Here is a 60,948-nt window from a genome sequence, read left to right as displayed (position 1 = left end):
CTACTCTTAAAAAGCAAACCGTAAGTATCAACAATCTCATCCTCGGCTGATGACGTTTCGTGACTTCTAGTAAGCACTCGTCGTTGCGTTGTTCACCGTATTATAGTGAACCAAGGGTGAAGGATTGATTTGCTATAGTACGACATAAGTAGAATCAATCATGTATTAGGTTAAGTAATATTCTAAAGAGACACATTATAACTAAAAATCGACAATACCATATCACGCTACATTCACGCAACGCAAAATCTACGAGCAATACTTAAAGAAACAGTTCATATACCATTCTCGTCTTCATCTAACCCGTTAATATTTGAGGTTTGATGTGTTTGGTAATAGGTACCCTAAACATAAAACATGGCTAAGGGTGGGGGGCTCAGGATTTGATATTCTGAGGTCGGCTCAACAACTGAGGGCTGCAAGTGTTACTCTTCACAATGTGTTCGTTAACGGAGTTGGATTTTTAATAGGCTTTTTAGCCAAAATGGTCTCTGAGATTTGCATAACTCCTCACTTTGGTCCCTGAGATTTCAAATAAATAGAAGTGGACCCTGAGATTGTCCACCATCCTCATTTTGGTCATTCCGTTAAAAATTCCGTTAAGTGTCTCGGAGGTTTTGGCCGTAAGTTTGAGCAATTTTCAAAGTTTCGTAATTCAATCGTTTCTTAACTAAATTCGACCCATAATATATCAAAATGAAGATAGGAAAGTGTAGAATAATATTATACCATTTGGAAGGCCAATGGTTGCCAGAGATTGTCGGAAAATAGCCTCAAAGTTGACTGGTCCGAGGGACAACTGGAAAACTCCCCGAAAACTGGGCAAACATTAAACGTTCATAACTTCTTCAATACTCAATGAAATCAAGTGATCAAAAACAAAAATCATACTTCTTGACAAGACGAAGAGAATGGTACCTCTTTCAGTAGCTAAGTCAGCATTTTTGGCCAGAAAACGGCTCAAAAGTGGCTGTCTTGGTCTCGAGTTAGCCACTTTCGAGCCGTTTTTCGGCCAAATAACGGCGCATTAACCACTGATAAAGGTACCATTATCTTTGCTTCGTCAAGAAGTATGATTTTCGTTTTTGAATCACTTGATTTTGTTGAGTATTGAAGAAGTTATGAATGTTTAAAGTTTGCCCACTTTCTGGCGAGTTTTCCAGTTTTCCCTTGGACCAGTCAACTTCGAAGCTGTTTTCCGACCATCTTCGGCAACCATTGGGCTTCCAAATATGTATAATCTTATTCTAAACTTTCCTATCTTCATTTTGATGTATTATGGGTCGAATTTGGTTAAGAAACGATTGAGTTACAAAGCTTTGAAAATTGCCCAAACTTCCGGCCAGGAGCTTCGAGACATTTAACGGAAAAACCAAAATGATGGATGGTGGACAATCTTAGGGACCACCTGTATTGATTTGAAATTTTAGGGACCAAAGTGAGGAGTTATGCATATCTCAAGGACCATTTTGGCTAAAAAACCTTTTTAAGATTTTAGCAAGTAATGTAAACACGATGCTAAACATGTCCATCAAGATTGCTCACAAGAAGAGAGTAGACGAAAAGGATCTCGCTGGATTCTTTTCCAAGGAATCCTTGGGATCTTGTGATCGTAACCGTTCATCGTATATCGTATGGTCAGTTTTCATTACGTATTATTTATATTTAATTTTAAATTTTAAAATGATTTTTGACCGCACGATATACGATGAACGGTTATGAATTAACATGTTATCAGGTCGACACAATAACGAATCGAGTAACCCAATAAGCACATATTAAGATAACGGGTTGGTCCGGGTATACATGTGAGTAACCCGATACACGATAAAAAAATTAATTTAATAATTTTATACCCCTAAAAATACTATAATAATTATATATATATATATATATGTATGTAAGAGTAAATTGTAGTAATGGTCCCTCAACTTTAATCAAATTGGAGCAATGGTCCCTCAACTAAAAATCTATTACCATTGGTCCCTCAACTTATCAAAATGTGTAGCTATAGTCATTTTCATCAATTTCGTCAGAATTTTGTCAACATTAGTTATGTTTGAATAACCATTTATATAATTAGGGTCCTTCAACTTATCGAAGTGTGTAATTATGGTCATTTTCATCAACTACGTCAAAATTTTTGTCAAAACGAGTTATGTTGGAAAGATCATTGTTACAATTGAGTTAAAGTTAAGGGACCATTTCTCTAGTTGAATTAAAGTTAAGTGACCAATGATAATGAATTTTTAGTTGAGGGACCATAGCCACACGTTTTGATGAGTTGAGGGACCATTGCTCCAATTGAGTTAAAGTTAAGGGACCATAGCTACAATTTACTCTATATATAATTATATATATGTATATATCATATATATAATTATATATATACGTGTGTGTATATATATTAAATTAAATTTAGAAAATTTAAAAAAAATGAGGTAATATATTTTTATATGGTATAATACTATTGTTTTATTTCTTTTCATAATTATTTTGATAAACTTCTTATAATTTGAATGGTTTATAATGTTTGGTTTTTCTGTACTTAGTTAATGCTGAAGAGAGTTATGATGTGAAAAATCTTACTGAAAACATCATTAACATAACTCTTGAAGGCAATAGATCAAGCCAAAGTTTCAATACAATTTCCACATGATGATCGATGAAAATTGAAGGATTTTGTAAAAGAAATAACATGTAAGCTTTGAGTTTCATTGACAAGGTTTTAACTTCGGAGAAAGGCTTCATAACTTTGAAAAGGAAAACTCATTCATTTTGCATATCTTTCCACATTTGATATTTTGTAGTAGACTAGTAGTGTTTGGTGTTTTTTTTCTTCATTAAGCTCTTAATTTGGAGTGTAGATGTAGTACTTAACGACAAATGTATTTTTATGTTTTGAAGTAATATTGATGTGGTAATGTGGTATGTGCAAATTTAAGAAGAAAAAAAAAAATTCTTAATGGGTAGGGTCATTTTACCTGTTGAATAAAGTGACCCGATCTGTTAAGGGCCTGTTAAGATAACAGGTGTGACACAACACAACTCATTAAGATAACATGTGTTACACGAACACGACATGAAACAAGACCCGTTTGCCAGGCCTAGTTACATAATATTAAAACAATATATAGGTAATAACAACTGAAATATTGCTCTGAATTTTGAAATATAGCAAAACTTAGATTTATCTAGCAAACTATAGGAAGTAGAGTTAATTTAAAATATTGAAATATTGAAATATTGAATTTTGAATTTTGAAATATTGAATTCTGAATATTCAATATTGAAATATTGAAATTTTGAATTTTGAAATATTGAATTCTGAAATTTGAAATTTGAAATTTGAAATATTGCTATGGATAATAAAACAATATATAGGAAGTAGAATTAATGTAGGCTCATGTCCTATTGGATAGGACAAGGTCCATTCACATGTGAATCAACGTGGACTATAACTCCTAGCCTTCCAAGCTACTGATGCGGGTTCGATTCCCGCTAATCCTTAACCTTCCATTTTTATTATCCCACAATAATAGGCACAATCAATTTAAATGGAAGAAGATTCAATCCATTTTACAAGTCGTTGAACCCCTAGGGGACCTTACAAATCTCTTCCATACCTTATTCAAAGTATCAATAATCAAGTCCTTGAACCACTGATTCTTTGTGGAAATCACAAGTACGAATTTTCACCTTATTTGAAACCTTACCGTGCTTGACCAAGTACTGTGTTGCCACCAACTCATCTCGTCGTCCCTGGAATCCAACGTATGCAAATAGTCTTGAGGCATGACAACAGACATGCACAAACTCTAGTGGATACCAATCATGTACCAATAAATTATGCTACTTATAAGATTGACAACCAATGTTCTAAGATTAATATTTTAGAGTTTTGTACCTAGGTTACAGTCGTAGGATACTACTTGCACATGTACGTCATTTTGCATTTTATTTTTTCAATAAATTGTAATAAACTTGTTGAACACTTGGATGAATACTCATTATATGCTTGTACCCCATGTTTTTAACGTTTTCTTATACTTCATAATATATAGTTTATTTTATTTTGCAATTGATGTACCCCAGTACAATTATGTGTTTTTTTTAATTTTTTTTTAAATTTTTAAGTATAAATAGACATTTATATATAGATTATAAAATAAATTTAATTAAAATTAATAAAACCGCCTAGGCCCCAACCTAGACACCCAGACACTAGGCCTCTGCTCGCCGACTGACTAGCGCATATCACCCTTTAGAACCTTGCCAATAAGTATCTGCTTAGTATATATATATAGGTATCAGTTTTCAGTTTTTATGACATGCTTAGGTATACTCTAAATAGAGAAGGGAGTGCATCATTTAAGGCCCCCCTTCAAAATCTACACACAATTGCTCTGTGCAAACAACCTCTCAATGACCTTGAGATTTTTATTTTCCTTTTTCCCGCCAACACACCTTCAGTTTGGATACACTATAGAGGCAATCGGCAACATCTTCAGTTTGGATAAACAGCACTGGAGCCGTAGAATCAGTCGACCGAGGAGCACCTTCAATTTGGATAAATAACACTGCTTTGAGACTGACTGATTACCTATCCAAGTCTCGACTAGCAAGGATATTCGAGTACTTGTTGGAATAGGTCATCTCATCAGTCTTCTCAGCTAAGTGTTCATCAGTCTTCTCAGCTAAGTGTGGTGTTACCAGGTTACTACATTTGGCAGACTGAAAGCCGAATTCAGTATTGAACTTCGCAGAACTAACAATCTTGACTTCAGGCTTTAGAACCCGAAGGCCAAGACGTGTTCCTTCATCGGCCGCAGTCGCGAGATCAAGAAGTCAGCAATGTGCCCAACGCCACATCAACATTTATTTTATTCCCCGGCCGAGCTCGGCTGACGAGTTGGCACGCCTTGCATTCGACCGAAAGATGTAGTTAGCTTATTACTTATTCGGGATGCACACCACGTAGGCTAAATAGTTTTTAAAGTCAACAAAGCATCATAGGTCCAAAGTTCGATTCCTCATTCCCAAAATTGTTTTATTAAAAAGGAAAAATGACACATTATAGGCGTTGTTTCTGTCTGATTTGTAAATAACACATGAAAACTAGGCATATTAACTTGGAATTGGCTAAATCGTGGATCTGAGAAGTTATGAATAGGAGAGAAAATATATTCGATAAAAAAAAAGAGAGAATCAAATAGAAAACATGATTAACGACTTCCCCTCATCAAACTTCAATAATGGTCTCGGAAATTTTCACTTAAAATTATACGCTGAACAAGTGATGAATCAGAACAATTCTCAATTATCATTCAAAATAGGTAAACATGTCAACTGGTCCAAGTCCATGGTGCAAATACATAGGGCAAACACATAACGATCCATAATCTCATTCATCCAAAGTTAAAGAAGCTAAGAGCAGATAACATCAGTTCAAAACACGACTGCAGTTCCATCGACACAGAACGGACCCCTTCCCAACTTTGAAAATGGAATCCACATCAATAATTACATAACATTATTTTCGAAATTCAATTTGACAAGCCTTTGAAGCCCTTGGGAACGTTGACATCTCCTGGCATAACTTCATCTCGTCTTTTACAGAGAAATCACAAATAAATATTATCACATTATTCAAGACTTCACCCTGCTTCAACATGTACTTTACCACTTCCATTTCATCCGCTCGTCCTCGGAATCCCTTTATGCAAATGTTCTTGAGGCATGACATCAAGCAAACGGGTACCCACCTTGGCGGAGACCATACATGGTGTACAAAGTCACAACCATGGCGAAAAGCTGAACACTTGTGTAAAATCCCACAACACCCAGGGAGTGATCCTTATATATATATTCTCATATCTACCTAGCACGAGACCTTTTGGGAGCTCATTGGATTCGAGTTCCGTTGGAACTCCGAAGTTAAGCGAGTAGCGCGCGAGAGCACTCCCATGATGGGTGATCCACTGGGAAGTTCTCGTGTGAGTTCCCAGAAACAAAACCATGAGGGCGTGGTCGGGGCCCAAAGCGGACAATATTGTGCTACGGTGGTGGAGCGGGCCCAGGAAGTGGTCCCCCCCAGGCCGGGATGTGACAACTTCGCGTTCTGAAGATTATTTAAAATAAAAAAGTTAAAAATCAAGTCATTGAAGATTACCCAGGTACCATGTAGCTTAGGGTGAATTTACATATACTTACACTTTGAAGGAATAGATATTTCAGATTGTGTGATTTCTTGAGAAAATTTGTCAGCAGTTTCCAAGAGCAGCATGTATGAAGAAATAGCTCCAAGCGGTTCAAATAATTAAACGTAGGTAGATGATATTGATGCATTATCTCTGGATCCTTCACATAGAAAAAGTATATATCAATTATTAATAAAGCAAAATTATATTTCCTCAACATAGTTGAGAATTTCCATTCGACGAATTCCAAATGTAAGAGGGGATAAGTTAGAGCTAGCTTACCCCAAAAAGTGGAGCTGAAACCGAAAGATCTTTAACATACAACAACCCTTCAAAAAGCCTTTGCATACGATCAGCAGATTCAAGGATATAGTCATTGTCAATGCCCTGAAACCGGTGCAGCTGTTTGAAATCAATCTTCGCTCTGCTTAAGGATTTTCCCTTGTTCCAAGAATAGATCGCCATATATTCGTCTTGGAGATCAAACTTTTCGAGACTTGGAGCATTGACAGTAACAAATATTTGGTATGCACGAGGGATTTCAGACGTACCTTGGTACAAATATACTTGTAATTTGTTTAGTTTCAGTGCGGAGATATTGAAATTCAATACTGGAAACTCATCAAGATCGACAAGTTCGCAATCTATATTCAAATCTTCCAGTACAGGGCAACAAGGAATGAGCTTCTCCATTGAGTCAATATCAAGACAATCGAACATGAGTTTGAGAAACTTGAGACTTGGGAAACAGTTTGACGGAGGAGTAATCGTAAAAGAAGGTTGGAGTCTTAGCTTCAACACCACCAATGTGTTGCACATGTACAAGCTTTTTGGCAACTCAAAACCCGCGTAATAGGACACGGTCTCCCCATCAATAAGATCCAGTTTTTGGCTGAAACCCCCATCAACAAGATAAGTACTAGTTCAACAACATTGTGCCTAACGGCACTGCGAATCCAAGCATCAAAACAAGAATAGTTCACAAAATCCTCACAAGACAGACTGAATCTATGAATGTCTAAGGAGCCACGTGAGAGAAGTACAAGATTCACGATTCCCTCAAAATTTTCTGAATGAATCCTTCTTCCACATCTCAGATCGCATAGGTCAATATTGGGATTATAAGCCCATACATTCTTCCATCTACGTGATAAAACGCTAGCCTTTACAGCTTCCTCCGTTACAAGGAATGAAAGAATGTGGCAAAGAATTTCATCTGGCAATCCACTGATCCTATCTCCAATGCATGCTTTTAACGACATTTTGATTTCAAACCCAGCCGAAGTTCTGTTAAGATCCAAAAGAAACAACTTTAACTTCTAAAAGAGAGAAGAAAAAAAAAAAAATACTATTTTCTTTCCTTTGTTGGATCCAATTTGTGAAGGGTTTTTAGGGTTTAGGGTTTTCAGTTAACAGCAAAACTTGTGAGATTTGGCACTACGCGTTTTGATATAAGTTTTCCCGGAATCCAAACAGAGATATACTAAAGGAAACTAACGAATTCATTAGCGAAAATAAACACAAACAAGATATCTAAGAAAAAGAAAAATACCTGATACGGTACTGAATCGGTGGAGCCTTCTAGGTTTAGATAAACAATGTTTGATAGCTGAGAAACGGCGGGAAAATGAGCAACTGGGTCACACTGAACGACAGCATATCTAGTGAAGACTGAACAGAATAGTTAAAAGAGGGGATCTGACCACTTAGTATTACGGTCTAATGATATTTTTTTTTACTTGTAAGTGAAAGTGAGAGCTCTTAGGTTCGATTCTCGCTAAAGACGAATTTGAACCACGTTATTGCTAGCCCATTGTGAGGCTAAGCCTACTCCTTCCCGTTAACGTAGATAACATCATTTGTTAAAAAAGAAAAAAAGAAAAAAAAAAAGAGAGGATCTGAACCATTTGGAACTTAATCTTGACGGGCTTTATGATGACCCTAGTGTTTGATGGACTCTATAACGACCCTAGAGTTTTCTTCTACCACACGTCCTAAAATTTTGGTAAAAAATTTAATTTTGGGTTACACAACAAATTCATATTTTATATTTTAAGAGTCATGTTCTCCTAAAATCCTCATTTTAAGGAAATTTTTTTCCTTGTGACCGGAATATGAAAGGTACATCACGTGTTTTTATACAAGTGGTGAGAAATTGTAATTTTTAAGTTATTAGCTTTTTAACACACATATCTCACAATTTGTATAATGACCCGTAGTGTACCATTTCTTGTTCCCGTCACACTGAAAAATCTCTCCCATGGTCTTGTGAGGTCCAAATGCATATTAGTAACAAATTATATTAGTTCAGATCAAAGACTTAAAATATTTGACAACTTAATAAGGTCCTAAAATCCCCATTTTAAGGTCATGTTCCTTCTGATTGAGAAATTATCCGGTTACCTACTGTCCTCCATCAATTTATGGCTTGTTTGGAGTTTTTAAAAAGGAAAACTAATGAAAAGGGCTTGAAAACTTTGAGTTTTAACAATAAAGACAAAATAAAAGGTAAAGGGAATAGTGCTAGGATTGACTTTTTAGTGTAAAAATGTGGTTTTTCGTTAAAGTGAACAGTACCGTGAGTTTTTCGTTAAAACTCCCTCCTTAATAAAGAATTGTAAATACAAAAAGATTTAGGATAATTAATTAGAAACAATTTTTTTTTTTTTTTAAAAAACATTACATTAAGGAATTTATTATTAAGGGGAGAGGTACAAAAATGTTATGGTAATTTACAAGAGGGAGAGTTCTGAAACGCACTAGTACCCTATTATAATATTGGCCCAAGATGAATTGTTTATGGTCATTTTAGATCCCTCCATCTAATATATTTTGTAGTAATATATATATATATATATATATATATATATATATATATATATATATATTTTTTTTTGTAGTAATGAGTTTCTAAGAGCATCTCTTATGATGCAAAATTACATCTTTTGGTCATGTTAGACCCCCTGGATAAGGGTCTACAAATGAATCCGTATCACTGAATTGTTTATGGTCATTTTAGATCCCTCCATCTAGTTTTTTTAGTACGTTTTCTAAGGGCATTTCGTATAGGAGATGCGAATTTACATTTTTTGTTGATAAAAAACTCTTATGTAAAATATTAATATTTGTTGGAAGGAAGATTTAAATAAAAATGTAAATTTACATTAAGAAAAAATAATTTTGTGGAGGTGGACTTCGCCAGTTAAAGAAAAAAAAAATCTTATTAATTTACATATCTTCCATTAGAGTATAACTAAATTATATATCTTTGAAAGTGTAAAATAAGATGTAAATGTGGTTTTTGCATCTCAAATTTTTATTTTTTATTGAAGATGCTCTAACTAATTTAGTCATAATGAGTTTCTAGAATTACTACAAGGACAAACTTTGGTCGAAACAAATGGGTCGACCAAAACAAGATTCCTACACTCTAAGACCAAAAGCATCATAGAAAATGTTAGGGAAACCATGTTTTTAGTCCATATTTTTATGGACCACATGATATGGAGGTCGTTGATTGGATTTTTTTCTTTAATGATTTAAGGAAAGAGTCTAACCATCAACTGCACATCATGTAGTCTACAAAATATAATTCAAGTAGATAGTCTCTCCAATATATTGTCCTTTAGAGCCAGCCATATTTTATTCTCATGTTTTATCTACTCCCATGATCTTAGTACCTCCAACGCTAAAGAAGCTCAAAAAGTGGAGGGGATTTTAAAACAAAAATACTGCTAGAAATTCATGTTTCAATGTTTCATGGACAATGAAAGTGGATCCATTGACAATCATTTTAGTGAAGATAGAGCCACTTACATTTCAAAATTGGAATCGACATAAAACCTAGAACTTTTCAAAATTCAACTCGACAAGTCTTTGAACCCCTTGGGCACATTGAAAGTTCGTGTCGAAACATCTCTCCTTCTGCATGAAATACAAAAGTACAAACTCTCACCATATCCAATACCTTACCGTGCTTTAGTAAGTACTTTGTCACCTCTCCATCTCATCTGGCCGCCCATGGAGTCCCCTTATGCAAATCGTCTTGACTCGTGATGACAGACAAATAGGTACAAGCTCCGTTGGACACCATTCATGTACAAACATAGGCTCGTTGAGATGCAGAGAGCATTTGATGTTCTAAAATTTTATAAAACATAAACGAGTCAAATTAAAATCCATGGAATGGTGCAAATGAAACAGTATTATCATTTACCGAAAGTGTAAATCCATGTATTACTTACAGTTTCAATGACAAGATATTCTAAGCAGCGAGATATCTTCAGTAACTTTGTCAAAAATTGCCAAGAGCAACAGGCTTGAAGTTGCAGCTCCAAGTGCTTCAGATTATTTAACGTAGGCAAATAGTATCAAGTTTCAGTGCAACGATCCTCCATGACAACAAAGTGCATAGGTCAAACCAATGCTCCAGACAAATATAGAATGTCCATTGACATATAATAGTATGCAGAAAGGCTACCAGAAACTAATGGAACATGTTAGAGCATACTTACCCCAAAAGCTGGAGCTGAAAGTGATATATGTGTAACATTGATAATTGCTGCAAAAACACTATAAATACGATCAGCAGACTTGTGCACAAAGTCAAGGTTGTTGAACACATGCATGTCTCCCAAATCAATCTTCGCTTTGCTTAGCAAATTTGCATGGTTAAAGGAATAGCTTGCCAGAAAGTTCTCGAGGAGGTTGAACTCTTCAAGGTTTGGAGCATTAACATTAACAAGAATCTTGTAGTTATAATCTCCCATTCTGTAAATATCATCTCCATCAAAAGGGAATGGATCAATGTGCAAACTAATTCGTAGTCGTTTTAGATTAGGTGCAGAGACATTAAAATTCAAAATTGAATCTTCTTCAAGATCTCCATTGATAATCAAATCTTCAAGTACAGGGCAACAAGAAAAAAGCTTCTCCATCAAGTCACCAACAGGATAATGCACAGTAGCATGGAGAAACTTGAGACTTGGAAAACAGCCTGAGCTAGGAGTAACGGTAATATCGTTACAATGCAAAGTCAGCTTTAAAACCACCAAAGTGTTGCACATCAAAAGCCTTCTTGGCAACTGATAACCCTGATATGTATTTGGCGTCAAGTCTACGAAGAGATCAAGTTCGAGCTCAGCAACATTACGCCTAACAGCAGTGCAAATCCTAGAATCAATCCTAGAAAAATCGTCGTTCGGTACCTTACAACGAAGCTTGAATGCATGAATTTTTGATGAGCCGCGAAAGAAAAGTACCTGGTCCACATACCCCGCGAAACGGGAAAATTCTTTCGGAGAAGTCTGAGTTAGTCTTAGATTGGGAACAGAAGCCCACACATTGAACCATCTGTGTGACAAAACGCTGGTTTTTAAAGCATCTCTTGTTGAAACGGAAGAAAGAATGCGGGAAAGAATTGCATCTGGCAATCCACTGATCCTATCTTCAATGCATGCTTTACGAAACTTCGAGTTTGAACCCATTTATTATCTGATGAACTTATCTTCTAAGGGATTTTCCTAATGAAAAAAGGGACAATCATTATATACTTTCATGGAAAATGGATGGATAACTTTGTTCCCTAAAATTCTACTTTCCAAATTCATGGAAAATTCTCTTAACAAATAATGATTCATAAGAAATCCCCGTCGTGCTAGGTTTAATTTTGTTTTTTTTCTTCTGGGGGTTTACTTGGTATCCAAACAGAGCATGATACCGGAAAAAAAAAAAAAAAAAAAAAAGAAAAGAAAAGAAAAAGGGATTATAAAGGAGGATAATTTTAAAGAAAGAAAAAGAAAATACCCGATGTTGTTCTGGAGTGGTGGAACCGATTTTAGTCTGTTTGGTTGCTGAGAAATAAGAGGACAAGTAAGGAGAGAAGCTCCTCACAAATGGTGAGGAGTGAGTGACAGGCTGACAGCTTTGAGACTAGAGATATTCTCACCTGAAACTGAAACAAATGTAATATTAATGCGTTGTTTTATTGGCATCCCACAATCTTATAAATACACCCCATACTTAAAATTGTTCTTTTAAATTTCAATTTTAACCTTACTTCTACTGAAGCCACCCCACCTGTTCAAAACAACAATAACATTTCACCTAACTGACATCTCGCTTACCCTCCGCCACTTTGTCGATCCATGCTAAGCACTCCATTCCCTCACCTTCCCCTCCCCCTTCCCTCCCTGTTATTCTGCGAGGCCTTTAGCAGTTTGTAGAAACTGTAATTTCAGACGCCATACTCAAGGATATCTACTTGACGGCTATGGGCAGGAAAACATATGGAAAGTGTTTCTGTAATATAAGGTCGGCATATGTTTGGGTAGATAAAGTTATCAAGACCATTCTTGTAACAATTGAATTATTGAGATCAATGGAATTCGTTAATGGTGATGCATGTTGTTTGGCTGTCGCAAAGAGAATACGTGGTACATTTGTGGGTGCTGAGTTTGTTTGTTTGTTTGGTTTTTTTTTTCTTTTTCAAATTTAAGTAAGGGTAAAGGAGGTAGTTCAACAAGAATTCAAAAAAATGGAATGTATTCATAAGATTGTGGAATGTTAATAAAAAAACCCATGTTAATTAGAGGTGTTAAATAGGTGGCGAGTAGAGCACGGCACGGCCCATTTAAATAAGACACGGCACAGTTCAAACTCATTTAAATAATGCACGACAATATCCATAAAAAGTGACCAGGCCGGGCTTAAATTTTGGTCCAATGGCCCGACCGGCCCATGGCACGTTCGGCTATCATGGATCCTGGAGCCGGTATCATCAGTTCAATTTTATAGCAATTGAAGAAGACTAGTGAACCATTGAAGAAGACTAGTGAACCATTTACAGAGGGAAAAGCTGCCCGGCTTGAATTTTCAAACCAAAACTTCACCCCGGTTGACGTCTCATTTCACTCTTGTTTGCACCTCACTTCTCCACTGCCCCAAAGAAGATGGGCTCTATCGCTGAGCAGACCAGGGTACCAGTCACTATTAGTGAGAAAGCTTGCCCCTGGACACGCTACCCTGGAATCCAAGACAAGTAGATAGTTAGTGAACCAAATCTAGGAAGGTTTTTTATAAGGAACTTTAACGAAAAACTTCTGGTACTGTTTATTTTAATGAAAAATCACATTTTTATTCTAAAAAGTCAATCTTGGTATTATTCACTTATAACACATTTTTGTCATTTTTGTTAAAACTCAAAGTTTTCAAGCCATTTTCATTAGTTTTCATTTTTTATATATTGCATATTCCTTCTTTTTCTTGTATCTTTCTTATTTTATTTCTAGAGGGATAAGGTTTATGTCCCCTTCTTTTGATGTATTTTTTCTTATTGTTTGAAAGGTAAGGTTTATGACCCGCTAACTAGGTGTAACGATCTTTTTTTTCATAATCAAATTTCTCTCGTACGGCCGATGTTTCCAAAAAATGAAAATCTTTACTGGGAATATGTAAATTTGAGATGGAAACAACCATATTTACATCTCATTTTACATTTTGAGAGATGTAAATGTGAGTTCTACTCATACCGACCAAATTAAGAAAAATAACAAGGCCTTCAAGGATGATCATTTACATATGAAGAAAGTTGAGATTCCACCATAAAATCAATTGGCAATATGCCAATAGGGGGATGAGCTCAACTACTTATAAGCACATGCAAGGTCCCCCTCTCATTAATGTGGGATCTCATTCTCAACACGTCTCCTTAAGTGTGATAAATTTTCAAGCCTAACGCGTTAACAACACAACTCGGGTGACGTGGAGCACGTGTGCCCATTGGGCTTCACACGTTGGACAACATGCTTTGGTTCCACACAGAAAGTTGGGGTTCCACCATAAAACCAATTGGTAATATGAAGATTAGCTCATACAAGGTCCCTTCTCTTATCAATGTGGGATTCTTCTCGACAACAGATACATATCCCCATTGTTTTCAAAAAAATGGGATTAGTTGTAGGACCTCACACCACATTGAACTTCAACGATCCGAATTGTATACTTTTTAAGTCTCTATTCATAGTTCATCCTTGCAAAAAATCAATTCAATTTGAAACCATTTGTCTATTTAATTGTGATGATGAAATTTCATTGTTTCTTAGAACACAATATGTGGTTGTCAATTTCTTTAACCTCATTTAAATACCTCAAACATTTTTTATTTGGTTAATATTTTGTCAGTACGATATATGAAGTGTAACTTAAAAAATAGACAATTCGAATTGCTAAAGTTCGATGTGGTAGGGGTCCCACAAAGGATCCCATTTTATATAGTTATCATGTAATTATTAACTATATATTTGATGACAATCATGACATATAACTTCTCTATATGAAATTGTACTCGTGCCAAATACATTTCACGTTGGAATCAAACAACCTTCGTCTTAAGTGTAATTTATTTATAGATTTTGAGTGAACTAAGGGCTGAGCTCAAACTAGACTAAACAAGAATACATTTTATCCCAGTAAAGCCATGCTTTTCATCCTCTAACAAACTCAGAATATCCGGACAATGAAGCCCCATCTATTTGTCATGAATCTTATTTTGTTATCTCGGCATCCACCAACATTTCAAATACAACCATATATATAGATCCGCAAGTAACACAGCCACCACTATAAAGTTTAATCTATGCCTCTTAATTGTCAACTTTTTCTCCACACTTTTTTCACATCCTTGAGAATCTTGGTGAAAATCCTACTAAGAGAGAGAGAGAGAGAGTTATTAACTAGACTTTTGCTTGCGACTTTCAATGTCAACCATGGGAGTTTTGTTGCTGGCTTCTGCTTTCCTGTTGCTGATTCAGTTTTGCTCTGCTCTCCGAGTTTCATATGATGGAAATGCCCTAAAAATTGATGATGAAAGAAGAATTGTAATATCTGGCTCCATTCACTACCCCCGCAGTACTCCTGAAGTATGTTAACTGATCATTTTATAATGAATTTTAGTTACTTGGTCACCTTCTATGCAAATATGATCACCAAACGTTGTATCAAAATTGCTACACCTAGACGAGAAATTTTAAAATATCAATAAAGGTTAGACTCAATTTTTAAAAACGCCATACCAAGACACTAGTATCAAAGAAAATTCTCAACATGTCACCAGATTAACGGTACCTTTTATAGATGTGGCCATTGTTAATCCAAAAAGCAAAACACGGAGGTCTCAATGCCATTGAGACTTACGTGTTTTGGAATGCGCATGAACCTCTTCGTTGTTAGGTTTAATTTCTTTTGCCCCTTGTTTTTCCATAATTATTTTTGTTTTGCCATTTTAAGTGTACATATTCACTCATAATATTATTGTTAAATTAGTATGATTTCACCGAAATTCTGGACCTAGTAAGATTCATTAAGGCCATCCAAGAGACAGGGCTCTATGCTGTTCTTCGAATTGGACCATATGTTTGTGCAGAATGGAATTATGGGTAACAATTATTTTTCCCAACTTATACACTTAGATTTTGACCTTTAATTTTGTCTACGCTCAGCATATTATAATATTTTTCAACTCTTGCCTGCAGAGGTTTGCCTGTGTGGCTGCATAACATACCTGGCATCAAATTGAGGACAAACAATCCTGTGTTTGAGGTAAACTTCTGAAAAATATACATGACATTAACTCAGTGGTTTGTTTCTATTTTCAGTTTATTTACTCTAGTTTTGTTATACTGTTTATGTTTTTTCAGAGGGAGATGGCAAACTTTACAACCCTAATAGTGGATATGATGAAGCATGAGAAACTTTTTGCTTCGCAAGGGGGACCTATTATAGTTGCTCAGGTTTGTAATTCGGCCAACTTTTTATGCTTTTAATTTGGTATTTAGTAGATATCCAAACTGGTACTCTATTGCCGATCGATCTCCCACTTTAACTTTTATTTTGATTGATTTCCCCACTAAACTACTGTAAATGTGCAATGTTTCCCATACAGCCATGTTCCCCCACTTTTCATCTATTGTTTCGCCAAAAGTGAACATTTCGAAAAGAAAAAATAACAAATAATGGTGAGAAATAAAAAAAAATTACAAATAACATTCAATGAGTGATATGTGACTTTTTGGATGAAACTTGGGTATAACATGATAGTAAGATGGAAACTGGTCAGATCAAAGTGAAATTAGTTAAAATTAAAGTTTAGGAGACAAATCCACTGTTGTACCAGTTCATGATGTAATTGCTGAAATACTTTACATATTATCTGAATATAATAAATAATTATATATATAATCAAAATTATACTTTTCCTTTCTGATAGATTGAATATGAGTACGGGAATGTTATTCAGTACTAAGGGGATGAAGGGAAGCAAGATTTACAATGGTGTGCTGGATTGGCTGAATCTTTCAAGATTGAAGTGCCTTGGATTGTGCGTCAAGAGAATGATGCTCCACAACCAATGGTTTGCTTATAAATTTCAAGGGAAAATATATTACCAATTTACAGTAAATTTACTTTCGAAATTTATTCATTGTCATTGTTTTATCTGCAGATTGATACCTGCAATGGCTGGTATTGTGATCAATTTCAACCTGCCCACAACAATAGTCCCAGGATGTGGACAGAAAATTGGACTGGCTGGTTTGTTACTGTGCTTATTTTTCTTCTTGTTGCTCTCTAGTCTAGTAGTCTTCTAAGGAAATTATTACTTGATCAATATTTTAATTAATCTAATCTAGAGAGATGAGGGATTAAATTCGGTGTTGCAGAACACTGTTCTAACAATTTGATTGTGCTTAAGTTTGCAAAAATTGCTTTAAAATAATGTAATATTTCTTTAGGTATAAGGGTTGGGGCATGCAAGATCCACACAGGACTGCCGAGGATCTTGCGTTCTCTGTTGCACGTTTCTTTCAGCTTGGCGGAACCTTCCAAAACTATTACATGGTAATTATACACTTTACTTGGTGCCTAAGCTCATTTACCAATTTGAGTTATTCATTCGACCATCTTTCGATTATTAATACGTGTAAGCAATACGCCTGCAGTACCATGGTGGTACGAATTTCGGTCGTGTAGCAGGCGGTCCTTACATCACCACATCATACGATTATGATGCACCACTGGATGAATATGGTAAATAAACATGCAGAAAATCAAGTAATTAGCTTCTGTGTTTGTATGAATTTTGTATACTGACTGATTCTATGTTTTAACAATGTGAATAGGTAATTTGAATCAACCCAAGTGGGGACATCTTCAAAAGCTCCATAATATCATCCTATCAAGGGAGAGAGCACTGACTTATGGCGCTGTAGATAAAATCGATTATGGAAACATGAGGGAGGTACGTAAGACATTTATGTGTATATTTTAGAAGCCAGCAAGAACTTTCAATCAGAAATAGAACTGGAGACACTAAACATAGAATTAATCGTACAAAAAGCTTTAAACCATGGCTTAGTGACCATTGCCGTATGTTTAGCACTCTTCCCGTTCTATCTTAATTAAAAGTTTATAACTGGTCATATTTGTGCATACTTCTCCATACAATTAAACATATTTTTCTTTTCAACTTTTCAGGCAACATCGTACCGTTTCAACGGAAGTGAAATCTGTTTCCTTGGAAATGCAAATGAAACAAATGATGCCGTTATTAACTTTGAGGGTATAATGTATAAAGTTCCCTCTTGGTCTGTCTCTATCCTTCCTAATTGCTCTCATACTGAAGTCTACAAGACTGCCCAGGTAAATGTGATCAAATTTTTACATATATTATACTTCTGCTAGTCAATATATATTAGAAACTCATATATACATAATAATTTTGAATGTTGTTTATAAGGTTAATACCCAAATATCAGTGATGGAGGGAGTGCTAAATGAAGCGGATGATAATAAGGAGTCTTACGCATTAATCTGGGTTTGGAAGCCTGAGCACTTTACACACATCAAGAACGGCTCGGTTAAGCATAGCAATCTGACTGCTAATGTACAGCTTGATCAGAAATTAGTAACAAATGACACAAGTAATCTTGTGGTATATGACTAGGTGACATATGCTTCATTTTCCTCCTCTCTTTTTTCAGATAGTCTTCTTTACCAGTTTTTATCATCTTACAAAAATGCTTTACGGTTTTTATCATCTCACAAGAATATAGCTGAACTTGTCATCTTGTATTGAAATTTATGTGTTTTTAGTCTGGAGCACATTTCAACTGATCCAATTTGGGGTGACAAAGAAATTGCGCTACGAGTGAATATCAATGGGCACATCCTTCATGCTTTCGTTAATGGAAAACACATGGGTAACCTTCATTTAGTTAGCCACTACCATTTTCCTTGTTATATTTCTTTTAGCTAACTATATCGTTATTGAATTTCAGGTACACAAGCTGCTACAAATGGACAGTTCAGCTTCACTTTTGAGACAAAGTCGTTCAAGCTAAAGCACGGGAAGAATAATGATTTATCTCTACTCAGTGTCACTGTTGGCTTGCAAGTAGGCGTTAAATCACAATTATAAGTTTAAAGCATTTGATTCTTGTGATGATTATAATCTAACATATATAATGTTTACGTTGTTTTGAATGTTAAGAATTATGGTCAATTCTTTGATGAAGTAGATGTTGGGATTCATGGTCCTGTTCAACTGATTGCACGAGCGGAGAATGGTACACAGGTGATGAAGGACTTGAGCAAAAATGAGTGGACATATAAGGTTGGAATTGATGGTATTCACAAAGGAATGTACAAAATTACTGGTCATCAAGCTGCCAAGTACAAGTGGAATACAAGAGACATACCAAATGAAAGGATGTTCACTTGGTACAAGGTACTTACTATATATTGTGAACACGAAAGTTTCCGAAATTTCGATGTCTACATATATATCATACTAATTTGCGATTGAACAAAATTTAAGAGGTTTCTTTGTACATTAATCTGGATTTTTGTATTCTACTTTTTTCAGACAACTTTCAAGGCTCCTCTAGGGACCGACCCCGTTGTGGATTTGATGGGGTTGGGTAAGGGTCATGCCTGGGTGAATGGCAAGAGCATTGGCAGGTACTGGCCAAGTTACTCTTCAGATGAACTTGGGTGTTCACCAACATGCAACTACCGCGGAGCATACACTGATAAGAAGTGCTTGACTAATTGCGGGCTACCTTCACAGAGATGGTAATCAAAATTTTTATCTGTTTATAGATATATTTGTTTGTGTACCTTCTGAATCACTGATCACTCATTTTTTCTTTGTTTTGGAGAAAACTTTAGGTACCATGTTCCGCGCTCTTTTCTTCAAGCTGATGATAATGTTCTAGTTTTGTTCGAAGAGTTTGGAGGCGAACCTAATAATGTCAAATTTCAGACTGTAACAATTGGTAAGGTTTGTGCAACTGCTCATCAAGGGGGAGGCACCTTGGAGCTATCATGCCAGGGAAGAAGAATTCTATCCAATCTTATATTTGTCAACTTTGGTGACCCAGAAGGCACTTGCGGATCCTTCAGCAGAGGCATATGCGAGTCTCCTCTAGCTTTCTCAGTCATCGAAGAGGTATCCTTCAACGCCATCTAGTTAGCTATTAACAAATTTTTCGATTTTTTAGAGTTGTGGATTAATTTTGTAAATGGCAGGCGTGCATTGGCAAAGAAGAATGTTCTATTGATGTTTCTGAGAGAAATCTTGGGCCAACCTCTTGCTGGGCGCCGAATCGACTGGTTTTTGAAGTTGATTGTTCTTATAATGTCTACTAGCTTATTTAGGGTTCATAGTTATATATAGTTACTGTGTTTGGAGTGTATAAGCCGACCCCACTTAGTGGGAAAAAGTTTTATTGTTGTTGTTTGGAGTGTATAATCTTCTCATATATTTTGAGTTAGTTATGGATCATCTCTGGGTAGGGTTTTTGCATAGCATTAAAGCATTGTTAGAATCTCAGCTTTGGAATGAGTTTATAAATTCTTCTTTGTAAATATTAGTTTATCTCGGTTTTAACTTTGTTATGGTGCGTGCAAGATGATATGCAAGTTTTCTTCATTTCTTTTCTTTAAGAGTTTGAAAAACTCCGAAGTTAAGAAACAAAACAGCATTTCATCTTTGTCAATACATTATTCAACAGTGCATAGCATTCTCCTTTCTTCACAAGAGTAAGGCAGTACTATATGTCATTGACTGACCACATAGTTTCACCAAAATTTTCACAAAACAGAACTCAATATTCATACATATTATAAATAATTTTGTTATATTGAAAAAAAAATTGAGAGAATGTTTCCGTGCCTGACGTATAATTACTCTATCATAATTAAAATGCTTATCTTGCTAAACTGTTCGCTAAATCAAACATTAGGATTGAAATTAATCTAATTAACGATCCAAATTCACTATTTATCGACACAAAAATCTTATATTGTCTTACTCCTTAAGAGAAAAAATTTCCCATAACGAAAAAAGAAAAAGAAAACCAAATATTTAAGAAACAAGCAAAGATCTCTCTCACGCACCAAAGTAAACAGGGAATTCCCACAAAGTGAGAAAGCAAACACTTACAGCGGTCAAAGAAAAGAAGCGTCTGGAACAAGCCATCTTGGCATTCTTAAGTTTGCAGCAGTATATTTCTTTATCTTCATCACAACACGATATGATAATATTGCCGGGTGAGTCCAGAAACACTGTCCGGGGTAATGGCGGAGACCACAGACCACAGACCACTTTGCTAGTAATTGAAGTCGTACGTATTGGGAGGCATAAAAAAACTTCCCGAGAAGCCTCTCAGATACTGACTTGGAAACCATTTGAACATTTGTAGTAGTACTAGTACTGCTTGAAGAGTCTGCAGTTGTACGTTCCGAATTCGACGAGGCTGCTGAAGAAAGATCATATATGGACATACTGAGAAAGTTGAAGAAGCGAGAGAGTGAGATAGAGAGAGGCAATTATATATGGTGGGGACGCGATCGAGTACTATGATTTGAGTTCTTTTATTTGGGGTGTGGTCTTCTACAAAATTCATATGGGTTTTGGAAGATTTGAGAAGATTCATGCAACAGATTTTTATGGATTTTGAGGGGCTTATGTAGCGGTTAATCTTGACCGTCAAATAGATCAAATGATGATAAATGTGCCTAATCATAAATCTAATGAAAGTATCACAACAACCATTTTTCATCCACAGCTTGTCCCCTCCCTCTTAGAGCAGTTCCACCGTGGGAAAGGCCCCCCCGGGCTATCCACTATTTAATCCACCTAGTGAACAGTAATTGTCCTTAATGAACAATAATTATCTTTTACATCTTCACCCCTACACTTGAATAGCCATGGCAATACATAAATAAAATAATAATATTTTTTGCAATTGTTTGGAATTTCCCGTGCACCTCTCCACTCCCTCACGTCACTCTCTCTCTCTTTCCACTCATCTTTCTCACTTCTCTCCATTTTTCTCTGAAGTTCCTCTCTCTCTCTCTCTACACTCTCACTCTCTCTAGAGCTATGAGAGCTCTCACCCAATTTCCTCTTCAAAAATTAAACAAATCAAACTCCAAAACCATGAAACCTTAATCTCTGGGACTAAAGGAACCTTGCTATACTGTTGCATGCGTCATCAGATCATCACGGTGTAAACCACCATTGAAGCCGAGAGCTTCAAGATCTAAAACTCGAACCCATGAGAGGTTCTCTATGCAAATCTTGTTTCATTATGTCTTAATGTTGCTTGGGACAAGATTTGTGGTGTTTTTCCAGTTTGAAAATAAAGGTTTAACCCCCTGCAATTTCTTTGAAACCTTGCCCAGTTTTTGGTCACGTCCTCGGAGCAAACTCTGGCAAGTTTATGGGTTGAGATCCAACGGACGTCGAGGCAAAACAGAAGAAAAAACGTGGCTGACGTCAGGGCGACGTCAGCCTTGCATCAAACCCACTTCGGGCTCTCGGGTTGGCAACTCTCCACCGGCCTCTCGCTTGGGACTACTCGGGCTCCCTTGCTAGCACACGCTGGACTTGATTGCTCGGGCTTTCTGACCCTGTTCACTCACCTGTCCCTTGGGCTCCAGTACACGCTGGAGCTGCTCTTATGATATTTCTGTCAAATGTTTTTTGGGCAATTATATAGAGCATTCACACAAAGAAATGCCTCTCAGTTACATCTCTCGTTCACATACAAATATTGATTTCAAAAACCCGTCAAGAATGAATTGATACGACTAGATAGAAAGAGAAATGGAAAATTACTAGTAGAAGCACATTCAATATCAGAAGCAAAACACTAGCGACAAACCCAACAAAATCAACAACAAAACCTTCATACTTTTTAGGCAACAAAAAACCTTATACTGTTCACAAACAGTCTTTGAAATTGAAGGAGAAAAACCCACAAATCATAATCTTCAAAAAAACCATCCATAAAAAGAATTTTTTTTTTTTTTGGACCAATTAACATATGCATACCAAGAAAGAGTGGGACCCAAGAACACAATAAAGAAGAAATGTCAGAGTTCAATTTGGTTCTTATATAGGCTGGGGAGATAAAAGTCAAATTGAAGCTTGAAAAGAAATCCTAGGAGGGAGATGAGATTCTTTGTAGCCTTTTTTATGCGTAAAATTCACTCCCTAATCCTACAAAATTCTTTACTTAAAGAAATTCCTCAAAATTTAGGACATGTTAAATACCTATAAATTTGAATGGACTTTTTAAAATCATAATCGACTACCGCTGGATTTGAATGTATTCTTCAAAATTCTCTTAAATCTTAAGCCGACTATACAATGATTTCAAAATCTTTTAAAATCCTCTTTTAAAACTTAATTGACTACACCTAGATTTTAAAGTCAATTAAAATCATATCAAATCCTAAATTGACTACACCCCTTGATTTTGGGGTTAACCCCTTTAGATATTTAGGTTTTAAAGCATCTTTAGGTGCGATCCAAAAAAAGGGAAAGTTTGGTAAATGTAAAATGAAGACCTTAATTGAGGGGTTATCATGCCCTTCATGTTTCATTGGGTCCAATCTCGTACACACACTTTACCAAATTCCCTTGTAATTGTGCTTAGGGTGTAAGTGTTGTATTGGAAAATCAGATTCCCATCATAAAATTTCGAAAGTCCAAAGATTTGAAATCCGAAGTTCTAAAGGAAAGAAAAAGGGCATGCAATTGGCCGTTATAGACGGATCTTAAAAGTGTATAGCTAAATTAGAAAGAGAGATTAATCACAACATCAACAGCAGTTTGATAAGATGAAATGTCTAAATTACTTCTAATATAGCGCATATAATATCATAATATTGTAGTGAGATACTATTGTTACTACATATTTTAATTCGCATCCATGTGTAAAATAATTTTGTCATCTTCGAATGTCGACCAGCACGTGCCTACCTTGATATTTGGGCATATCAAAGTTGAGGCATATTAAACATGCTTATTTCTTATAGGTGACATATCATTTGGTTTAAATTTTGATATCTCTAGAATTCTTATATAAAAGTGTGGCTTTGTTAAAAATAGAAAGCTAGGCCTTTCATTGTGTACTGAAAAATTAAATTTAGTTCCATGCAGGAAAACAGTGAATATAATTTTAAATCACTTGGTGTGCCCATTTAACATACATGAGAGGCTGTCAGACGTGTCATAACAAGGCTAGACCACCCTATAACATGTCAATGGCCCGTCTTTAGCATGTCATTTTCAAATATCTCCATAAAATTATGAAGTTTTATTGAACTTTCGTAGATTTAAAAAAGAATTGTTATTGATATTTCAAAAATCTCGTTTTATATTTCAAATTTTTTATATTTGAAAAGAAAAATACACTTACGAGGAGTGTATAATAAAATTTTTGGAGTACCAATAACATTTCGACTTAAATAGGAATTTAAGAGTTTGGTTTGGTGGATGAAGTTGGATTTTTATCAAAAAGAATATTTAGCAAAAAAAAAAAAAGAAAATTACACAAACAAAAAAGAGTACTCATGGTAACTACATGGAGGTCTCCGGACTGTACAAATTCCTTTGATAGCAAGTTTCGGCGCTTTTTTTTATTTATTAAAAAACATTTTCACAATTCGCACTTCACTCTTCCCAAGTTCCCACCGAAAGCTCCATCACTCTGCAACTCTCCCTCTCTCTCCTACTTCGAATACCAAAAGCTAGAGGACTGCAGAAATGGCTGGATACAGAGCCGACGATGACTACGACTACCTCTTCAAGGTGGTCTTGATTGGGGATTCCGGTGTGGGCAAGTCCAATCTGCTCTCTAGGTTCACTAAGAACGAGTTCAACCTGGAGTCCAAATCCACCATTGGAGTTGAATTCGCCACCAGGACCTTAACCGTTGACGGCAAAGTCATCAAGGCTCAGATTTGGGACACTGCTGGCCAAGAAAGGTCCTCTCTTTTCTTCTTCTTCCATGGATTTCGACATCTGGGTCTTGCTACTTTTCGATTTTATTTTCTGGGTTTGTGAATTTTTTTATGCTGGATTGGTAGGTTATGTGCTTTGGTGAAGTTTAAATTGTGGGGTTTGGTGAAAGTTTGGATAGATTTGGGCGTTTATTGTTTCATGTAGTTTATGTTTAGCTCAGATTTGTTGAATTTTGGTTTAGTTTGTGTGTTTAGGAAGATTTGGGTTCTCTCTTGTTGTTGCAGAGACTCTTTGATCTTAGGATTTGGGTGGTTTGTTTTGGTTTGCTTGATCTTTGAACAGTAGGTGGGTTTTAGATCTTGCCTGGGTGAGATCCAACCGTAATAAAGGAAGAAGATAAGCTAACTGTGGTATTGCTGGTTTTTCTTCTCGGGCACGTGCCGCTGTCAGGTGCCCGATTTTCGAGACTGAGATCAGTTAGGTTTAAATTCCTTCTATTTGTGGACTTAGATCTTAAATTTAGTGATTAAGTGTCATTCCCTAATTACTAAACATAATGAGAATGCTTCATCGTGAAGCTTCTGACATGCCTTTAAATTAACTAAATGCCAATGAACAAGCGGTTAGCACAGTATTGAAACATTGTCTAGCAATTTAGTGTAAGTTTTTAGAAAAGGCCATCAGTAAATATAGGAAAGAAAAGGCCATCAGTAAATATAGGAAAGAAAAAGAGAAGAAAGGACATGGATTTATCTGCAACCAAATATAGAACACCCGAAAATTGACCTTCTCTTTCCTTTATAGATGTAGTGGTGCAGCATCGTACTAATAGCTTCCCCTTTAGTTACCCTTGAGTTATAACTTACTTGCCAAAGATTATCTTCTTTCCCTTTAAATGCTGGATAGGAGTTTATGGTGGCGGTTAGAACTTACAATTCATTAACAGGGTGGGCTTTAAGGGTTGACAGAGAACTGCAGATAAGAAGGAACAGGACCGAGCAGAATCTAGGGACTAAAAATGCTAAGAAAAATAGTGGTTGTGGAGTGTTGTTTTCTTTTGAGATTTTCCAAGTGATCCTCACTATGTTTGGGTGAAGAAATTTAAGATTACTAAGAAATTTAAAAATGACGGAAATTGAAATGACGAGATTTTATTTTCTAGAATTTGTAAATTTTCTTGTTTGGTTAACCTAAAAGAACAATGGAATTGAATACAGAATTTGTTATTTTCAAACTCTCAATCATAGAAATTGAGAAATGACACCTATTTACATGGAATTTGAACTTGGGATTTGGAGGTCCCAAATTCCAAGTTTTTTTTTCCATGCGGAAATTCTAAATTTCTATGCTTATGAATCCAAACAAGAGAATTGGTGCCTGTTAATTTATAAATTCTGACTTTTACCAAAATTCTGACTTTTACCAAACAAGAGAATTGTTAACTAATAACTAGTTGAGAGGAAATAGAGGTTATGTTTGAGAATCTTAGCGAATCAATTATAAAAAAAACATAAGCAATTTCATCTTTTAAACAGTGACAAGTCAGCCATATTAATGAGAACATGTTATATGACTAAAGTTTGATTCAGTGCGAGGACTTTTGATAATTATGCTTATTTGCTTCTTGTTATGAGTTTCACTTTGTTTACATTTCATCCGGTGGTTATGGAGGCTCAGCTCATAAGATATATCGGAAAAGGAATGCTATAAGCTGATAAATATATGCTTTCTGGTCCTCAAAAGCTAAAAGCTAATTAACATTGCTTTTTCTTGTTTATTGGCATTTCAGTTAGTGCAACTTATTAAGTCCATATTATATATCTTTTGGAAACTTAAAGCATCATTATATTAATCAAACTACTGTCGTTAGTATATGGATGATAGATTGTCCAGAATGTTACATTACTATGATGGGAACTAAGTTCAGGTTTACGATTTCTAATAGTGAATTGCGGCCTGTAATCAATTTTTGGCAAAATACCTACCCCCTTGCTTTTGAAGTCTGTTATGACATTTTCTCTTAGTGATGCCTTTCTACTTATTTTTTATGCTTAAGTCTTCCCTCTTGGTTTCATAGGTATCGCGCCATCACTAGTGCGTACTATCGCGGGGCTGTGGGTGCACTCCTTGTGTACGATGTCACTCGCCATGCGACATTTGAGAATGTTGACAGATGGCTGAAAGAATTGAGGAACCACACCGATTCCAACATTGTTGTGATGCTTGTTGGGAACAAATCAGATCTGCGCCACCTTGTAGCTGTCTCAACTGAAGATGGGAAGTCCTATGCCGAGAAGGAATCACTCTACTTCATGGAAACATCTGCACTGGAAGCAAAGAATGTGGAAAACTCCTTCGCTGAAGTTCTGACTCAAATATACCATGTTGTGAGCAAGAAGGCAGTTGAAGGGGGAGAAAACGGAACTTCATCAGTCCCAGCACAAGGAGAGAAAATAAATATAAAGGATGATGTGTCCGCTTTGAAGAGAGTCGGGTGCTGCTCAAGCTAGGCCTGGTAAACAAAACTTGATTGAATGAATATTGCTTCGATGTACTGTGTAATATTTTGCAGGGGGACAAACTAGAGAATACCGGAACACGGAATTTTTACTGAGTAAGCTAACTTATGTTATCCTCAATTAGTAAACAGTTCAGCACCATCTATGACGTTAAATTTGTTATTAGCAATGATATATTTGTTAAAAGTTCAATATCGGAATTCAATCAGCCTCGCTTTTGGAACGAGTAAAACTTCCTTATCATTGCAACACAATGTCATGAGGTTAACGTCTGAAAGTTTCGAGTTCAGAACGCTGAAGTTTATGGTCTGTCCTGAGATGAACATCGAGCCGCCAGTGCGGGTTGTCTTGCATTTTTAACTACTCTACATTATGCACAATTACCCCACAACTCCCATCCGTTACTGATAAGTGAACATGTTATAAAGGTAATGAATGTCGATTTCGTTGCTAATTACTTTGAAACTCGGAACCGAGTTCCAAACTTAGGACTTTGACATGACGGGACCTTGAAATCAAACCCTGACACCTTACATTCGAGATGTGAGAATTTTAGCTGCGACCGGGTGGATATCATTTTGTGCTTGTTTCTCTTCTCACATGACACATCTTACGGCGATAAAGAAAGATAGACGCAAAGTTATATACACTCGGTTGCACTTAAGATTTTGCCTTATAATATTATGAGAAGTCGAGATTGTACCTAAGTTTTCACATAATTCCAGTTTGAATATTAAACTAGTTGCTAAATATCAAGTAGTATAATTTAATCACAAGGTGTTTACAAAGCTTAAACAAGGACTTAGCCCAACGCCCCATCACTCTAAAACCTCCACAGCTCCCGCCCAATTCAATCAGTCTATCCCCAAACCACCCACCCCAACGTGTGCGTGTGTTTGAACGTGTTTTCTGGTAACAGAAATGACACACTGTAGTTTTTAACTTGTAGGAGTATGAGACTTAAGCTAAATGTTGATCTTGTGGACGGAGAATAATATGATTTCTATATGTGTGGCATCTGCTGAGAAAGGAATATATGTTGATTGAAGGGATCCTTTAACTAATTTTATTTTCTTTATTTAAGGGTAAAAAGCTGCTATCAAAGCTGATCCCTTATGTTATGAGGTACGTTCGGAATTTATTCTGTTGGATCTATGGGATTTTAACTTACCAAATATGGTTTAATAAATTAGAGAAAACACCCTAACAACTGCAAGTTTTGTAAAAAAAAAAAACACTTCAAGAGCGCAGTGGGAGAAAAAAACTCCTCGACTATCCACTTGTCATGTACTAATTGATTCTTAGTTGCAAAATAAATTTGGTTCCCTTCTCCAATTGCAAGGTAGAAGTGACACCAAAAGCTGGTCTTTGACGTTCTGTTTAATACTATCAACGTTTCATAAACAGCATGGCAAAACCTGAATTGACTCAACTGAACACCTTCAAGAATTGTCCCCACACCTGAAAGCTGAAACCCTAAACTTTCCCTAGACATAGGAAATCATGCATGTTGAGGAAGAATATGATTCAGCAGACTTGAAGCAGACATTCAAAAATATAATATTTCAAATTTTAAAATACGAAGCATAAGAAGGAAAATCATAAAATATAAGAAAATCCTCATGTAAGCATTATAAATATAAGAACACACATGTAAAGACAATATCAACATGACTGTAGGATTACGATACACCAAATCAATAGCCATGTGAAACATGCAGCTGCAGATTAGTAGGAAAACCTACTTGAGTTCGAAGCCAGTGAAGAATACATGATGCTAGGTTGTCTTCTACTCCCACTACTCAAAAGCTCCCTTACTGTATCAATAGGTGGGTTTTTCAGCTGGGAAGCAGGGACTTATAACCTCATATATTTCGCTAGGGTTTGTATGCAACCTATCAAGAGTTGTATACCCCATCAACATAATTATGATTGAGTCCTATCATGATTCAATATCTTTGCATTGAATCCCTTAAGGATTCCTACAAGTTAGCTGCATGGTTAAGACTTCATAATCCTCACGATGTAGAGATTTACAAAATCACTTGTATCACAAATAACCCGAGAAACAAGTTACTTGCAACCCAAGTAATCTTACTTAACACTCATTGTCATTCACTAGAACTTTACACCTCAACCTAACCAAATTAATATTTAAGTCTCTGAGTTGGCTTAGTTGAACAACTTATAATGCACAACGTCATGTAGTCTTTCGTATTGTGCTATATAATTCTCCCTTCAAAATCTTTTTGTTCGAGCATATGTTTGTAGAGAATAACTCTTTGTCATTCCATCGCGCTTGTATACCCAATCTGTCAGCCATCTGCGGGTCTTGAATGACATAATATTTCTTCATACACAAGACTAGGGACATTCAATATATAGATAAATTCCCCAATCACGCACCCTTAACAGAATCACATTTACAAGTACCATTAGTATTAATTTTTACATATAGAAAACATAAAAAATAAGGTAAATTACATTTTCATACTTTAGGTTTGGGGTCTATTTCAATTCCTTACGACATCTTCAAAACATTTCACTTTCATACCTTAAGTACTATTTTATTTCAAAATAATACCTCCGTTACATTTTCCATCCATTGATCCTTTAAGTACTGACGTGGCTACCACATATATGACACGTGGCTGCCAAATGTCTGCCACGTGAATTAAAAAAAAAAAAAAAAAAAAAACTTGAAAACGCAGAAACCCACCCCACCCCCGCAACCCCTCTTCTCCCTCCCAAGCATCCTAACATCCCTAAACCTGCAACAAGAAGAAGAAGAAGAAGGAGAAGGAGGAAAAAAAAAAAAAAATCCCAGAAATCATCCCCCGCAACCCCTCTTCTCCCTCTTTGGGTCAGTTGGGAGGGGGGAGGGATAGTTTCAAATATTTTTTTTCTTTCTTCCTCCCTCTTCTTCTTTTTCTTATTCTTGTTGCAGATTTGGGTCGGTTGGGAGGGGGGATGGATAGTTTCAATTTTTTTTTTTTTCTTTCTTCCTCCTTCTTCATCTTCTTCTTCTTCTTGCAGATTGTGGGTCGCTGTGTGTATCAATTTTTTTGTTTTTTTTTTAGGTGAGAAAATTCAGGTTTTGGGTGGGATGGGATGGGTTTTTGGATGGGAGGGGAGGTGAAGAGAGTGGAGGAGAGGGAGGTGGTTGGGATGCTTGGGAGGGAGAAGAGGGGTTGCGGGGGTGGGGTGGGTTTCTGCGTTTTCAAGTTTTTTTATTTTTAGATTCATGTGTTTTTAAAAGAAAAAATTAAAAAAATATTTTTTTGCCACGTGGCAGACATTTGGCAGCCACGTGGCATATATGTGGTAGCTACGTTAGCATTTAACAGATTAATAGATGGAAAATGTAATGGAGGTATTATTTTGAAATAAAATAGTACTTAAGGTATGAAAGTAAAATGTTTTGAAGATGTTGTAAGGAATTGAAAAAGACCCCAAACATGAGGTATGAAAATGTAATTTACCCTAAAAAATATACATATTCTTGCCGCCTTCGGTATGAAAAGAAAACCGAATATGTACAATGAAAAGTACAATCTAGTCTCCTCTAAGCCTTCTTTTCATCATGGTCATATGCAGTGTAATCATCACATAGAGCCTATCTTGTACATTATCTAAGAATTGAAAGTAGGCATATCTCCATGTCTTCTCACCAATTAAAGAACAAAACACTCACTAAAACCCTACAATGAAACCCAGTGCGATGAAAATATACAACCATGGAAATTGATGTCCAATGTCCACAACTTGGTTGTTCTTACTATCCACATCAATGGCCTTAATTGTTAGACACTCATTGGGAAGTGGAGCACCACACAAATTTTGAATTCCTTTCAAATGCAGAAACATTGAAACTCTGGAGTAGAGTGCTTTTTGGGATTGGTGCTTCTAGATTATTGTACGAGACATTTAAATATTTTAAGAAATTAAGGCTTGCCAATGACAACGGGATGTTTCCAGACAACTGATTCATGGAGAGGCTCAAATTCTCTAGATTTTTGAGGTTGGATATTTGTTCTGGAATGTTGCCGAAAAAGTAGTTGCCACTAAGATCCAAGTTGTGGACAAGGTGTATTTGGCCGATCTCCGTAGGTATTCTGCCATGAATGTGATTGTGAGATAGAGCTATTATTGGTGGCCAGTTGGAAAATCTTCGTGGGTAAACTAGGTTTGAAGTGGTGAAGATAGGCAGGTCAACATAATCGTCTACTTGAGTTGTGGTAGATTGATGTACCAACCTTGGTAGTCCACAAAGTTCTTTTGGAAATTCACCGAAAATTTGGTTGTCTTTCAAGGACAAGAATAAGAGTTTGGGAAGAGTCCCCAACCATCTAGGAATTGGCCTGGCAATTCTATTACCTGCCACAATTAAGATCTTTATATTCTTGAGTTTTGAAAACCATAACGGCATTTGACCAGTGAACTCACAATAATAAAAAAGCAACATTTGAAGATTTTGGAACCCATCGAAACCAAGCATGCCTTCATCAGCTGAGAATTTCCTCGCCATTGAACGACTGTGAAAGGATAAACGTTTGAAGACTTTTGCAATGCATTAATATCTTCATTGCCCCAATGATGTTGGTTAAGCCACTTAGTGAGAGAAAGGACAAAGACTTCAATGAAAGAATTTCAGGTTGTATTTGTCCCTTTAGATTATTTGCAGTCAAATGAATAGTTTTTAGGGGCTAGCATGAATAAAGGCTTGTTGGAAGTGTACCAGTAAAGTGGTTTAGAAATAGGTCAAGTTTACTAAGGTGACTAAGTTTCGAGAAATTGAGCATGAAGATATCTCCTTCTAAGTTGTTGGCTGCCATATGTATTTCTACAAGGTTCGTGCAATTCATCAACGATGGGGGCAAAAAACCTTCGAAATAGTTGTAATCAAGAGCCAAGTGTTTCAATTTGGAGAGCTTTCTGTTAACTACATTGTAGTGTTTGGGAATTGAAGAGAAAATTAAGAAGAACAGATGAAGAGAATGATGAACACAAAGATATTAGAGAGAGAGAGAGAGAGAGTTTAGAGAGAGAAATAAGATTTTTATTAACTGACCAAATGAAGATTACACACATTGTTTTTATAAGAGAAATCCTAACAACCTTACGAACTATATTACTAACTGTATTTCTACATGTATTACACTTGTACCCTTAATACTCCCCCTCAATCTCAACTGGGGAAACCCAGTTTGAGATTGGAAGAACATCTGCAATCATTACTATGAAACCCAGGAAAACAAAACAGCTTGAACCAACTGCAACCTTGATTCTGCAAATATGGAATTCTCTCAAACCTTTTATGAATAAGGAGTTTGTTATAGCTGCAGAGCAGCAGTGAACATCAATCTTCCTTAAATATATTCACTGACTCACTGCAACAAACTCAATCTGCCCCAAATTGACCTTTATGCTTTGATTGAAATAATTCACCAATCATACAATCAAGAAACGACAATATTCAAGAATTCCAAGAATATACACTACTGGTTATCGGCCTTGTTCGTGTGAAAAACTCAACATATACTCAAACAAAAAGCAACGGCTATTGGCCTTTATACTTTTACAAAAATACTTCACCAATCATACAATCAAGAAACCAACTTTTAGACATCTTTATACTTCGGCAATCGGCCTTAAGGGAGTACAGTATACAATCATAGAGAAATGGCTATTGGCCTTAAAAATTGTCAAACACTCCAATCACAAAGAAGAAATGGCTATCTACCTTGAAATTCTTCACAAAAGAAAATTGAGGATATGGCTATCGGCCTTGAAAAAGTAAGTATACAGCTATCGACCTTGATACTTACAAGATGCTTAGAAAAATCTACACTGAGACATTAACACAAATAGTTGATATGCTAAATTGAGAAGTACTCGAAACAACACCTGGTGACTCTTGATCTCCCAAAAGCCAGAAGCTCATCAATCCACTAGAAATCATAAATTGATGACCAGAAGCAGTATAAGCTAATAAGTGCTCCAATGCAGTGACCTTCGTATGGAAAAATTGCAGACCATCAGGTAAAGAACTATGAAATATAGCGGCAGATCGAAAGAAACCCTTTCTTGCTACAGAAGATACTACATTACTAACGGTGTTCAGCCACCTGGAGTTCCATGTCCGTTGTACGGAATCCATGTCATGAATAAAGAAGAACTGTGCTTAATTAGCATTAATCTTCCACTAATCCTCTCGGAAGCGAACTGAGTAGGGTGGATGGTGACATTGTCTTTCAAGAAAACCACCTCGGTGCGCGTTAATGGACCCATCAGAGTCAACCAAGATGTTTCCACCAAAAGATTAGCCATCTAAGCCAATGACATCAAGCTTGACGGCAAAACCGAGTTAACACGTGTGATCTAGAAACCACAACAACAGCACCAAGTCGATCACCATCAATCCTTCGTCTTTCAAAGCCTTAACTTTTCCCCTTAATTTTCATCAATGGCGGAATCCACCATCCTCAAAATCCAACGCTCTGCAATTGACGCAATCAAGGCGATTGACCTCGACCAATCCACGATCGATTTCGAGAACAAGCTACGCGGCTCCCCCAAGAACGATCAACCTAACAAGAACAATCAACCAGAACAATCGCAACAATCGTAGAAAAATCAACCTAAGAACAAACGCGGAAGCACTAAAAATATAATGAAAATTTGGAAAGAAACTAAGCTAGAAACATATGTAAAATAGTGAGAAATGGAACCATTAGAATCCATGGTGTGAGCCTTGTGGCTTTGATACCATGTTAACTACATTGTAGTGTTTGAGAATTGAAGAGAAAATCAAGAAGAACGGATGAAGAGAATGATGAACATAGAGATATTAGAGAGAGAGAAATAAGATTTGTATTAACCGAACAAATGAAGATTACACACACTGTTTTTATAAGAGAAATCCTAACAACCTTACTAACTATATTACTAACTGTATTTCTAATTGTATTACACTAGTACCCTTAATACTTTCCAAAATGGGGAGGGAGCATGCCACTCAATTGGTTAAATGAGAGGTCAAGGATTGCAAGGTTGGTGAGGTTGAAAATTCTCTCTCATACATCTTCATTGAGTGAATTGGAAGGGAATGCAATTTCTTCGAGTTTGGTGGCATTGTAGATATCATTCGGAAGTAATCCTGAGAGGTTATTATAACTAGCACGAAAAATTTGCAATTTTGAACACTTCCCGAGTCTAGGAGAAATCTTGCCAAGAAATGCATTGAAGGAAAAATCCAACAGCCTAATCAAGGGAGAAGAATGAAGACATATAGAGGATGGGATCAAACCTGAGAAGGTATTGTTATTGACATTGAAACTAGTTAAATTCTGAGCTTGTTGAAAGAATGCTGATGGAATTGTACCATGGAACAAATTGCTTGACAAATCCAATGTCTGGATATTGTGGGATAGCAGAGACAATGGTAGGTTTCCTGAAAAAAGATTAAAGCTCAAATCTAGGATCTCAAGATGCTTTAAAGACAAGAAGAATTCAGTTTTAGGTGATCCGGAAAGTGAATTGTGAGAGAGATTCAAGTGGGCGAGGCGAGTGAGATTTCCAAGTGATGATAATGAGTGGAAAATAGCTCCTTTGAGGCCTTTGGAGGATAAGAGCAAATGGGTGACCAAACCATCCTGATTACAAACAATGCCCTTCCAAGAACAACAGTTAACCAAAGTCCAATTTAAAGGATGAGAAGATAGGGTGGAGGAGAAGGACAAAGAGAGCCGCGCTCATTTTGGTTGCATGCATGAACATTTGTAGAGATGATGTGAGAGAATAAGAGGATGAGAAGGAAGCCATGAGCCACTGGGTTAGAAATTATGCTGCTCTAGCATATATATGTTTCTTTGCATTCGGAATTCTCAAAAGTTCTTTTTTGCTTGAACTCGCTAGCAGCAACATCACTTCAAACGGAGAAATTGGCAATCAACCATAACCATATAAATGTTCAAAGGGAACTTTAACAAAAAACTTCCGGTACTGTTTACTTTAACGAAAAACCACATTTTTACACTAAAAAGTCAATCATGGTACTACTCACTTTACCCTTTATTTTGTCCTTATCGTTAAAACTCAAAATTTTCACACCATTTTCATTAGTTTTCCTATTTCCAAAACCACTTAGTACGTCGAAGAGATATTTCCCACTTGAAGGCATGGGTTTTGAATTCAGGATGGGCCACCAATAAAGGGCCAGAGACCTATTAATTTCAAAGTCTACAACGGCCCATGTTTAGCAAATTTGCCCTAGATGAAAGCAACCACAATGAAAAGAATTAATGCCTTTCCTGTTGGGTAATTGAATAAAAAAAAACAAAACATAACACTGAATTTGGGGAGTATAGCTAAAGTAGAGTGACGTCTAAAGATGGTTACCTAGAAATGTTAACAATATTGAAGTGTTATATACGAAAAATGCTAAACATGGGCTAAATTGACCACAGTATTCAAAAATATCAAATAAGAACAAAAAGAACAAAATCATAAAACATAAAATCCTAAACCTAACCAGATTATATTTCAGTCTGTGTTAGCCAGCTAACACAGATGGTGATTGTGGATTTGCACTGTATTAGACCATATATAAAGGCCATATCAACTAATCTTCTACGGTAGGAGTAAAAGTCAAAATTCAAAGCTCTTTTTTTCTTCTTGTTGACGATTTTTATTTCAGAAAATTAATTTGGAAGAGAGTCGATTTTCTAGGTGACTTAACCCCACATTCGTCGATATATAAAAGATTTCCAATCTAATTATCCTCTAAATTCATAAATATAAAAATATTATCTATAAGCATTAATTGCCCATCTAGTTTTACATATGATATGCATATTATACCCGTGACTAGTAAATAACTACTACTACTTAAAGAAAATTAAATTTGAAAGGCTACAGTCAAGTTCTTAGCTTCATTCTTTGTGTATTAAAGTCCACGACTCGTTACTTAGTATTACGGTCTAGTGGTATTCCTCTTCATTTGTAAATAAGAGGTCTTTGGTTCGATTCTCGTCAAAGGTGAATTTGAACCACCTAACCCATCGTGAGGTTAAGCCCATCCCTTCTCATTTAGTGTAGATAATATCATTTGTTCAAAAAAAAAAAAAAAAAAAAAATCCACCACTCACATCTCGTTAACTACTATTTAAGGAGAATTAAACCCTACAGTACTATACGTCGAAGAGAGATTTCCACTAATGAAACCAAAGCGAAGACCTGGTATTTTTAAAGTCTACCACTCTACAGTAACTCAAAATTAAGTTCTTTGTTCCTCAAGCTAGCACAAATATTACAGTAAATAAGAAAAAAGACCTCACAATTTATATAAAAACACTTAAGTTTAGATAGAAGGGAAACAAGGCTCATCATCTATCTACTTGCAAGCATGGGGTTTTTTGGTTTCCTTATCTCAATACAAAATAAATTAGTTTTTTTTTCTGTGTTTTTAAATTATTGAGCTTGAAGTGTTTTTCTACGTATAATTTTATTGATATTTTACGTGTGAAACAAAATAATGTTTCTTATATGAAGTTATGACACATTTTTTGAGTCGCCCCGGATCTTAAAAATCTCAAGACCGGTCCTGTATTACTAAAATCATATATTGTGATATGGTAATGGAATTTGTATTGGATCCAATATATCGGCGAATTGAGTTGAAGTCCAAGTAGCTGATGATTTTCCTTGCTTGGAAGATAAACTAAAATAGCAACATGTATGCATGTTCTTTCTAAACAAATGTGGGTTCCTCGTAGCATTTCTGAACGAGCGCCACCAGTATTAACTTTACAAAATCGATGCGTGGGGATGCCACCTAAACTCTGTAATTTGCCCCAAAAGGCCGAATAGAACGTAAATCATGGACCTGAATAAACATATATATATGTCCCCTTGGCAAAAGAGGAAGAGCATATATAAGTAATCATGCAGCGAGCAGTTTATGCCCCAGAAATTATAAGTAGCTTACTCTCTACCCATATGAGACATTCTTTGTATATATTTGCAAGAGTTTGTGAATAGTACTTGGATATGACGTCTACTTTTTCGGTTCGGAGTTTGGCTTTCTCCGAAAATGTGACGGCAGTGGGGGTTTGGTTTATGCAGCTTGAGATTAGGTTTTTTTTTTTTTTTTTTTTTTGTGTGTGTGTGTTGTTGTTTGTTATTGCAGCCTTCGGACCTAAGTTTGTGAGGATTTGGGTTGCTACTCTCATTTTTCTTAGGCTTTTTACCTTATCTGTTGTTTGTTTATTGGTTCCTTTTGGCCTTGTACTAGTTTTTGTAACGTAAAGAAAGTTCTTTTGACCAAAAATAGAAGACAGTGGTTCTGAATTAAGGAGGGCCATCATGTCAAAGGCTACAACGACTCACTAGTACTTTTCCCTAGAAGAACGGAAAGAACTTATGCCTTAATTTCTACGCGGTAATTGAAACAAAAAAGGGAGCGCTGAATTTAGAGGAGCAGAAGAACATGAAGTGACACCGAAAGCTGGTCTTCGACGTGCTGTTTAATAATATAAACGTTTCGTAAACGGCATGACAAAACCTGAATTGACTCAACCGAACACCTCCAAGAATTGTCCCCAAACCTTAAAGCTGAAACCCTAAACTTTCCCCAGACACAGGAAAGCATGCATGTTGAGGAAGAATATGACTCAGCATACTCGAAGTAGACATTCAAAAATACAATATTTCAAAATTTAAAATACGAAGCATAAGAATGAAAATCATAAAATAAAAGAAAATCCTCATGTAAGCATTATAAATATAAGAACACACATGTGAAAACAATATCAACATGGCTGTAGGTTACGATACACCAAATCAATAGCCATGTGAAACATGCAACTGCAGATTAGTAGAAAAACCTACCACTACAACAAAAATGGGCTAAGAACACAATTGATTTGTGCCCTTCTCATTTTCATTGAGCACAAATATATATTTGTGCTTTTTAAATTCCATTGAGCACCAAAATACCTCAAATGTGCCCTCTAACATAAAAGCACATTAGTTTGTGTCGGGTATTTGTGCCTATTAAAATTTGAACACAAAACATTATCTCCATCTTGCATGTCAGAGATGGAATTTTTTATTTATTAATTTACACAGACACAATAAAGGCTTTTGTGCCCTCTATTTTAATATATTTAAATAAAAAAAATATGTTTTTGTGTTCTTTACATTTATTTTTTCCTATTCCCAACTATTTTTACCTATTCACAATTTGTGAAAATATCTAGTTGCAATCAACTTGAATTATAAATGGACCACAATTCTTGAAAAACAGTGATTGATATTTCTATATTTCTGGAAATTAACTGTTTAAGTCATCGATATTTTTGAACGTCGTGTTTGGTTTTCTAAATACATGTTAATAGTTGTCACATATTGTTCATGCAATTTTCTCTCTTTTTTTTTCAATTTTATTCTCACATCCTACCATATAAATCAATATACAAATGTCAACAAAATTATGAAAATGTACCCATAGTACCTATAAAACAAATGTACACAATTTATTTGTAATACCTTACGTATTTTTAGATGTATGATTTGGTTATTCATTTTTGTATGATTATGTGGAATTCGTTGGAAAACAAATAAGATGGTGGGTAATTTGACCTTCGAGTTCAAGACACTTGGTGATAAATATCATATTTTATTTAAATAACATTTATCTTAATGAACGCGTGGTCGCAAACGGATGTGAATTCGGAGTTAGAACGAGTAAGTTACGAATTTTTTAAGTTAGAAGGCAAAATGGTAATTTTGGGAGGGAGTATTCTAGAAGCCAAAGGCTTCTCCCATTTTACTTTCCCAGCAGGCTGATGCAGCAGGGACCCACCCACGTGGGTCTTCATCCTTCCCACCTGGTCATGTATATATAATTATTTGTTGTATAGACACAGTTATATATATAATTATTTTATAAATTTTCTGATGGGTTTTTGTGTACCGTGGGACCGACCCACGTGAGTCTTCACCCTTCCCCGTGCTTCTATTCCTCTCTACACGCCATCACTCTTCCGTATCCTTCCTTCACGCAATCCTCTCTCTCTACTTCTTCACATTTTTCTCTGTCATCTCCCTCACCATCTCTGTGCTCACTGCACAGAAAACCGCAGCATCCATCTCCATTTAACTAGCCACTCCGGCGAACCTTGCCACCACCTAAACACTACACTACCACCCTCACTCTCTCACAATCTGTCTCTCTCTCTCGGCTTCTTCCTTGACACAGAGAAGCACATAAGCAATGATAGCGGCGGAGCTGGCGATCTCCGGCGAGGCAACCACCAGCGTCACCTTCCTCTCCTCACTGCAGACTCCCCATTACCTTTTTCTTTTCTGGAAATCGAAACCGACGCGACGAAATGACAAGCTCTGTCGCGGCTTGACTCCCCAACGAGATTTTCCATCGAATCCAGCATGAGTGAGTCTCGAAAACACCTTAGTTAGGTTTTTTAAGTTGTTTAGAGACGTTTTGCAATGCATGCCTAATTTGGTTAAGTTTGGATGTAGTTTCAACTTAGGGGACAAATTCCCCAGATTTCCAGTGAGGGCTATGATTTTCAAGTTGATTTTAAGATATCACTGGCTACCCAATGGCCCTGAAGAACGTAAAATTCGAATACTTGCCTTTGTAGTTTTGTTTTAGCTTTTGAATTGTTGAAAATGGTTGTGATTTGGACCAAAACGGACTTGTGATTTGGACCAAAACGGACTCTGAAACTCCTAGCGTGGCTGTTGGTCGCATTGTCACTGCGTATGGCACTGTTGTGGATGGTGCATGAAGCACAGGCACCTCCACTGGAAGGATGACTGCTTGAAATGATGAATATACGTTTTCAAGGATGATTATACGTTTTCAAATGTTTGTTTCAGATTGTAGGGTATTTCAAATTTGTTATTTTTATTTATTTTTTCATATTTAATTGATAGGGCACAATTACAAAAATTGTAATAACGTGAATCTCAAATAGCATCTGACACAAGTGTCAGAACAGGGCACAATATAAACCTTATTTGTGCTCAACTTTTTGAGCACACATGGGCGTATCGTGCCTTTAATCAAAGGTGATGCCTGTAGAGGGCACATAAACAAATATAGTTGCTGCATTGTTGCTATTGGTTTATGGGCACATTTGTTGGTGCTTTTTGGCCTCAATGGGCACAAATAATTTATTGTGTGCAATGGCCATTTTTGTTGTAGTGTACTTGAGTTCGAAGCCACTGAAGAAGACATGCTGCTAAATTGCTAAGGTTGTCTTCTACTCCCACTACTCAAAAGCTCCCTTACTGTATCAATAGATCTCAGTAATCGTTAGGGTTTTTCACGTAGGGAAGCAAGGACTATAACCTCATATATATTGCTAGGGTTTGTACGCAACTAGCCTATTAAGAGTTGATACCCCATCAACTTAATGATGGTTGAGTCCTATCATGATTCAATATCTTTGCATTCAATACCTTAAGGATTCCTACAAGTTAGCTACATGGTTAGGACTTCATAATCCTCACGTTGTAGAGATTTACCAAATCACTTGTATCACAAATAACCCGAGAAACAAGTTAGTTGCAACCCAAGTAATCTTACTTAACACTCAGTTGAACAACTTATAATGCACAACGTTATGTAGTCTTTCATATCGTGCTATATAATTCTCCCTTCAAAATCATTTTGTTCGAGCATATATTTGTAGAGAATGACTCTTTGTCATGCCATTGCGCTTGTATACCCAATCTCTTAGGCATCTACGGGTCTTGAATGACATAATATTTCTTCATACAAAAGACTAGGGACATTCAATAGATAGATAAATTCCCCAATCACGCACCCTTAACAGAATCACATTTACAAGTGCCATTAGTATTAATTTTTACATATAGAAAACGTAAAAAAATATACATATTCTTGCTGTCTTTGGTATGAAAAGAAAACCGAAGATGTATGATAAAACTACAATCTAGTCTCCTCTAAGCCTTCTTTTCATCATGTTCATATTCAGTGTAATCATCACATAGAGCCTATCTTGTACATTATCTAAGAATTGAAAGTAGGCATATCTCCATGTCTTCTTAACAATTAAAGAACCAAACACTCCCCAAAACCCTACAATGAAACCCAATGCAGTGAAAATATACAACCATGGAAATTGATGTCCATTGTCCACACCTTGGTTGTTCTTACTATCTGCATCAATGCCCTTAACTGGTAGACACTCATTGGGAAGTGGAGCACCACATAGTTTTGAATTCCCCTCAAATGCAGAAGCATTGAAACTCTGGAGTTGAGTGCTTGTTGGGATTGGTCCTTCGAGATTATTGTACGAGACATTTAAATATTTTAAGAAATTAAGGCTTGCCAATGACAACGGGATGTTTCCGGACAATTGATTCATGGAGAGGCTCAAATTCTCTAGATTTTTTAGGTTGGATATTTGTTCTGGAATGTTGCCGGAAAAGTTGTTGCCACTAAGATCCAAGTTGTGGACAAGGTGTATTTGGCCGATCTCAGTAGGTATTCTGCCATGAATGTGATTGAGAGACAGGGATATTGTTGGTGGCCAGTTGGAAAATCTTCGTGGGTAAACTAGGTTTGAAGTGGTGAAGAGAGGTAGGTCAACATAATCGTCTACTTGAGTTGTGGTTGGTTCATGTACCAACCTTGGTAGCCCACAAAGTTCTTTTGGAAATTCACCGGAAATTTGGTTGTCTTCTAAGGACAAGAATAAGAGTTTGGGAAGAATCCCTAACGATCTAGGAATTGGCCCGGTAATTCTACTACCTACCACAATTAAGATCTCTAGATTCTTGAGTTTTGAAAACCATAACGGCATTTGACCAGTGAACTCACAATAATAAAAAAGCAACATTCGAAGATTTTGGAACCCACCGAAACCAAGCATGCCTTTATCAGCTGGAATTTCCTCGCCATTGAACGAATATGAAAGGATGAGCGTTTGAAGACCTTTGCAATGCATTAATATCTTCATTGCCCCATTGATATTGGTGAAGCCACTTAGTGAGAGAAAGGACAAAGATTTCAATGAAAGAATTTCAGGTTGTATTTGTCCTTCTAGATTATTTGAAGCCAAATTAATAGCTTTTAAGGACTGGCATGAATAAAGGCATGTTGGAAATGTACCAGTAAAGTGGTTTAGAAATAGGTCAAGTTTACTGAGGTGACTAAGTTTCGAGAAATTGAGCATGGAGATATCTCCTTCCAAGTTGTTGGCTGCCATATGTATTTCTACAAGGTTCGTGCAATTCATCAACGATGGGGGCAAAAAACCTTCGAAATAGTTGTAATCAAGAGCCAAGTGTTTCAATTTGGAGAGCTTTCCAAAATGGGGAGAGAGCATGCCACTCAATTGGTTAAATGAGAGGTCAAGGATTGCAAGGTTGGTGAGGTTGAAAATTGTCTCACCTAGGGCTCCATTGAGTGAATTGGAAGGGAATGCAATTTCTTCAAGTTTGGTGGCATTGTAGATATCATTCGGAAGTAATCCTGAGAGGTTATTATTACCAGCACGAAAAATTTGCAATTTTGAACACTCCCCGAGTCCAGGAGAAATCTTGCCACCAAATGCATTGAAGGAAAAATCCAACAACCTAATCAAGGGAGAAGAATGAAGACATATAGAGGATGGGATCAAACCTGAGAAGGTATTGTTGTTGACGTTGAAACTAGTTAAATTTTGAGCTTGTTGAAAGAATGATGATGGAATTGCACCATGGAACCGATTGCTTGACAAATCCAACGTCTGGATATTGTGGGATGGCAGAGAAAATGGTAGGTTTCCCGAAAGAAGATTAAAGCTCAAATCTAGGATCTCAAGAAACTTCAAAGACAAGAAGAATTCAATTTCGAGTGATCCAGAAAGTGAATTGTGAGAGAGATTCAAGTGGGTGAGGCGTGTTAGATTACCAAGTGATGACAATGAGGGGAAAATAGCTCCTTTGAGGCCTTTGGAGGATAAGAGCAAATGGGTGACCAAACCATCCTGATTACAAATGATGCCCTTCCAACAACAACAGTTAACCGAAGTCCAATTTAAAGGATGAGAAGATAGGATGGATGAGAAGGACAGAAGAGAGCCGCGCTCGTTTTGGTTGCATGCATGAACATTTGTAGAGATGATGTGAGAGAATAAGAGGATGAGAAGGAAGCCATGAGCCATTGGGTTAGAAACTAAGCTGCTCTAGCATATATATGTTTCTTTACATTTGGAATTCTCAACGGTTTGGCTTATATAGAGCACCTAAATGCATACCTAATATGAAGTTCTTTTCTCTGTTCCTTTTAGCTTGAACACGCTAGCGGCAAACATCATTGCCATCTGAGAAATTGGCAAACAACCATTACCCTACAGGTGTTCCAAAGCCCTCTAGACACTGGTTTTGAATTAAGGAGGGGCCACCTTTTAAAGGACCTGAGCTAATGTCAAAGTCTTGCCGTAGAAGTGGAATAAATTATGCCTTTGTTTCTATGCGGTAATTGAGAAAAGAAAACGGATCATTGAATTTAGGGAAGCAGAAGAATATGAAGTGACACCGTACGCTGATTTTTTTATCCACGTGGTTTTCACTACTATCAACGTTTCGTGTACGGCATGTCAAAACCTTAACCTTAAGTGACTCAGCTGACTACTTTAAATGTATCTGTCAAGCTGAAATGAAGCTGAACACCTCCAAAAACTCTCCCCACACCTTAAACCTTAAACTCTAGACCCTAAACATTACCCGCACACATGAAAGCATGTCGAGAAAGAATATGACTCAGCATACTGGAAGTAGAAATTCAAAACTAGACTTTGTAGCTAAATTGGTATTTGAGATTAGCGTAACTTCTCAGTTTGATCTCTAATTGAAAATTAACAGAAGTGATCTTTAAATTTGTCCATCATAAATCATTTTGGTCTTTACATTCCATGAAAAATTCGTCAACTATTATGTTAATGTGATCAAGTGACGCCATGTGGGTCCCACAAATCCATCATCTTCAATTCTTGGTTTGGGAAGTGAACCCAGATCAAAATCTTCCACCAAAAAAAAAAAAAAGAAAAGATTTTTTGATAGGGACAAACTCAGAATAATTGACAAAATTTTCACAGAACGATTTATGATAGACAAACTGAGCAACAAATTTTGTCGATTTTCATTGTTAGAACTTAGAACTTACAACCAAATTGAGAAGTTATGACAATATCAGAGATCACTTTAGCAAAATTAGAGATCAAAAGCCTTAAAAATATAATATTTCAAATTTTAAAATATGAACACATAAGAAGAAAAATCTAAAACATAAGAAAATCCTCGGAACACCTGGATTCATCCAATAGTGATTTTCCACTTGAAGATGACATCAGATTTGAAGGATGGGCAAGATGAAGACAACCACATCGAAAAGAACTAATGCCTTTCCTGTCAAGTAATTGAAAGAGAGAACACATCATTGAATTTTGGGAAACGTATAGTTAAATTAGAATAGTCACGTAGAAACGTCAACAAAGTCGAAGTGTCTCATATAGAAAATGCTAAACATGACCTAAGTGCGAAGAAATTTGAATTTGATGATACATATCCTCGATAATATTGATGAATTTGAATGCAAAAGTAAAAGTTAGAAATGGAATAGCTTGAATTGGGTGACTAAATCCGGAAGTTTCAGTTATAATTATCTTCAATTATTTTGACCGTGATGATGAGTGATATGAGAGAGAATTTATAAATTAATTTTTTTAATAAATAAAACAAAAATCTGACATGAAAATATGTGAATAGTAAAATGCTGATATGTACAAAGTCTCTGAACTTTGATAAAAAACTGAAATTCAACAAGTTTTTAGTCATAAAAAGTTGGTGATTAGGGACCGGAATCTAATTTCCCCATATTACTTTGGTGTAAAGTAGGAAAAAAAAATTGCACTATCCATGTTGCAATTGTGCCATTGCCACTTCTTTTTCCAATTTTTTTTTGGGGGCAGGGGGTTTGGTTTTGGCCCTTTGGCCATGTGTTTCTTTGCACAGTAGTTTAATTTTGTTGGTGGGAGGTCATTTAGTACTACGGCCTAATAGTATTCATTTTCACTTGTAAGTGAGAGGTCTTAGGTTCGAATCTCGTGAATGGCGAATTCGATAACAAATTAGGTTGCTTATTGTGTGGCTTAGCCAAACTCTTCCTCCCCTTAATGTCGAAATATCAATGTACTAAAAAAAAAAATTGCTGGTGGGAGAAATTTAGTGTCAAATCAGCAAGAGTTCTAGGGTTTGTGAGGTCTCTGCATAGTTAATTTTCCTTACTTTGTTCGAATTCCAAGTCTTATTCTCTCTAATTTTCCTTGGCTGAGCTGAGATGTGCATTTTCTAGATTCATATAATTGAAAATGCATTACGGAATCAAAACCTATAGCAGGTGGCATGCGATTTTTCTAGTATTGTCTAGTTTGAAAAGAAAAGCCCAATCACTAATACGTCATCGGGTCGTAACTAGTTGTGCCTTGCTACTTTATGAATTCGTCGGAGTAAGTTTCTCCTATTTAGAAAACCACTATATGGGTTTGTACAACAAGGGGTTACTGTATTCGAAAAACCAAGGTTTTAGAAAAGAGTAATGTTTATTCATACTAGCATATGAGCACACACAAAGTGTGAGATTTTTTTTTTTTTTTGAAATAGAAGGAGAGAGGAAGAGAGTGATAGAGAATGTGGGAGTGGGATATTTTTTTTTTTTTTTTTTTTTTCAAATTAGAGATATGTTAGGATTATATGTAGGTGAGGCTTTGAAAAAAAAAAAAACAGCAAAATTTGGTTGTGTGAAATTACATTTCTACCCATATTTCTTATTCATGTTCTGTTTTAATTAGAGGGTTAAACTGGTAATTTCATAGGGTTTTGTTTGACAATGAGTGTTTTATTAATTAGTAGGGATCATGTTTTTGGGAAAGGATTTCTTGAGGATCCTAGGGATCATGCGTTCATGACCGTTTATCGTACATTGTGTGATCATAAATCATTTCAAAATTTAAAATTTAAAATTAAATATAAATAGTATCTAACGAAAATTGATCGCACGATGTATGATGAACAATCATGATTGCAGGATCCCTAGGATTCCCAGCAAAATCATCCGGCGAGAATCATTTTCCATGTTTTTGTACCATATTTTCAACAAATTATTAGATGGTACTGTAGTACGTGGTACTCCCATTTAAAATAGGACACGTGTACCATTTGTTAACATTTGGATTTATTATTTGTTTAAGGGTAAATATCAGTTTATTACCTTCATGTTTCATGGTTTTCAACATTTAGTACATCAAGTTTTTTTGGTCCCAGAGTCATACCTAAAGTGTAAATTTTGGGACAGTCTCATACATCCGTTAGTCAAACTATTAAGTCTCCCGTTAACTGATGATGTGACGCATATGTGAACAATGACTGGGCGCCACGTGTCATACATTCTACGATGAAACCTAGTGCAGTGAAAATATACAACTATGGAAAATCATGCTCCTTGTCCACACCTTGGTTATTCTTGCTATCTGCATCAATACCCTTAATTAGTAGACACTCATTGGGAAGTAGAGAGCCACACAATCCTGAATTATGCTCAAATGCAGAAGCATTGAAACTTTGGAGCTGAGTGCTTGTTGGGATTGGTCCTTCGAGATTATTGTACGAGACATTAAAATATTTTAAGAAATTAAGGCTTGCCAATGACGATAGGATGTTTCCAAACAAATGATTCATGGAGAGGCTCAAATTCTCTAGATTTTTCAGGTTGGATATTTGTTCTGGAATGTTGTCGGAAAAGTAGTTGCCAATAAGATCCAAGTTGTGGAGAAGGTGCATTTGGCCGATCTCAGTAGGTATTCTGCCATGAATGTGATTGAAAGATACGCATATTGTTGGTGGCTAGTTGGACAATCTTCGTGGGTAAGTTAAGCTTGCATCAGTATAGATAGGCAGGTCAATATAATCGTCTACTTGATTTGTGGTCGGTTTATGTACAAACCTTGGTAGTCCACAAAGTTCTTTTCAAAATTCACCGGAAATTTGGTTGTTTACCAAGAACAAAAATAAGAGTTTGGGAAGAGTCCCCAACCAAATAGGAATTAGCCCTGTAAGTCTACAACCTTCCAAAACCAAAATCTCTACATTCTTGAGTTTTGGCATTTGACCAGTGAACTCACAATAAAAGAAACACAACAATTGAAGATTTTGGAACCTACCGAAATCAACCATGCCTTCATCAACTGGCATTTCCTTGCCTTTGAATGAATATGAAATGATGAGTACTTGAAGTATTTTTGCAATGCATTAATATTTTCATTGCCCTAGTGATGTTGGTTAAGCCACCAAGTCAGAGAAAGGACAAAGATTTCAATGAAAGAATTTCAGGTTGGATTTGTCCCTCTGTATTATTATTTACATGAAACAAATAATTTTTAGGGATTGGCATGAATGAAGGCATGTTGGAAATGTATCAGTAAACTGGTTTTGAACTAGGTCAAGTTTACTGAAGTGACTAAGTTTCGAGAAATTGAGCATGGAGATATCTCCTTTCAAGTTGTTGGCTGTCATATGTATTTCTACAAGGTTCGTGCAATTCATCAACAATGAGGGCAAAGAACCTTTGAAAAGAGCTTTGACTTCATATTAGACTTCAAAGATTTGTGTAAAGGTTCTGCTGAATGTAGGATTTTTGACCATTTGTGTGTCTTGGGTCCTTGTATTTATAGACTTCTCAAAGCTTGTCTTTGCATGGATTTGGCTTTGATTTGTGTCTTAATTCGTCCATGGGAGAATTTAGACATGTTTTGTGTCTTAATTTCAGCCACCTTCCTTATATTGGCCGAAATTTATGGGCCTTGTTGCCTATTTGTGAGCAATCTTCAATTCTTGCTTGTTTTGTGAAGATGTTTTAGCTTTCTTTCCGGTTTTGGGACAATTTGAGCCCCTTGCCAATTTTAAGGAGAGATTCCCCCATTTGCCGAGTTTTAGAAAGGTTTTGAGCTTCCTTTGCTTGATTTTTGCCAAATGTCATTGATGACTTGTCGATTTGTGATGAGTCATATGCCACGTGGAGCTTTGTGATGCATCATTTGTATGCAATCAAATTTACATGTCTACAAATGCCCCCACTTCAAGGCACGTTGTAAGCATGTGCTTGTCACATGTAGGAAACGTGTTTTGAAGTCCTGCAATGTGAATGATCTAACTCAAGGGTCGTTGACACTTGATCTTTAATTGGTTTGCTTCTTCAAGGGCCGTAGAGGCGTATTTCTTAAACGAACCATTTCTTTAAGGGCCATTGAGGCGCATTTCTTGAATTGAAATGATGAATTTCATTAAGGGCCGTTGAGATGTATTTCTTGAACAAAATATTTCTTCAAGGGCCGTTGAGGCGTATTTCTTGAATTGAAATGAGAATTGTCTTCAAGGGCCGTAGAGGCTTGATCTTGAGTGAAAATGAAACTTTTCTTCAAGGGTCGTAGAGGCTTGATCTTGAAAGAAATGAAATTTTTTTCTTCAAGGGCTGTAGAGGTTTGATCTTGAAAGAAATGAAACTTTTCTTCAACGGCCGTAGAGGCTTGATCTTGAAAGAAATGATTTTTTTTTTCTTTATGGGCCGTAGATGCTTGATCTTGAAAGAAATGAAATTTTTTTCTTCAAGGGCCGTAGAGGCTTAATCTTGAAAGAAATGAAATTTTCTTCCTCAAGGGCCATAGAGGTTTGATCTTGAATGAAATGAAATTTTCCTTCAAGGGCTGTAGAGGCTTGATCTTGAAAGCAAATGAAATTTGAAAATGGATAAATTGGTACATACTTTTTGTGCGTATTTGATTTTCCATAATCCTTGACAAAATACATTTGGTGTATTTTGAGACTTGGATTTTTTTTTCTTGTGGTTGTGGGAAAAATGTTTTTCCTTCCTTAGGTAGGAACCTCCTTCAAATGTTGCAATGAGGGTGATTTCCTTCAAAATGTTGGAAAGCTTTGATGATTTCCTTCAAGGTTTTGGAAAACTTTAATGCTTGTCCTTCAAGGTTTTGGGAAAGCTTTGATGCTTGTCCTTGGGTAAGTAGGATTTTCATTTTCTTTCTTTCCCTTTTCTTTTCCATAGCAAGGAGGAAGTGTATTTTCTTTTCCCCTTTTGATTTCCACGGCAAGGAGGGAGTATGTTCCCCTTCCTTTTTGATTTCCACGGCAAAGAGGGGTATTTTTCCCTTCCTTTTTTGATTTCCAAGGTAAAGAGGGGTATTTTTCCCTTTGTAATTGGAAAATTTAAATCCATTTCCTTATTATTATTATTTTTGTTTCCTTTTCCTTTCTTTGCTGATTTTTGGTGCAAAAACAACATGCTTTTATTTTTGGGAAACTTTGACGATTTGTTCTTAGTTTGGGAAACATGTCATCTGATTTGCACGCCAAGTTTGAGGCTTATTTCTCTTCTAGAAAATTCTGTAAAAATATGGGAAACATAGCTTTATCTCTTATCTTTTCAGGCATACATCGCACACCACTAGAAAAAATCGGGAAAGCCTTCAACTCGTTTATTTTCCACAGCTACGCAGTTCTGACGAGAAAACAACTTTTGAGGGAATAACTTTGAAAACTGGAACGTTTGGCTTTAGGGAAAATTATGAAATTTAGATACAATGATCATCAGCCTTTTAGCTTCCTTCTCCAATTGGCCTTGCATCAAAACTCCTCTAGAAAGTTGAATTATCACCAAAAAAGCTCTGCTTGCGCAGATTTGCTGAAACTTGCCATTTTTTGCTTAGAATTTGCTTTCCTTCTTTTGGTTGGAATGTGCTTCCTTGTTTGATTTTCCTATTGCTATTTGGGTATGTATTTCACTTATAACATTAGGAAGCAATTGACCCCTATTTATAGGACAATTGGGTGTGTGTGTGTGTGTTTTTTTTCTTCACAATTCACATCCTTGCCGTGTGCTTGCTGCTGTACTTTGCCGTGGGTTTTACTTCTTGGAGTTTGTTGCAGTGCATCACTTTTTACCATGTGGTGCTATGCAAAAGACTATAGCGATCTTATGCTGTGTAGTGCCTTTTGGTTACAGTTTTCCCTTGGTAGTGATGTTGCAGTGCAGTGCAAGAAACTGATTGCGTAATCGTTGTGGGGTTGCGTAGCATTTTGGTTTTCTTTGCTACTGTAGCGTGCTTTGAAGGACCGTCTTGTAGCTACCCTCTTTGCTGTGCTACTCAAGCTTTGTGGTGACTTTGTCATTGTCATCCTTCAACACTCACGAGGTTTGTCTGGCATGTCTTTTGCTTTAGTGAAGCAATCTTTTTTTTTTTTTTTTCCATGCCATCCCACCTTATTCTCATGTTGTCTTTTCTTTATTTTTTTTCTTTTTTTTCGTTGCAGCCATGGTATTTTTCAAGTGCTTTAAGAGCAATATCATCACTATTCTTGCGAAGGAAGGTGATTCGCAAGATAGGGGAACAACGTTGAAACTTCGTGCGCCGTTGACTAGCCCTAAGGCACTTGTTCTTCTTACAAAAGACAACTTGATGCATATCAAGTCATGGTCTTCTGAAGTATCTTGGGAGGTGATAGATTTTGGTCGAGCCAATATGAAGAAGAAGGCGTGTACGTCGAGGATTCTTAGGATTCTTATCTTGAATCCTTTGCACCATGTTCATGACAATCCACTAGTTTTGTTTGAGCTTCTTAGCGATCACATCCATAGTGGAGCTATAAGTTGGAATATCACCTTCTCAACTACTGGAGAAGCCGTCTTTGCTGAGTTTTACTGGGAGTGGCTTGAAGATGTCTTAAGCTAATCCAAAAATTTGCTTACTAACGTGGGCCTTTATCACGCCGTATACGCATCTTTGTTTAGTTATGATCGTCATCCTTTCATCATTTGTGCGTTTTTTGAGCATTGGTGTTCAGCGACCAACACACATCACATGGCTTAAGGAGAGATGTCAATTTCACTTTGGGATCTCTACAAGATAGGAGGCTTGCCGATCCATGGTAAGTTTTATGATGAGGTTGTTCCTAGCATAGAGGAATTTTCTCATTGCAATAACCGAGGATTGCCTGCGAGTTGCCTCTATTTGTTTTAGGTGTATCACAAGCTTTACCAGAAGGCTCAGGGTAGGTCAGGCATGAAGATATCTTCATGGATCCGATTTTGGTATTGGGATGCCATGAAGTACAAGAAGCCTTCAAAGAAAAGTGGTCGAATTCTTCCTTTAAAGAAATAAAGTATTCACATTTTGAATTTGCTCTTTATTCTTCAAAATGTTTGTGTTTTTTTGTTGGTGATGTGACTGTACTTAAAGTCTTGAAGTTTCAAGTTGCCTATGTACCCTTGGTTGAGGAGGGATCAAGTCATGATGTAGTTCAAATTGTTTTTTGATGGTTTTGACAGTTTTGATGGTGATTTTGATTTTGTTTTGATTTTGTCGTACATAGTTTATGTTTTTGCGGGCTAGGGGTGTTTGGTGCTGTGTTGCAGTTTTAGCTCGTGCAGGCGAGGAGCTTTGTGTCGTGTGCAGTTTAGGCTCGTGCAGGCGAGGAGTTTTGAGTGTCGCTTTTTAAGCTCTTGTGAACAAGGAGCATTGGGTGTCACATTTTAAGATCATGCGAACAAGGAGCATTGTTGCCATGTGTAGTTTAGGCTCGTGCAGGTGAGGAGCTTTGTGTGTTTCCTTTTAAACTTGTACGAACAAGGAGTGTTCAGTGTCGCCTTTTAAGCTCATGCAAACAAAGAGCATTGTGCCGTGTAGTTTAGACTCATGTAGGTGATGAGCTTTGTGCCATGTGCAGTTTAGGCTTATGTAGGCAAGGAACATTATGCCGTGTGCAGTTTAGGCTTGTGCAGGTGATGAGCTTTGTGTTGTGTGCAGTTTAGGCTCATGCATGCGAGGAACATTGAGTGTCACCTTTTAAGCTCTTGCGAACAAGGAGCATTGTGCCTTGTGCAATTTAGGCTTATGCAGGCGATGAGCTTTGTGCCTTGTGCAGTTTAGCTTGTGTAGGAGATGAGCTTTGTGCTGTGTGCAGTTTAGGCTCATGCAGGCGAGGAACACTGGGTGCTTTGTTTAGGGGTAGTAACGCTTCAAGAATTTGCCATTGATGTGGCCGATCTTTAAGCCGTCTTCCACCATAATTAAGTAGGTGTCGTTGGTGTAGACCTTTTGTATTACGTAAGGTCCATCCCACTTTAACGTGAACTTGCTTTTTGTTTTGTGAGCTGTGACAATGGGCCTTCCTAATGCCAAAACAAGTTCTTCAGTCTGGAAAGATTTAGGCAGACCTTCTTGTTGGATGCATTGGATAGCTGTGCTTGGTAGCATTCCAAGTGTTGTTGAGCTTCGAGCCTTCTTTCGTCAAGTGCTTCTAACTCTTGAAGTCGTAGCTTTACATTTTCCTCTTCAGTCAAGCCTTCTAGTATAGCCATCCTTAGTGAAAGGATTTGACTTTTGAGCGGCAGAACAACTTCTACACCATATACGAGAGAATAAGGTGTAGCTTGGGTAGAAGTCCTATGTGTCGTCCTATATACCCAAAATACTTCACTTATTCTTTCGTGTCAGTCTCTTTTTGTTTAGCTAACCACCTTCTTCAAACGGTTGCACATCGTTTTGTTGAATGTTTCCACACGACCATTGGCCGAAGCATGATACATGGAAGACTTGTGCTGCTTGAATTTGTTTTTCTCGCAGAGCTCATCCATGAGTTGGTTGGAGAATTGTTTTCCGTTGTCGGTGATGTTGTAGCAAGGCACACCATATCGATGGATGATATGTTCCTTGATGAAACAGATAATAGTTTCCTTCTTGACTTCCCTTAAGGGTACAACTTCAACCCATTTGGAGAAGTAGTCCATTGCAGCTAGGGTGTAAGTTTCTCTTGCAGATGATTTTGGTGTGATTGGTTCTACGACGACCAATCTCCATGCATCAAACTGCCATAAAGCAACTGTAAGTGGTGTAATGGCTCAGGTGATTGATGTATGAAGTTGGCGTGGAATTGGTAGGCTTGGAACCTTTTGGTGTGTTCCAGTTAGTCATTGACCATGCTCGGCCAGTAGTAACCCATTCTCTTGAGTTGGAATTGTAGTTTTGGTCCAGACTGATGCGCTCCACATACGCCTGAATGTGTTTCTTCCATGGCTTGATTGGCTTATTCCTCACTTAGGCATCTCAGAAGTATTCCTTCAAAAGAGTGTCAGTAAAGTGTTCATTTGTAGTAAAGGAAGTGAGGTGCTCATCGACATATTTCAGAATGGTGTCTAGGATCGTCTAGATGCTTTCCATGCTCCAAGTAGTCGATCATTGGCTGTCTCTACTCTTCAATGTCGACTGGAAGTATTGAGATGATGTTTGTGTTATCTAGTAGCATTTTAGTGACAAACGGGATCACCCATCTTTGGCAAACTAACACGTCTGCATATTCGTCTTCTCCTAGTGCCATACTTGAGGCTAGGTTAGCAAGAGCATCCACCATTTGATTTTTTTTTCTTAGCACATGTTTTAGCGTCACGGCCTCAAACTTTTGTAGTAATTGAGTTGCTACCCAGAAGTATAGGACAAGATTATCTTTCCTTAATTTATATTTAGTCAAGAGTTTATTGATTATGAGCTTGGAGTCATCATACACTTCTATCATTGTGATTTCCATGTTGATCGTCATTTGGAGTTCAATAATTAGTGCTTGGTACTCAGGGACGTTGTTGGAGCACAGCTCGCTTAATCGGAAGTAATAGGGTAGTACTTGTTTTTATGGTGACATGAATGCTACTCCTGCCCCTACTCAATCTGCTTGTACGAATCTGTCGAAAAACATTGTCTATGTCAGGAAGATGTCGATGTAGAACACCTCATCGTCAGGCAAGTCGTCTGAGATTTTCCAATTGGTTGGGATTGGGTGGTCGATAAGGAAATCTGGTACAGCCGTCTAGCAGAGCTAGCCGTGTTGCTTTGTTTCTTAGGTTTTGACAACCTTTCAAAAACAGAGCTTTAGGGTGTTGGCGTGTTAAGCCACTTAAAGACGAAAGTTCAGTCTTGACCACCAATGCGATCAAGTGCCGAAATTCTGGGTTTTGAACGATTCAGCCTATCAAAGACTGACATTTGAGGGGTGGGTTTAGGCCCCTCTTGATTTTGTTCAACGCTTACGCTGATGTGCTGATTGCTAATGTTTTTTGCTTTGCTTGAAATATTCATGGGTGTATTTGGTGTGAATCCAAGTCCAGCTTTGTTGTTGTCAACTCCGTAACCATGCTCCTTTAACTTCTTTTGAGTCTCGGTGAGGTCATGTTCTTTGTCGTTGACAATGTTTGCATTCTTTTTTTCAAGATTTGAAGAGGAGGCGAAATTGTACCCAGCCTTTGACATGAGTTTGTAGGCGTTTGGGTCAAAACCTTATTCAGTCCTCTTGGTTGGAAGAGAGCTTGGTTCTGCCCCCTTTGGCAGGGGTTTTACGAAACCTTGCAGTGGTTTTGAAACTTTAGCGTCGCCTAGCTGTGTCAAAGGTAAAACTGCGTTTGTCTTGAGTAGGTTTATATTGTCCTTATGCAGTTGTGTGTCAGCTTTGCTTGTTCCAATTTCAAATGAGGATTGCCCATTCTTTCTTCTTGACATTGGGATCTATCAAAAGACGGGTGTGTTTAGCCCTTTTGAGGGCATCACACGCCATTTGGTTATTGCGGGCTTAGTAGGCTTATCGTTGTCTTTACTTGAAGATGACACGACTTCCCACTTTTGCTCCTTGGGCATGGCTTTCCGCTCTTGTTTCTTAGGTACAACTTTACCTGTGGATTTGATTTCTTTTAGAATAGCATGTCTTCATCTATTTAGAACTTGGCATCCGCAAAGTGTGATTCGGCTTCGGTGAAGGGCTCGGTGTCACCTTGTATCATCTTTACTCCTTCTTGGTAGAACTTTAAGCATTGATGAAGGGTGGATGACACTACTCCATTCTCGTGGATCCAAGGCCTTCCTAAGAGCAAGCTGTAGGAAGTTCTTGCATCAATCACGTGGAATAATGTTCTTGACTTGAGTTTGCCAATGGTCATCTCGGCTCGGATCATGCCCATTGCTCATTGTCCTCCTTGGTTAAAACCTTGGATTAGCAGACGGCTTCGGGATAGTTCATCCACCTTGATGCCGATTATGGTCATTATTGACTTTGGCATGATGTTTGTAACACCCCAACCTGAAAATTTTATTTTGGAAAATAATTTTGGTGATAAGCCAAATTAAACTCTTGTTTATTTGACTACCATTAATCACAATTCTTTATTTAAATTTACACAAAATCTTTAACCAAAATTTACTTACAAAAAACATAAGATTAAATTTTCTGATAATTCACCAAATTTCTTTTCTTAAATCAAATTCCCAACAAAAGATTAATCCCAATTATTTAAGGCTGCATCTAGCCTCTGTTAGACTGCCTACGTACCCTTGAGCGGGATCAAGCCTTTCGTAGCTCACCAACTTTTAAATGTCCTGAATTCTTATGAAGAACCTAATGTTTTCTTTTTGGATATCCTTCGTAGTGACACTAAAGCCATACAACTCAATGCTTGCAAATAGTAATCACAACATCATTACCAAGTAGTTTATGATGTCTCATTCAGCTCTATTGTTTGAAATAAACCCAACAATGTTTATTGGCACCACAATCCAAGTTTGAGACTCTAACTCTCAAATGTAAGCACACTTAACTACACAACCCTTCGTTCATCAATGAGCATAAATCTTTCCAAATATACAAAAACAAGCACATTATATCAAGTTAGAAAGTTGACAAAATCTTTTACTAGAAAGTATTGAGCTTCCTGTACCTAATTAAATGAACCAAGATTCAAAATTTAATACTAAGAAGAATTTAGGAGAGAAGATAAACGTTGACAATGTGAAGCATTGAATTTCCCAGAGAGATAATTCCATCATATGGATTACTAAATTATTCATTCTTGTCTTCTTCGTCAGAATTACTATGCTAGAAATAAGGCAAGAAATAATTCATGACAGTTGGTCTTGCTCTAAGGATCTTCTTGAGAAAATTCTAATTCCAATTCAAAACTGGTACAAGGATTAAGGAATTAAAACAATTATGATGTGGGTATAAAGTATAACCAAGATGCCCAATAAAATTCAAACTGATTAACACAGATGAAAGAGATGTGAATTGGAGAATTGTAGCCTTACTAGTTTAGTATCCAAATCTAACCCACTCACAACTTCTTGCTCCTACTGTTTTACTATCTTCTTTGAAAACCAAACAGGGGAAGTCAAATACGGTGAGTTTGAGCGACAGATAATAGCGAGAGAGAGATGGCTGGTAATGTAGAGTGAGAGAGAAAATAAAGAAGGCTGCAGGGTTCTAACCAATTTGGGTTAAAGTCCCCTTCATTCTTCTTTTTCTCTTTCTTTTCTTTTCTTCTTTTTCTCCCCCCCCTTTCTTCCAGAACTCTCCCCCTTCTTCCCCTTCTGTTTTCCTCCTTTCTTCCCCTTCTTCTAGAACTATGGAACCTTCCAGCCAAAACACACCTCTAGCCAAATTTCTACCAAAACACACCTCCTGCCAAATCTGGAACCTTCTAGATTCATAGCAAAATGACTATTTTGCCTCTACTTTCGTTCGTTTCTATTTCATTTGTTATAACTCTGGTTGTCGAACAGTTTTCACCTACACGCTTGTGGAATCGTCCTTTATCCAAATATGTCAAGAAATATGATATAATATATAAGGATAAAATACGTCCTCGTAAAATTACGTTTAGTCAACTAGGGGTATTTTTGTTTTTTCCACTTATCGATAAATTTTCCGACGTAAATTATAATAAATCCCGGAAACAAAATTCTAAAATTTCTCTAATCAAATTTTCATAACCATAAATCTATTTATTCTCGAGTTACTCCACATATTTAAATTTTTAGGGTATTACAATGTTTATGGCCGACCCACCATCCATAAGCATGCGGTTGATTTTGTTCTCTCTCACGTACCCGGAGACGAACATAGGACGGTTGTGAGGCATTGATCCTAGCAGCAAGTCTTTGTCAGTGAAGTTGATTGCGTCATGGGCTACACAACACGCGGCATATTCGTGTGGTCAAAGCTTCAAGTCGTCGCCTTTGCTTTCTTGCACTTTGTAGTTGTCGGGACTCGCCAAGACCGCTACTAATGCTTTTTGTATCTCCTTAAGTAATTGTAGTGCTTCCTCGATGCTAAAGTGTGCCGATAGGCTTTCTTTGGGCGTGAGGGTCTTCTCTTCCTCGATGGTGATATCTTTTCCTTTTGAGGGCTCTTCTATCTCTACTTCAACCATGTGGCAGGTAGCAGTAGTGCATTGTTGGAAGAAGTCATTTGGGAAGTACTCGTGTAAGGAGACAGGAATGTGCGACTCTTTCTCCATAGGTTCCCCAGCGTATGTTGGCTTAGTAGCTCTTACATTTCTTTTGGGCTTCCTATTGTTGCGGCGGTGGTGCTTTCTCCCTTGTTCCACCTTTGGCCGTGTGGCTTGTGGTATTGGCTTCCTTGTCTTTTTGTAGGTCACCAGCGTCCACCATTCTTTATCGAATGTATGTGCATTTTGGTCGCTTGCCCTTAGCGATGGTTGTGCATAAGGTGTCATGTAGCTTGAGCATGGACGGGAGTGGTTAGGCGTCACTTGAAGAGGCACAGGATTGAAGGATCCAAACGCAATCATAGTAGTATGTGTTGCTGCCGTCTATTCCTGGTCGAGTTCGATTTGCCCTTGTTGTGCCAGCTTCATGAAGAACTCCTTGAGGACGAAGCATTTGCCAACAGGATGGCTCACAATACGATGGTACTTGCAGTACCTAGAATTGTTAATGCGATTCATTTCTTCGGGGTGCTTGCATTCGGGTAGCTCGATCACCTTTTTTTCCAGCAAGTTGTCTAACGTTGCAGTCACATCAGAGTGTGCACGGATGGTTTGGTCAATACTTAAGTCAGAAACTTTGAGAGAATGAGTGTTTGGCTTTTCTACATGGCGAAAGGCTTCTTGGATTTTGGAGATAAAGTGGGTATTTATAGGAGAGAATGAGGAAGTGGGCCGACCCTCTAGGGTTTAAGGGTGGCCAGCCCTAGGTGGTATTTTAGTAGAAATATTCTAAGATATTTGTGTAAATAATATCATGGAGTAAATAGGTAAATATCCTAAATAAATGGAATTAAGATTATTTATTTGAAAAAAGTTTTCTTTGATTAGTAATGTATTTATAATAAGAATAATGAATTATTTTATCATAAATACCTTTGACTTTTCCTATGGTCAAAGGTACCTTGAGCAATCATTGATCTCTGCCTACTCTACCTCAGATCTTGAGCAATCATTGATCTTTGCCTACTCTACCTCAGCTGTGAGTGGTGAATGAGAATGCTCCATGCTCATTTAATTGGGGCAGTTTTGTCCTTCGTGAGACATAATCCACATGTTAGCTCCATGATTTTGGAATTATTTTTTGCTCCACAAAGAAGCTCCTGTAGAGATAAATCCAAAGAAAAAAAACTGAATTTTTTCGGACTAGACTAGCTTCAGAGACTAAGCTGGACTGGTTTAGAATAGACTAAGTTGGACTGATTTAGTGAAATATTTGGTGCAGTGTCGGACTAAGAAGCAGGATTGCAATATTAAAATATTTTATATTAATTAATATTTTAGGGAACTGTTATTAGCACTCCAAAAATCTCATTCTACGCTCCTCACAAGTGTATTTTTCTTTTTAATTATAAAAAGTTTGGAGTGTCAAATGAGATTTTTAGAGTGCTAACAACAATTTCCATACTTTATTATTACTTTATCTTTTTCCTTTTTCTTTTTTGTTTTTTTTTTTTCTAGAATCATCTCTCCAATCCCTGTAACCTTCCACCTCTACATCCCCCTTTCCCTTTTTCCCCATTTTTGCCTCTCCCAGCCATCAGCCTTTCTGTCCCTCCCACCGTCTCTCTCTAACCCAAACAAGCGATGCAACCAAAGTGATGGTAGAGCATCTTTCCATTTGCCTCACCAACGAAGCAACTAAAATCCCAAATTTTCTTCACCTCCTCTTCCCACAAACCCATCTCATCCCTCACCCCAAAAATTCACTCAAAATCCCCAACTTCTTTATCTTCACTGAGGCCATGGTTGAACCCATATACAACTTGGTTCTCAAACTGAGCGTGATGAGGTGTTGGGAGTGGGCAGAGAACTGTGGATTATGGATGTGAGTCAACCCCGACAAGTTAGGAGAATAATTATTTATTAGGAATATAGTTGTGTTTCCTAATTTAGTTAGAAGTCCTTTATTATTCCTTGTATCACAAGATATATTTCATATATAATGCCTCCTAGAGGGAGAAGAATAATATAGCGATTAAACCTTTTATCTTATAGTTTTATCTTGGCATCAGAGCAGGTTTCGGCCTGTCTCTTTCTCTAAACCCTATTCTTGTTCACTGCCGATTGGGTGCTTCTCTGTGGGCTGTTTAACAGCTGCTTGAAACCAAGCACAGAAGTCTCAAAACAAGAGATCTTTGTTAAAATTCCAAACCCAGGTCTCGAAACAAGAGACCAGACCTCTGTTTAAACCCAAACCCAGAAAATTAAAACTGAAACTACAACTTGCCGCTTTAATGGCAGACAACCAAACCGTCATTCCGATCATTGGATCGATGCTTGCACAGACCGAATTATCAAAATCCACATCTGGGCTTGCTACGTTAACCACTAGCGGTTCTGAATATCGGCCCGTTGAGCCATATGGAGAAAACTCAGGAAGTGGGCTACTATTTTTTGAAGCCTAAAATAATACAAATCTGCCAGCTGCAGTCAGCAGAAGAAAGGAGACTGGTCTGCTTGGCCCACCAGCAGGGACAATACGAGCAGCAGACAGATTTGGTCCAGATATATTAGACCCGCTTTCACTTTTAAATTTGATTACTACCCAAGAGCAATCCGATGATCCAGGTAACACAAGCAAAGCCTTAATTGCATCAATTAATCTTGATACAGGTTGGATTATTGACTCCGAAGTCACTGATCATATGATTTATGATGGTACTTTATTTAAATCTACAACACCACCACCACGAGATAGTATTGTCACTGCTAATGGAGGTGTTGCCCCGGTTACAGGGGCGGGTTCAGTAGCACTCACTCTTACTCTCTCATTACATAATTGCTTACTTGTTCCCGCACTCTCTAGCCATTTGTTATCAGTGGGACAAGCCACTGAGTAATTATACTGTGTTGTGCTAATGTTTTCGTCTTTCTATTTACTTCAAGATATCCGAATTCAAGATATCCGAACTCAAGCAATTATTGGGTGTGGTACTAAGAGAAGGGGATTGTACTATGTCGATGATGTTGCACAAGGCTGGGTTCACCAAGTTCGAAGTTGTGATAATGGAAAGGTAAAGACTGTTTAATTGTGGCATCGTCGCCTAGGTCATGCCTCATTTGGTTATTTGAAGAAGTTACTTCCGTCATTATTTAACAATATTCCATATTCTTCTCTAAAGTGCAATGTATGCACATTAGCTAAAAGTCATCGAGCTTCGTATCCTTCAAGTTTTAATAAAAGAACAGTTCCTTTTGAGTTGGTTCTCTTTGATATATGGGGGCCATCTCCAGTTCCTACTCAACATGGTGTGCATTGGTTTATAACACTTGTTGATGACTGCACTAGAATGACTGAGTTATATCTCATGAAACATAAGAGTGATGTAGGTGAAATTGTCAAAAGGTTTTATCATATGGTTCACACACAATATTCACTTCCGGTTAAGGTACTTCGGTGTGATAATGGTGGTGAATACATTAATCAAGATTTTTCTCAGTTTTTACAGGACAAGGGTCTTCTCCATGAAACTACTTGTCATCAGACCC

At 36.9% G+C, this 60,948-nt stretch overlaps 4 protein-coding genes and 2 pseudogenes across 4 annotated transcripts in view; 3 read left to right on the top strand and 3 right to left on the bottom strand.

The window, feature by feature from the left end:
* Nucleotides 1–5,328: 5,328 nt before the first annotated feature.
* LOC137714749 (F-box/FBD/LRR-repeat protein At1g78750-like) lies at nt 5,329–7,462 on the bottom strand (annotated as a pseudogene).
* Nucleotides 7,463–10,060: 2,598 nt separating this feature from the next.
* On the bottom strand, nt 10,061–12,348 carry LOC137714593 (F-box/LRR-repeat protein At4g14103-like). The gene is made up of 5 exons (XM_068453774.1): nt 12,336–12,348; nt 10,715–11,646; nt 10,445–10,540; nt 10,198–10,340; nt 10,061–10,124 (listed from the first exon to the last, which is right to left on the bottom strand). Exons 1-5 carry the CDS (start codon nt 12,346–12,348, stop codon nt 10,061–10,063), a joined length of 1,248 nt encoding a protein of 415 aa, XP_068309875.1.
* A 2,617-nt stretch (nt 12,349–14,965) lies between these two features.
* On the top strand, nt 14,966–19,904 carry LOC137714592 (beta-galactosidase-like; annotated as a pseudogene).
* A 4,314-nt stretch (nt 19,905–24,218) lies between these two features.
* Nucleotides 24,219–27,222, top strand: LOC137715291 (ras-related protein RABA1b). Its single transcript, XM_068454562.1, has 2 exons — nt 24,219–24,536; nt 26,591–27,222. Exons 1-2 carry the CDS (start codon nt 24,316–24,318, stop codon nt 27,021–27,023), a joined length of 654 nt encoding a protein of 217 aa, XP_068310663.1. The 5' UTR covers nt 24,219–24,315; the 3' UTR covers nt 27,024–27,222.
* Nucleotides 27,223–41,020: 13,798 nt separating this feature from the next.
* On the bottom strand, nt 41,021–43,257 carry LOC137714591 (receptor-like protein 2). Its single transcript, XM_068453773.1, has one exon. The coding sequence runs from the start codon at nt 43,235–43,237 to the stop codon at nt 41,021–41,023; it is 2,217 nt and encodes a 738-aa protein (XP_068309874.1). The 5' UTR covers nt 43,238–43,257.
* A 16,436-nt stretch (nt 43,258–59,693) lies between these two features.
* Nucleotides 59,694–60,948, top strand: part of LOC137714590 (uncharacterized) — an 8,970-nt gene continuing 7,715 nt past the window's right edge. Inside the window, exons 1-3 of the mRNA XM_068453771.1 lie at nt 59,694–59,793; nt 59,884–60,027; nt 60,346–60,473. Coding sequence (XP_068309872.1) covers nt 59,694–59,793; nt 59,884–60,027; nt 60,346–60,473 — 372 coding nt within the window. The remainder of the gene's footprint in view (nt 59,794–59,883; nt 60,028–60,345; nt 60,474–60,948) is intronic.

This window comes from Pyrus communis, chromosome 14 (assembly GCF_963583255.1).
Source record: "Pyrus communis chromosome 14, drPyrComm1.1, whole genome shotgun sequence".
Classification (NCBI taxonomy): Eukaryota; Viridiplantae; Streptophyta; class Magnoliopsida; order Rosales; family Rosaceae; genus Pyrus; species Pyrus communis.
Note: the sequence above shows the minus strand (reverse complement) of the source record. Positions and strands in the feature narration are given on the sequence as shown.

Coding starts and splice junctions, on each gene's coding strand:
- LOC137714593 (XM_068453774.1), bottom strand. Junction 10,341..10,444: donor AATATCTTGTCATTGAAACT/GTAAGTAATACA, acceptor ATAAAATTTTAG/AACATCAAATGCTCTCTGCA. Junction 10,125..10,197: donor CGGCCAGATGAGATGGAGAG/GTGACAAAGTAC, acceptor TATTTCATGCAG/AAGGAGAGATGTTTCGACAC.
- LOC137715291 (XM_068454562.1), top strand. CDS start 24,316: ATGGCTGGATACAGAGCCGACGATGACTACGACTACCTCTTCAAGGTG. Junction 24,537..26,590: donor GACACTGCTGGCCAAGAAAG/GTCCTCTCTTTT, acceptor TTGGTTTCATAG/GTATCGCGCCATCACTAGTG.
- LOC137714591 (XM_068453773.1), bottom strand. CDS start 43,237: ATGGCTCATGGCTTCCTTCTCATCCTCTTATTCTCTCACATCATCTCT.